Raw genomic sequence first — 72,089 nt, 5'->3', positions numbered from 1 at the left:
GATTAAGAATGCTATTTCAAATTAAAAAAAATTACTGCTGTGATTTTTGGCTTTCGCTCCAGGTCCCAGCAGAGATAATTTGCTGTACGTTTAAACCCGATGAGAACCCTGTCTGTCTGTGTTAAATAAGAAAGTTACGCTTGATATGAGACATGTTTTCGCAGTAGCTTTAGCGATTATAGGAAATCATATGCAAAGCCGGAGTCCTGATCCGAAGTTAATTTATAATTGTGTAGAAGTTATTAATTAGCCTACAAGTTATTAGAAGATCATGCACTACAAAGGATTTCTTTTACACACAACAACGCGGGATGGAAGCACTTCCATAGTCCCTTTTTTCTCTCTCCCTTTCTCCCAGGATGTTTATTTATTTATTTATTTGGATAAAACCTTTCAAGAGGAACACAAGTTTGAACCCCTGCCAGCATAGGTGTTTGTTCAAAGCCACCACGTGCTTCCAAGGTTATGACTGTTATTTTTATAAAGAGAAGTCGATGTTTGCTAATTGCACGGTTGAAATCTGTTTCATAATATGGATGCATGTAGAAAATGATTTGCTACGTGTTTTAAAGAAATGTAATCCGTGTGACCCACATATCTGAAGTCTGTCTCACCCTCCAGTGAATGCCACATTGAAACACCCTGGAAATACCATATTGGATCCAATTTTCCATCACAGGCTGGCTGCCAAACTAATTAATTTAGTGTGGAATGGGCAGTTAGCTCGCACTGTGCCGACAGCAGAACACATAAATAAAGATCATGACGATAGCACGTATCCCGATGAGCAGATTGGACACATATGCACACTTACTGTCAATCACAGTTACGTCCGTGATGGGCTGCCTGCCTCTCCGCAATATGGTGCAGTTAGCGGCGCATGCTGCGGAGGCAGATATTCAGCACGAGCGAGTCACATTTGCCTGATACACGCATGATAGCATCACTAAAGAATATGGCGATGAATTAGCGTCAGATGCTCATTTGCTAAAAGAAAAGGGGAGCTTTGAAAGCTTCAAGCTACTCATAAACTGAGTGACACTTCTAAAAATCTAGTCTGCTATGCTACAAGCAAACTAACAAGCTAAACTGATATCTTATTATATAACCATCAGATGAAGTATTGAATTTTCACATTAATATTTATCTGGCACAAAAATCTCAAATACAGTTATGGCAACTGATGCATTTACACAAACTGCAACTAAAAACACTACAAGTCTCATTAATGTAAACTCATTTGTAATACTGAGTTGAAAATAGTGATGAACAGTAGCATTAACTCGCTAAAAAGAAATGGGATGACTGCTTATGACACAGATAATTCATCCAAATGAGCCAAAATTAGTTTTTTTTCGATTTGACATAAGACAGACTTTGTAGGAAAGCAAAAAGTAACAGTGTTGCATTAGTTGTTGCTTTAAAAGATTTATTTAAAAAAAGATCAAAAAAACAATTTTCACTCGGTAATTGCTAGTAGATTTAAAAAAGAATTACATGGAAACAGCGAACAACACATTGAATTGAATGTGAATTTTTCTTTGAAAGTAGAAAGGCATATTTCAACATATTTCAATATTTTTTGTTTCATAGGTTGGAGATGTTTAAAGTGCAGATGTTCCTGAAAACAGCTGAGCTACTGTTACAATACTGAAAAATCGTATTAGTATCAATACTTTTAGCTAGTGATAATTTTCAAAATAATATAGCTAATGTTTCTTTTAAACAACACTGCATTGCTCAAAATTGCAACATTAGCTAAACAACTATTGTTACAGTTAAAATGTTGCCAGTTTACCATAGACTGATATCAAATCAAAAAGGTAAAAAGGTCTCGAGTTCAATCGGCTGATCCTGGTCAGTATGCATATGTGTACTGTGGCTTAAATTATTGTGGAGTTGTCCATGTACCAGAAAAACACTTTGGATATGCTCAAAAGGAGCCCCATCTCAAAGGAAGTACATCCTCAAAGAAATGGAGTATATCTGAAATTCTTTTTAATGTCTGGATAGGCGGCAGAGTGAAGCCGCGGCCTACTGGTGACTCTACCATTAACGAATGGCCTAGATTCATACGACCCCATCTCTCTCTCTCTCTCTCTCTTTCACACTGATGCAACATATCTGCTTATTAGAGGTGCAAAACTATAAAACTACATACAAGTACACATATGGGTCATTCCTGTTACGCAGAACCTTTAAAATAAGATAATTTAAAATGTCCAATTTATTTTAAAGGAAACGTGTAAAAAATAAAATGGTATACAGCTAATAAACAGCAAAAGTCTTTATTTGTCTTTGCATTATTATATTTTTGATATTATTAAATTGATTTCTGAAATTTTAATCAAACTGGATAGTGTTTGAGGGTGAAACAAATCGACTATTACCACAGGAAAAAAGATAATAATCAAATCCATTGCTAATGCTTACTGACCTTGGTGCTGTTGTTTTCCCTCCAAAGTAATGTCACTTCCTGGAATGTGATGTCATTAAAGCCCCTTTCACACTGCACGTCGGACCCGCAATATTCCCGTAACATTGCCTGGTCGCCTTCTGTGTGAAAGCAACCACGTCCTGGAATTGATTACCGAATTGTACCCGGGTCGGGGACCTAGTAACATTGCGGTAATCGATCCGGAACGAGCGCTGTGTGAACAAAAGCCAGATCTAATTCCGTATAGAAGTGATGACGCGCGTTATGGCGCGACTCTTTTACCGGCTGTTTTGAAGGAAGATCAACATTCGTGACGAAAACATATGTGCAAACTGTAATGAAGCAGAGATCAGTTAGATCCTCACTTTCCGCGCTGACGCCGAGATCGTTTGCTTGCTTCAGTGAAAGTATAACGTGCCAAGCGTTGTCGACTCTTACATTAAATGTCACGCGCTGATGTCACGTGTCGTTACGGGATCTTCAAAGGTTGTGTGTGAAAGCACGCACATATACCGGGTCATCACTGGCAGTGTGAAAGTAAAAAATCTAGCGACCAGGGAACAATTACAGGCACGCTTTACCCCTGTATTTGCCGGAATGGCAGTGTGAAAGGGGCTTTAGTAACTAGAACAAGGAATATAAGGAAATCAACAGGATGAAAAGTGATAATGAAAATACAAGGACATCTTATAAATTTAGAAAGTAATATTATATTATTATAATATTATTATATTAAAGAAATTAATTGAGTAGAAACCATTTTCACTCACAAATTGATACATTAATTGTAAAAATAAAAATCAGCAAGTAACACATTGCATTATAACCTTTTGAAGAAGAAATACTGAAATCATAATTCCTTGTAAAAAATACCCCAATATTCTTTATATATATATATATATATATATATATATATATATATATATATATATATATATATATATATATATATATATATATATATATATATATATACACATATACACATATATATATATATACACATATACACATATACACATATATATATATATATATATATATATATATATATATATATATATATATATATATATATATATATATATACATTATATATATATATATTTTTTTTTTTTCTAATGTATTATAGAGACTTGAATGTACTACACAGAAGGAGTGACTTTTACAGCAGTTCATAAAATAACACAGGGCAAGGGTTTTTATGGGTCAGCGTTTGATCATTATCAGTGAAAATAACCGCAGCTTGATAGTTTTTAACACTGTACATAGCATCTGACATATCAGTCTACTCTATGACACGAGTTTGACATATTGCCAAAGACTTACAAAGTCTACACTTCTAATTGCGTACAAAACTAGGATCGCAATCCACTGCATAGTTCACAGCCCTGGAGCCAAACGGCCTGCTGTCTGAAATGAGTTTCTGTTAGCATTAGCACAGAGCGCTAAACCCGTGACCTTTCAAACCTCAGCCAAGTGACTCCTCATGTCCAAGTTCTCTTTTTCCTCCCTCCCATTAGCTCCCTTTGCTCTCCAGGCTACGATAGTTTATCTGCCAGCCAGATAAAATTGGTCTTGGGATAAAGCTCACAATCTTTTCGCGTAATCCTATTTTTCCAGCGCTACCATGTATAATGGACTGATAGACTGGAACTCTCCAATGAGGAAATCTGAACCTGACAAGGGGGAGACGCAGACAGGAAACGCCTCGCAGGCTTGTTTGAAGTCTTATTTTGAGGTGTCAGAAAATGATCCATGACACAAAGCTTCATAATGTGAAGAAAATTGTTTTTCACAGATGGAATGGAGTGCTTTTGGACGTTTACCAAAGCATTGTTTCAGATGAAATGTGATATTTACAGACCCCACCCCCTATAAAACAAGAATAAATGAACAAAGTGATGCAATAAACATGAATAATCACCCTGGAATAACAATGATTCAATAAATTAGCGTGGCTTTCCAGTTTAAATCATGTTCAGTCATATTTACTGCACAACAAAAAACGGCCTTTTCTTATTGTGTGTTTTGTCTTGTTTTCCTTGTATTTCTTTAACCATCTTTAAAGATAAATTAGTAAGACTTTAACTAATAATGTAAAATGCTTATAAAACAAACAAACAAACAAAAAAAATACAATGTTGATCATTCTAACATTTACTACTACAATACTATAACCAAAAGTTATATCTGCTAACATTATTTAAAGGAAGTCAGTAAACATAAACTAACAGTGAATTAATCAATCAATCAATCTATCTATCTATCTATCTATCTATCTATCTATCTATCTATCTATCTATCTATGTTTTGGACAAAAACAAAATAATAATAATAATAATAATAATAATAATAATAATAATAATAAACAATTTTAACAATAATAATAATAACAATAAATACCAGCTGAGCATGAAACAATTTTACCTACATTTATTTATAAACATTTTAAGTGACTTTAAATTGTGACATAATTGCTAAAAGAGTAAGAAATAATAGATCTATTCTCTGAAACATTAAGCTTTATTATTTTCAAATACTTTTGCTTACATTTATTTAAATTTAAATGTATTTATAAAAAATTCAAAGTGAATTTATAATTAAAAAATAATTAACAAAGGCGTAAGAATATATATATATATATATATATTAAATTGCCAATTGAGTAAGAAAGTATTTATTAATTCTATTATTATCTACATTTTATTTAAATTTCTTTATTAAAATTAAAAGTGATTTATATTGCTTAGGAAAGCACTATATACAGGTTATATACTGGTGTTTCTAGGATATTTCTAAAAAAAAAAAAAAAAAAGGGTAGAAATACCAATTAAGAAAATTATTCTTTGGCAGTGTGAGCAAAAAATCTGCATGGAAAAAAAAAAAAAGTCTACAGTACATTTCATAGCAGACTTTGTATGAGTCAAAAATAGGGTTTTATTGAGTTTGGAGCCCATGGTCATTAGTCTCACTTTTCTGTCTGCTTCTGTAGTCTCAGGTGGCACATGTACCTCTTCGCCTCACCCATCTCTTAAAAACATGTCGGACTGTGCTCGTGCAGGGATGGCAAAGGCATGTTTCACTGTCACCAAATCCCCTGTAAATAACCTCAGCGGGAGCCAATGAATGTCACCGGCCCTCTCAAGAGATGACACAATAGCGGCGAGTCCCAATAAACTTCAGCTCAGCTTCTGAGGGGCTGGTGGAAACAAGAGGAAATCATTGCTTTCTTTCCACATCCCGCCCCCCTCTGCAGATCAACATCTATTTAAAGATTTCTCACACTACTTGAGTCATGATGAATGTTGTTTGGTAACAATACGACATTCATTCATCATTAGATGATGAGGCATGAGAGCGAGAACAGAGGGGCAGACATGGCAGGTGCCTTTCTGCTCTCTGCTATCGTTTGGCTTTAATTCATGTCAGGCTGAGAGAAAAAACTGTTTTAAGTTTCTTTATGCCAAATTAAGCACCTCTAAATAGGGCGTTCTGGGGGCCATTAGTTCTGTTAAGCACACCAGCAATCAAAGGTATTTTTGCTCTTTTGTCACTGATGGAGCTGGAATCCATAATGACACATAAATGTTAAGTGTCTTTATTCCATTCCTCACATACCCAAAGTCTTATATGAATAGCATTCCAGGAAAAGATAAATCATGTCAACTGGGCTTAAACATAGTCATTAGTCATGTTAATATGCAATGACATCATGCCATTTTGATGTCAAGGGAAATGTGAAAAGCTCAGTTTTTTTTTACAGTTCAAATCTTGACATCTGCAAAAAATTGCATATTACTTGCTGAATTACCTGCATATTGTAGAGTTGAATCCAAATGACAGCAAGCTATTTGTGGCAAGCGTATTTGTCCATGTTTTACTCTATTTATTTTTTCTATTAAATGGATAGTTCACCTAAACATGAAAAGTCGGTCATAATTTCACCTTCATGTCATTTCAAACCTTTCTTTCTTTCTTCTGTAAACACCAAAGAAGATTTGAAGATCTATGGGATTCAAACAACACTGGGCCCTTTGACTGTCAGAAGAAAATCAAACTTATTCAGGACGGTGTGTAAATGATGACAGAAGTTTGTGCTACAGACATGAATGATATTTTCAAAATCACGCAGTTTGTTGATAAGAAGTGATATTTATTTTCTAATCGATACAATTTAAAATAAAAATTTACTTCACTACACATCAAAACTAACACTGGCTTACAATGAAGGCCACCTCTAGAATATAATAGAGGCTTGGAAGGTTTTTTTTTTTGATTAGCAAGCACCAAGCAACCATCAAGCAATCACCTTGTAAACACAATAAATCACCTAGCAACCATGAGAAATAACCTTGCAAGAATGAACAGTCAGGTTACGTCATTATGGCATATGATGTTGGAAAAGAAACAAACACGTCAAATGTTGCGTTTCCAAATGAGAAAGCGCGTCTGTTGAGCGCGTTCTGTACTTAGTCACTGAAACGGGTATCCGTGTCTGGACCACGGAAGGTCAGTGTCATTGACTTGTGTCACTGGGTGACTAATCCGGGCGGAACTGTAGTGTGGGAAATATTTCCGCCCGGACCAATTTAAGTGAAACATAAGTTCTGTTCCGGTTGGCCCAAGGCGGGGAAATTATCCAAAATACATGTCAGGTGTGGGAAGAGGACGTGTTGGAAACCGATTGGAGGATCGGGAAGGATGCAGTGATATAAAAGGGGCTGGTTTATGAACAGGAGGAGGTTTTTGTTCTGCTGTTGTTCCACGGGATACGGAAGTGGCTGGTGTGGCGTGGATGTTGCGATTTACGGGCTGCAACGGAGAATCCAAGGAAAATGGATATTGGAAGTGCGGAGGAAGTTAAGTGATCGACCTTTTGTATGTTGTGTTTACCTCTTATTGTGGATTGAGTTGAAGGAGCGATCCTACGTTTGGAAGGCCCCTGAGTGAAGGAGATCATTGAAATCGTGTTGGGAGAGGACAACACTGTGCACTGGTGGGTGAAGACTTGACGAACATTTCTTGTATATTGTGGAGAGTGAATGACGGATGTGGAGGGAGACTAACCGCCTTTAAGAAAGGATTCCGACTGCATATCTCTCCGTAGCAGTGGAAAATCCCCCCCCCCTCTTGTGTTGATCTGATAATCCTCAGTGCTTGTGTGTTTACTCAGTGTTGATAGTAGTGCCTTGCGTTGGAGATCGCTGGGAAAGACGGAGAGACTCCGGTGTACGATATATCTGCCTGCTGTGGTCTGCCCTCCTGCCTTTGTCCATCTGACCCGCCCTGTCAGGACTCTGAGCCCGAAACGGGAATACACCACCGATCTTCTTTCACGGAGTGTGTGGAGTGTGGTGAGTGCTGCTATATTGAAGTGTACACACGAGAAGAATTGTAGTGCCTTTGTGGTGTGTGGTGTTTGTCCGTGGTTGTGTCCCTGGTCGTAGGAAGAGGCCTGACGGAGAGGAGTAGTGTATTGGTGGCAACCACAGTCTTTACCTTAAGTAAGCTGGAGCTCGGACGTGTTGGAGGCGCCTCTGGAGGAGGTTGGATGTCGTTGCCCACGCAGCAATCCCTGTAAGCTTTTAAATCAAAGCCTTATCCTTTTTTATCCATGTGACGTTGTGTCCTTGGCCCTGTCGGCAACCACCGGCCTTGTGCGTGTCGTCTGTGCTGTTTATTTGACGAGGGAAGCGAAGGACAACAGCCGATCCTCCCCCGTGTGCCCCCTTGTCAAGCTGGGCGGGAAGCCCAGTATTGTTTGCAGTTTCAACTGTAAGGCCCACCAGCCGTCAGTCATCGACTAAACCCGTATCTGCTTGGAATACAGACCTCTGAATATCTTCAGTGGTGAGTAGCGCATTAACTGCCCAGCCCCGTGAATACTCACCTGTGTATTGAACCCTGTACTTACATTGAGAGCTAGAACCCCTGCACGCTAACAGCTCAGCCCTGTGAATACTTACCTGTGTATCGAACACTGTACTTACCTGAGAGCTAGAACCCCTGCACGCTAACAGCCCAGCCCTGTGAATACCCACCTGTGTATGGAACACTGTATTTACATTGAGAGCTAGAACCCCTGCACGCTAACAGCCCAGCCCTGTGAATACCCACCTGTGTATGGAACACTGTACTTACATTGAGAGCTAGAACCCCTGCACGCTAACAGCTCAGCCCTGTGAATACTTACCTGTGTATGGAACACTGTACTTACATTGAGAGCTAGAACCCCTGCACGCTAACAGCTCAGCCCTGTGAATACCCACCTGTGTGTCGAACACTGTATTTACCTGAGAGCTAGAACCCCTGCACGCTAACAGCCCAGCCCTGTGAATACTTACCTGTGTATTGAACGCTGTACATACCTGAGAGCTAGAACCTCTGCACATTAACAGCCTAGCCCTGTGAATACTTACCTGTGTATTGAACGCTGTACTTACCTGAGAGCTAGAACCTCTGCACATTAACAGCTTAGCCCTGTGAATATCCACCTGTGTATCGAACACTGTACTTCCCTGAGAGCTAGAACCTCTGCACGCCAACAGCCCAGCCCTGTGAATACTTACCTTTGTATTGAACGCTGTACTTACCTAAGAGCAAGAACCTCTTCACATTAACAAGCCCAGCCCTGTGAATACCCACCTGTGTATTGAACACTGTACTTACTTGAGAGCTAGAACCCCTGCACGCTAACAGCCCAGCCCTTTGAATACTTACCTGTGTATGGAACACTGTACTTACTTGAGAGCTAGAACCCCTGCACGCTAACAGCTTAGCCCTGTGAATACTCACCTGTGTATTGAACTCTGTATTTACCTGAGAGCTAGAACCCCTGCACGTCAACTGCCTAGCTCTTGCTTTAAACTTACCTGGAGTGGAGTTGGCGGGAAATTAAGGGCTGAAGTGGAGTGTTGTCGAGGAAGGGCTGAAGAGGAGTGTTCTTGAGACTGGAATCCGTATTTGTGGATAAAGAATAGTTCGAGTCATCATTAGTTTTAAAGTTTCCTTACCCCTTTCCCCAAACTTTTAAACAAATAAAATTGTTACATTTTAAACTTGGTTGTCCGTCCATTCATTGGGGTGTTGTGGGACCTCCTCGAGGTGGAAGTTAGAGGGAGGAGCGAGACCCGTTGAATTGGTGGTCCGCTCCGGCCTGTGACAGATTTTTGGCGTAGTCGGCAGGGTTCCACCTCGAGTTGAGCGACCGCGGCTCCCCAATGGCGGACGAGGCAGTGCCTGAGGCCCCACCCCGAGTCATGCCCATTTTCTTGGGAGCCCCCTGGGCACCGAAGTATGGAGGGCCGGGATCAGAGATACGGCTGTCGGAATGGAAAGCCCAGGTCGAATATCTGGCTGGGATTCAAGGATTGAGCGCCCCCCAGAAACTGCAGTTTGTGATAAATTCCCTAGAGGGGGAGGCCCAACGGGAAGTCCAGGCTGCCCCAGAGACAGTCCGAGCTACTGCACAAGATGTGTTGGACTTCCTCACAGGAATATATGGGGATGCAACCCCAGTAGCGGTCCTTCGGGCCCAGTTTTTCAATTGCAAGCAAGGGCAGCAACAATCCTTAAGGGCCTTCACACTAAGGTTGCGGGAGCAGTTCATCAGGCTGCGAGGTAAGCGGGACCATGGCTTGGGAGAGGGGGAGACTCTCTTACGAGACCAGTTCCTGTTGGGGCTGCGAGAGGGCCCAGTTCGTCAGAGTCTACGTGTTCAATTTCGTAGAGACCCAGCTATGACGTTTGAAGACCTGAGAGCCGAGGCTCTGGCCCTAGAAGCGGATCAGGTGGGAGTGGTGGATTCCCCAGTGTGTGCGGCAGTGAGTGGAGAAGTGGCAGCTGCCTCTGGAACAGGGGATTGGAAACAGGCCTTACGTTCTGAGCTCTTGAAGGATGTCCGAGAGCAGATGGCAGAGTTATCTAAAACCCTCCTAGAAGAGATGCGACGAGGCCCCCAACGCTTACCACCAATGTCACGGGAGCGGTCGCATTCCGAGGGAAGAGGAGGTCTGGAGAGACGTCCAGTACGGGAAGCCCGGGCCCGTTTTCAGTGGGACGAACAGGGACGCCCCATTTGTAATCGGTGTGGTGAGCCAGGGCATTATAGTCGCCAATGCGGCTCTCGACGGGGTTCCGAAGGGGATTTTTAGGTCGGCCGGCCACTGTGGGTCAAGTGGCTGGGACCTCTGTGAGTGACCCAAATTGGATGAGCGCCCCCAGGAATCAGCTGATCGGGCATAGCCCAGTGGTAGAGGTACGGATCCGTGGGGTGAAGATACGATGTCTGGTAGACACTGGGTCTCAAGTCACCTTAGTCTCAGAGAGCCTGTCCAAGGAGCTGTTTCAGGGTAGCCAGGTACAGGGAACAGAAGCACCCTGGCTGACCTTACGGGGGGCTAATGGACTGGAGATCCCCTATGTCGGATATCTAGTTACAGATTTGGAGATTAATGGAATCACTGTGCCCCAGAAGGGGGTCGTTATTGTCCGAGATCATTGCCTGGGAATCCAAAAAGCCCTGTTGGGGATGAACGTAATTGCAGACTGCTGGGAGGAGTTGTTTCAGGCTAGGCCTAAGAAGACCCTACCACCGGCAGAAAGACAAGAATGGGAAAGGATAGAGGCCGATTGTCGTCGGGTACGCTGGACCAGGAACGTCAGAACGATTGGGTGAGTAACCTTCCTGCACTGGTCCAGGCCTATAACAACAGCGTCCACAGCACTACGGGGTACGCTCCGACCTACCTGATGTTCGGGAGACATGTGCGGTTGCCGACAGACTTGGTATTGGGGGTGGCCACGTTGGAAGAGACCTTGAGTTTGACCGAGTGGGTAAGATGCCACCACCAGCGCCTTCACTCTGCCTATGAGCAAGTCTCGGGGAGGATAAATGCTGCCGCAATTAAGAACAAACAGATATATGATCGGACGGCCAGAGAAGCCCCGTTGTTACCAGGAGAGAGAGTGCTGGTACGGGACAACCGGCGACAGGGGAAAGGGAAGTTGAGTGATCGTTGGGAGTCTGTTCCATATGTGGTGCAGCACCAGCAGCGGCTGGGGCAGCCGGTCTATGTACTTCGACCTGAGGGGAAGGCTGGACCAGAACGGGTATTACATCGCAACTTGATTCGGCCATGCCCGAACTACCCTAGACCTCCCCTAGAGGCATTACCAGCTCCGACTGTGTGCGCTCCGCCGTTGCAAGCATGGGCCATAGTTCCGAGGCTCCCAGAGGCTGAACCAAGGGGACTGGACCCCGGATCACCACCTAGACGGTCCCAACGAGAGAACCAAGGACGGCCCCCCGAGAGGTATGGGGATTGGGTTGAACAACCACGTTCTAGGGACTAGAACGATTTGGCGGGGGAGGATGTCACTGGGTGACTAATCCGGGCGGAACTGTAGTGTGGGAAATATTTCCGCCCGGACCAATTTAAGTGAAACATAAGTTCTGTTCCGGTTGGCCCAAGGCGGGGAAATTATCCAAAATACATGTCAGGTGTGGGAAGAGGACGTGTTGGAAACCGATTGGAGGATCGGGAAGGATGCAGTGATATAAAAGGGGCTGGTTTATGAACAGGAGGAGGTTTTTGTTCTGCTGTTGTTCCACGGGATACGGAAGTGGCTGGTGTGGCGTGGATGTTGCGATTTACGGGCTGCAACGGAGAATCCAAGGAAAATGGATATTGGAAGTGCGGAGGAAGTTAAGTGATCGACCTTTTGTATGTTGTGTTTACCTCTTATTGTGGATTGAGTTGAAGGAGCGATCCTACGTTTGGAAGGCCCCTGAGTGAAGGAGATCATTGAAATCGTGTTGGGAGAGGACAACACTGTGCACTGGTGGGTGAAGACTTGACGAACATTTCTTGTATATTGTGGAGAGTGAATGACGGATGTGGAGGGAGACTAACCGCCTTTAAGAAAGGATTCCGACTGCATATCTCTCCGTAGCAGTGGAAAATCCCCCCCCCCTCTTGTGTTGATCTGATAATCCTCAGTGCTTGTGTGTTTACTCAGTGTTGATAGTAGTGCCTTGCGTTGGAGATCGCTGGGAAAGACGGAGAGACTCCGGTGTACGATATATCTGCCTGCTGTGGTCTGCCCTCCTGCCTTTGTCCATCTGACCCGCCCTGTCAGGACTCTGAGCCCGAAACGGGAATACACCACCGATCTTCTTTCACGGAGTGTGTGGAGTGTGGTGAGTGCTGCTATATTGAAGTGTACACACGAGAAGAATTGTAGTGCCTTTGTGGTGTGTGGTGTTTGTCCGTGGTTGTGTCCCTGGTCGTAGGAAGAGGCCTGACGGAGAGGAGTAGTGTATTGGTGGCAACCACAGTCTTTACCTTAAGTAAGCTGGAGCTCGGACGTGTTGGAGGCGCCTCTGGAGGAGGTTGGATGTCGTTGCCCACGCAGCAATCCCTGTAAGCTTTTAAATCAAAGCCTTATCCTTTTTTATCCATGTGACGTTGTGTCCTTGGCCCTGTCGGCAACCACCGGCCTTGTGCGTGTCGTCTGTGCTGTTTATTTGACGAGGGAAGCGAAGGACAACAGCCGATCCTCCCCCGTGTGCCCCCTTGTCAAGCTGGGCGGGAAGCCCAGTATTGTTTGCAGTTTCAACTGTAAGGCCCACCAGCCGTCAGTCATCGACTAAACCCGTATCTGCTTGGAATACAGACCTCTGAATATCTTCAGTGGTGAGTAGCGCATTAACTGCCCAGCCCCGTGAATACTCACCTGTGTATTGAACCCTGTACTTACATTGAGAGCTAGAACCCCTGCACGCTAACAGCTCAGCCCTGTGAATACTTACCTGTGTATCGAACACTGTACTTACCTGAGAGCTAGAACCCCTGCACGCTAACAGCCCAGCCCTGTGAATACCCACCTGTGTATGGAACACTGTATTTACATTGAGAGCTAGAACCCCTGCACGCTAACAGCCCAGCCCTGTGAATACCCACCTGTGTATGGAACACTGTACTTACATTGAGAGCTAGAACCCCTGCACGCTAACAGCTCAGCCCTGTGAATACTTACCTGTGTATGGAACACTGTACTTACATTGAGAGCTAGAACCCCTGCACGCTAACAGCTCAGCCCTGTGAATACCCACCTGTGTGTCGAACACTGTATTTACCTGAGAGCTAGAACCCCTGCACGCTAACAGCCCAGCCCTGTGAATACTTACCTGTGTATTGAACGCTGTACATACCTGAGAGCTAGAACCTCTGCACATTAACAGCCTAGCCCTGTGAATACTTACCTGTGTATTGAACGCTGTACTTACCTGAGAGCTAGAACCTCTGCACATTAACAGCTTAGCCCTGTGAATATCCACCTGTGTATCGAACACTGTACTTCCCTGAGAGCTAGAACCTCTGCACGCCAACAGCCCAGCCCTGTGAATACTTACCTTTGTATTGAACGCTGTACTTACCTAAGAGCAAGAACCTCTTCACATTAACAAGCCCAGCCCTGTGAATACCCACCTGTGTATTGAACACTGTACTTACTTGAGAGCTAGAACCCCTGCACGCTAACAGCCCAGCCCTTTGAATACTTACCTGTGTATGGAACACTGTACTTACTTGAGAGCTAGAACCCCTGCACGCTAACAGCTTAGCCCTGTGAATACTCACCTGTGTATTGAACTCTGTATTTACCTGAGAGCTAGAACCCCTGCACGTCAACTGCCTAGCTCTTGCTTTAAACTTACCTGGAGTGGAGTTGGCGGGAAATTAAGGGCTGAAGTGGAGTGTTGTCGAGGAAGGGCTGAAGAGGAGTGTTCTTGAGACTGGAATCCGTATTTGTGGATAAAGAATAGTTCGAGTCATCATTAGTTTTAAAGTTTCCTTACCCCTTTCCCCAAACTTTTAAACAAATAAAATTGTTACATTTTAAACTTGGTTGTCCGTCCATTCATTGGGGTGTTGTGGGACCTCCTCGAGGTGGAAGTTAGAGGGAGGAGCGAGACCCGTTGAATTGGTGGTCCGCTCCGGCCTGTGACACTTGCATTGGAGTTATATACGTGGCAGCGTCACGGAATTTGGGGTATTTCCATGATGACTTCACGGATTTTGAGTTAAGGGCCCGTGGACATTTCACGGAATCCTGTGAGACCAGGTTGGAGCAATCATGAGGAACCACCAAATAACCATGAGCAATCACCTAGCAAATACAGAATAAAACACTCACAACATTTTAGAAACCATATATAAACAACCTGGAAAACATTCAGAATTATTACACTGCTCTGTGGAATACTTCATTCTGATTGGTCAAAAAAACATATAACATTCTGAGGTATGTAATCCCTCGATAACAACCGGTAAAACCTAAAAATTCAAGCTCATCCAGATACCTGAAGTCAACACTATACTCTTGCTATCAACTGTTTTTTTCCTGGTGGAAGCTTTTCATTTTTTTAGCTAATAAAAATGTAAAACTCGACTGAAAATTATGTCGTCCTTGTATCGTGGACTCACTCTCTCATTTCAGCTGCTGCCATTTGCTATGATTGTTTTGTACACTGTAATGGATTATAAGATATTTATCAAAACTGGTAAGATTTTAAAACATTTCAGTCTTAAATCTTTTATTTCCATAATTATTTAATAAGTGGTGTGACTGTACCATTTCCCTTAAATATCTGTCTAGTTTGAACTTGCCGCTCCCAACTGCTATGTTCACAGAACTTTGCGTTCCAATATTTAAACTCAAATCAACATTTTGTCTAGTTGTTTACTCATGTGGCAAGTAGCCGTGTGGTAAGTGGGATAATGTATCTTCGGGGTGATACAAGACCTCTCTGTTTCTCGTCGAGGTTATTCTGTGATAACAACTGGCTAGATGTACATTATACCTAACTTAACAAACACCCATGACAGCTTGACTATTTTATGTTTGGCGCAATGGTGGCTAATATGTGTGAATTTGCACAATGTCATTTGTATGTTTTCGTACAATATGCCCTGATGGTAAGGTTTAGGGGGTGGGCCTTCATGCTTCTTTGCTAAAAAAACATATGTTGATTTTTACAAATCTTACAAATTTGTAAGAAATAACCAGTTTGTAATAGTACCATTTTGCCATGAAATCTTGTTGCTCAAAACATCAAAAGAATCCATAAAATATGAGAAAATATATAAATGTGTAGATTTTATGCCAAAGCCTAAAAAAACCCTAATCGCACTTAAACGTTAACACTGTTCTTTTGCTTCTAGCAAGTGCTGGTATTTCCTTCAGGAAATGCAAATCTAGTTTTTACCCTATTATACTATGATTGCTGTTTCCTGTACGTCAAAATCCATTCCTGCAATGCTGCTTTATCTGCTTAGCCGTAAAGAGAAATATCACCTCACCTAATTATTCCACGTGTGGCCGAAATACTATAAACTACACCTGTGCTGCTTTATAGAAAACCTGTTATGTGATACAGTGTCACAGCTCAAAGCCACATAATGAAGTTACTATGCTTTTACATACTTTTAAATTACCTCCAGATCCAAAGTTACTCTGTAAATCAAATTACTCACACGTTTCCTCCAAATGATACAGTAATACAGCTAGGAGAGTTTCATACTGATTTTGGCTGCACGGCTTCACTGTAGAAAATGGAACATTTTAGTCGGGGTAACCAATCCTCTTGAAGTTTGACACTCGCCATTCGAAAGATCAACTTTTCTGAGAACTAACTTTTGTAGCGCACTCATAAAGGTCATGGAGAGAGAAGTTTAACTAGGTGCCATAATGTGGCAAGAGAATAAAAAATAATGGGTGAGATAAATTATCATTAGATGGGCAAGGCCTTGATTTATCGTGATATTCTACAAATTTTGAAGGTATTAAGAGTGCCCTAAAAGACCACATTAACAAGTCACATAAAAAGGCGAATTAAAAGTCTTCGCTCTTTATGTGAGAGAGGTAAAGAGTCGTGCAAGAGATACAGTAAATTGTCCAAAAACGTAAGGGTTTAACTTTCTCTCTGATGATATGGCTCGATGGGTGGTTCCCATTTAAGTTTTGCCACACCGGGTCATTTTTGGAAGCTCTTTAAAGACACTTGCTAACAGGCCTCGTAAAATATGAACTGAAATTAGTGGTCGTAATTTGACAGAAGAACTAAGGCAACAATAATGACGTGAAATAAGGTGACAGAGGCATGATAACACTAATGCCTCCCTCCATTAGGGCTCCGCCAGAGCAAATGTCATTCATATTTTAGTGAGCGAACTCTGCTAATTGGCTCATGCTCTAGTCTCCTGAATTAAATCTCTCTCACCTTTAAAGCCAAATCATTTGAATTCAAAAGAAAGCACAAGTGACAGGGTATGAGTGTGGGAGAGGCGAGGATTGACGAGGGGTTGGGGTGGGGGGTGGAGAAACATCTCCTTTTAATGAGATAAAAATCTTGCTTCTCCCCATTTCCCAGCTATAATTGCTGATTATGTTGTCATAGACTCTCAAGTTCTCAGTCTTTCTTCTGGATCAGGATGATTTGGGGTGGCGTGACAAGGCTTCAAAGGCAGCCGGGAGCTCACCAAGGCTCATTTGGGCTCCCTTACACCGGCCACAGGTAGAGGAGAAAGGTAAACACTGCTTGCTTATAGGTAATTACCCTCTCGGCCCGAGCGTGTCTGATCAGTGCTAGCTGACCCCTCTCGTAATAACCCTTAAGGGCAAATTGTATTTCTTTTGACAGTTTAATTAGATATTCAGCAGTAGGGGCACAAAGCAAGCTAGGCCATGCATATTTAAATAGAGTGACACCTAAAGAGGGTGAAAAAATCATGAAAGAAGCCTTGGCATACTGAATGACAGACAAGGGGATATTAAGCAAGTGATTCTAATCAATAATCTCTTGATCTCCTACATATTAATACACTGCCTGCTGGTGTTAGGCTCATAACAAGAGGGGTAGCAGGGCAGGTGGAATGGGGTGAGGACAGGCTGAAAGTAGGAAATGGAGACTGAAGTGTTGCTCTGTGGGGGCGCCACTGCCATCCTGAGCATCCCGGAGGGCACGCTAACCAACCAGAACAAGCCAACCCTCAGCCCTCTTCGATCTAATCCAATCTGTAAGATTGGCAGCTCTGGGCGTCTCCAGACTAGACCGTTATCTGATCAGACAATGTGGAGACATTTGCATGCAAATGAGGGACACGGACCACCCAGGGCCAATCAGAGCTGAGACAGGGTGGGCATCTACCAATCAGATCCCCCCGGGATCTCTAGACATGTCACTCACTTGTGAAGCAAACTTTACTAGTTCCCAGTCAACAGGGGTCACAGGCAGCCAATAAGGGGATAAACACCGTAGCATTAATGTCAGAGAAGGAACGTGCTGATCTATAAACACACATAATTTACCATAGTGAGGATTCCGGAGTGAAGATGCTCATGTGTATTAAAAAGAGTGAGGGGAAGGAGAGATGATAGATTAATTAAGGTTTAATCCACTGGAGTTGGTTTGCTCTGCTGTACCGAGGGACACAGCATCCGGTTCATTTATAAAACCTGTGGCAGTGGCACCTTATTGGAGCTGATGGGTCTACATTCTGCTGCTGTGTGTTATAAGAGGCAGGACATGTTTTCTGAATTAATGTTTCTCATGTTCGCCTACAGTCCTGTAGACATGCCAGGGTTTTTATAACCCCGTTCGGAGCTTCACATCTGTGTAATGAGATGTGCGAGAGGAGAAACTGAAATCCAGTTGTAATCTAGCTACTGTAGGAGAGGGGTCAGCATCCCTTCCTCCTTGGGAACTGCATCGTAAGACATAAGCACATATACATATTCATACAGAAACTGCAAGGTCAACAGGCAACACTAATATTGCTGCATTCGTTTATAGCGTGCACCAGGAACTGACACTGAGACGCTAATGGAAAATGAGTGTAAGGACGTATTAGTTTGCAGCATGTGGTGTAATTGATATTAATTTAAACTTAAGCTCGTTCAAAAACCTAGTGAACATAATATGCCAGCACTGCATATTTCCTTTATAAGAATCACAATCCCAGAATGCATTGGATAATTTTTTTAATAGTCATCTTAGTTCTTATTTAACCTTCACTTATCCTATTTAATGATTTATGTATGTCCTGTGTAGTTCTTAGCAGTCCTGTGTTTTTTTTTTTTTTTTTTTGTCTATGTCTCGTTTCACTGTATACTAACTGTATGGTAAATGGTAAATGGACTGCATTTATATAGCGCTTTCAACAGACCACATGGCCATCCAAAGCGCTTTACAATTTGCCTCACATTCACCCATTCACACATACATTCACACACCGACGGCGGTGTCTGCCATACAAGGCGCCATCCAGCTCGTCGGGAGCAGCTGGGGTTAGGTGTCTTGCTCAAGGACACCTCGACACTTGGTCAGGTGGAGCCGGGGATTGAACCACCAACCTTCCGGTTTGTAGACAACCTACATGAACCACTGAGCCACTGCCGCCCCTACTGTATAGAGCTGGAATGACAATAAAGCTACTCTGACTCTGACTCAAGCTACTGTATATAAAAATAAATCAATAAATGATTGTAATCAAAATAAATATAAACTTTAGGTAACATATAAATGTATTTAGAATAAAAAAAAAATAAAAAAATGAAAGTAGTCAATAAAACTACATCAATTTAATAAAGACATGCCACTACATGAATGTAATCCTTTATGAAGAAAAACAGTACAGTACCCAGAACAGTAACTACGCATAAACAATGTTTTCTCAAAAGCAAAATAATGTACATACATGTTTATTTACATATTATTGTAGCCCAGTTTGTAATGAATACAGTGTTTTCAGACTTTAGCCATGTATATGTTTATAAGCAACTGAAAAATGCATAAAAGTCAGGGCATGTCACAACTTCTCCAGGCCCCCAAAAACCCCTTAGACCTCAGATGGTTAAAAATAATAATAAAAAATAATAAATACTTAAATATTAATAATAATTGTAATAAAAATAAATGTAAATAGTTTACCCCCTCCCCGTAACCATTAAACAACATAGATCTTACAAAATAAATAAAAAGGTTTTGGAAAAGAGCCTTAATAATAAATAAACATCATGTTCAATTTAAGTAGGTTGGTAGAATGAAACTAGATACTAATGCTGTCATTCCAATTTAAGCATCACTTGATAAATTGAAGATGTCAAAGTTGAAGTTACCAACATCCCATGACAATGCATGTCTAAATGTCCAAATAACAGAGCTCTCCTTCCCTCCATGGTGAGCTTCCCTTACGGAAAATAACCATGGTTTTATTATAGTAAAACTGTAGTAACCCATGGTTTTTTGGCGTGTTGACTACCATTTGTATAACCACAGATTTACTACAAGTACCATGGTTGAACTATGGTTAATTTATCAAAACCATGGTTAATTTGTGTTTACCATGGTTTAACTATAGTAACCATGGATTTTTTGGTTTTATTTGTAGTAAAACCATGGTTAATTTTCATAAGGGTTTAATCCCACTCATCTCTCTCAGGCATGGTTAACATGAAAACAAATGACTGTGGTTGGCCGGAGGATGTTTGACAAGCAGCAGTGAATAACCACAGCAAGGTTGGAGATCTTCTTGGCTGCCAGCATCGTGAGAAAATGTGGCTTAGCTCAGGAATATTCTGGGGGAAGACCAAAATCTGGAAGCAATTATGAAAGACCCAAACATGTAAATTCCATATTATCTCTGTGGACATTGTAGAAGGGTGGTTGGTGAGATGTATTTTGGTGAGGTTTACTTTCTGGACCTTAGCAACATAAATTTGTTGTCACCGATCTATGAAACACAATGGACACATGTTGGTAGAGTTCGAAGGAGAGGTGCATGAAACTGATCAACTGATAGCCCGTCTAATAATATATGAAATGGGCCCGCTGTTGGAATTTAATATCCCCTGACAACACTCTGCTGTCAATGGCCACCAACATCGCCAGGATGCATGGCGGCTTCTGCGAGAAACACAGGATTTATCCTCCTTCACATGGAGCCAGTGAGAGGAAATGCCTACAGACAGTGGGAATCCATAAAAGAGGGATGGGAGAGAGACAAAATAAGATTAAGGGAATGAGAACAAGTGGAAATGGAAAAAGTTGTGGGAGGAAGGCATGGGATGAGATACAGGTATCCTCTGTGCTTTTAAAAACATAACTAACATCCTTCAGCTGCTGATAGAAGAGACAAAGGCTATCTGGGAATTTCCCTTCTCAACCTTGGACATGGAACGGTGATTTAAAACTGGTTCAGATTTAAAACAATAACATGCACACACCTGGTTAACACGTTAGCTGATACTTAACAGTTGTAAATCTGCAGTTTAATAGATACATGGCAAGGTTATTTACTACAATTTTCCATCAATAGGAACAGCACAAAATATATGAAACACTGTGTAAGTCATCAGAAAAACCATATGTTTTCTCTTTTTTTGTCCATTTCGAGAAAGTCTGATAGAGTACTTGGTAACCTGATATTTCCTTATACCTATGGGAGAGAAAAAAGGGAGACAAAAAGATCAAATGATGAATTTCCTGCTCTCTTTTTTGGCTTTATCATTCAAGCTCTCCAAAGTTGCTCAGCTGTGGCTCATGTTTTAGCCATACATGCTCGTGGTTCTAATCCTACTCCAACATAAACACTGTATACATTTACAATTGACTTGAACTTGAGCATTAGCTGCAATAAATCAGCAACCATATTCATACTGCAGCGCCACACGTTGAGCATTGGCATAGCAGAATAAAGCAAGCTTTGCGTTATGCATAACCACGTCTTTTAACCATGGAAAATCCACTGTAACATAGGCCTCTTGGGGCATATTTGTAATGTGAAATGCCTGGAATGGCAATATGATTAAAAAAATAGTTACTATTGTTATGCATTGCAATGCAGTTGCTACAGCTGCTGCTTTCTGGAAGAGCACATGCATTTTAATCTGCACATGCAGTTTAATCTGTAAATTGTAATAGTATTTTACAATATTGCTGTTTTTTATTATTTTCTAAATTGAATAAATGCAGATTTGGTGAGCAAACTTTTGAAGCTTTTGTATTGTGTATGAGCTAAATCCAATTCAGATCTGTTTTGTAAGAACACATGATTGTCTGCAATCATCTTCGATGTACATCAATATTTCTCTACGTAAAGAAATGGAAATGCTACTAAAATCGGCAGCAACCACATGAGGCTGTTTCATGTATGAATGTTTACCATTGTTAAGTCTGTAATCAGCAAGCGAATAGCTGTAAAGCGCGTTAGTGCGAGTGTGATAGTCAGTCATCAGCACTTGTTGCTGAGCATTTCACGCCAAGTGCCACAGCAATATGGCTGACAATTCTCCTGACAGAGGGAATGAGGGGATGCGTGACACATGTAAATATGAGTATCGCTCTCACACGCACATTACACCAAACACACGAGTCCCCCGGGAGTGCATAATAACCGGGGACGTTTATTCTTCGTTTTTTTCTTCTACACCCCATTGCTGCCTTATCAGAGACTCCAGTTCTCCTGTAATATGACAGTTTGAAAAGAGACTGAGAGCAGGGAAGTGGGGTGTAAGGTACAGCTGAAAGCAAATCAGAATTGACAACAAGTATTAATAATAATAAAATAAATAAATAAACATAATCATTTAGATTATTGGAGTGGAAACATATGGGGGCAAATGATTCACGGGAAGAAATGAAATCAATTAAGACAGCGAACCTGAATGACGTTTTTAATATAAATAAATGGGCCATCAGGGAACGCTCCCCCATTACGTGTCAGGAAAAGTTATATTAGGAGGGTTGTGTTGCACAAACGCGTGGAGGTTTTCCCGCTGATATCAGACTGTCTCGGGCGGAGCTATTCCCTGAAGCGAGGTCTCCCCAGCAGGCTTCATACAGCCGCAGAAAGGCCCTCTGGCTGTGAGCTGCATTTTTAATGAGGATTATATACAAGACTGTGATATGCTGAAGAGCATTATGGAGGTTAGTATTTCTCTCACATTCCACTGAAGGTCTGACCGGTTGTTTGAGCTGGGAAATATATGTGTAAATGTTTTTGCACTTTAATGTCCCATAAGAGACAGTTTCATGGAGACGTGTATTTCATGCGTCTGCTTAAATTAGTCAACTTCAGAGTCTAACTTCAAATCATAAACATGAAATTCATGCACAAAAAAGTCAAGCCGTGACATCACGTGACACAACATACAGATGGCTGAATACTGTTAACCAATGGACCGATAACTATTTAGCAAATTCACAGTCACTTCTGGCTTCACTATGGCTTTTCATGATATAATACATTTTAAACAGTTAAAGTGAACATATATTAAAATGCAGAAATAAAATGAATATGTTTAACACATAATATTAATTATTGTTAGGACATTTAATTATATTATTCATATTTATATACATTAATTAAACTTAATTATAAGTGACATTTCAGATTGTTCAAATTTAAATATTTACTTGATTTTTATTTATTATCAAATAATAATAATAATAATAATAATAATAATAAAATGTCATTGCACTTAAATATTATTGCTTTTCTTGGCTTGATTACTTCTATTGTTCTTATTTGTAAATGTAAATGTAAATATGTTTGACCGATTTATTGTTCACATAGAATCTAAGGCATATGCCAAACCAACCACGATAACAATATTTGGCTCCCCAAATGTTGTTACTTGACTTCAAGGTTAAAATAAAAAATAAATAAAAATGTTGTAAAGGTAAGCCAACATGATGCTGTACTCTTAAAAGTGTGCAATATATCACAATAAAAAAAAAATTAAAAAAAAAATAAAGTTTTGATATCATACTGTACCTCATTAAGATATTGAATGCTTCTCTTTTCCTCTTTTGTCTAATTACGTGTTGGCGCTCGTGTGGTACCTGGGGATGAAGGCGAGCTACAGTTGTGGCAGCGCTGCGCACCCTACAGATGACCTCTTTTCTCATTAAGAGCCCGAGCCTCACCATTTATCTTCCCCATCAGAGCTGCTTCACACAGACCGCACCGACATACACTGCTTCGTAATTATGCCAAATATAAATTTACAATGAATAATGAATACAGCTGCATTAACGCTGTCCTTACTGCTGTGAATCACACATGCTAAAGGCAAGCTGCTTTCGGAGAGAGTTGCTTCTTTATTCCCAGAACTGCCTCACAACATCTCTCACACTGATGTAAGGAAACATTTATTGGCAGCAGCGGTTCTCAACTGGTGCAGATAACAAAGTTAAAGAAACCCAAACGGTAAATACATTAAACAAAAAGAAAAAACTCAACACTAAACGTTATTTGTGCGGATTATAATATTGTTGTTGATTGAATTATTGGCTTCTGAGGACATGAAACCAGTGCAGTTCAGTAGACATTTAGATGCCTATTTCAGGTTTATGATTTGTACAGTATATTATTACCATGGATAAGGATATATTTTTTTAAACTGTTAAATGACAAACTACACCGCATCACTGCTTAGAATGTAACATTGCCTCAGGCATCATTTTCCACTCTTCCTGTTTTTCTCTCAGGCCCAGAGGCTGTGGTAGACCACGCTCCTCACAGGTTCAGGAGTTCACAGCGGGGTCTGTAGGAAGAGGAACAGGCCGTCTGCCAGTCCTGGCATGTGCGGCTCTAATTGCACATCATTGGCATAATGGTATGCAGAAGCATGCTGACTCGAGATGTACAGGCAATACACACACTCTCATACAAACAATTAGCAGGGTTTTGCATCCATGCTAAATATGCATTGAATATAATTCACAGGTGCACATTCATATTTAAGTTTGACATTGCCGGAATAATACATTTTATGAAAAGCAGATGGGTTTCTTCAACTATGGGCTCCTTTCAAACATTCAGTACAACTAATAATGTCCAATAGTGTATTTATATGCATCACATGAGAATGTTGTCATTCATGAACAAATATCATATATATTTAAAATATCAAATATATGGACAATATCAAATATCATACCCTGGGACTGCAGTTGAAGAACACTCAGGTATATGTTTCTAAAACACATCCAGATCATGGAACTTATTTTTCAGTGACAAAGTGATTTGTAAGTAAACTTTTCAAGCACTCCAGTCAAACGTCTTTTACTTTTCCTTCTTCATTCTAGCATGATATGCTTTAATAATAACATTTCAACTCTGCTTGAGTTGAAAATCCTATTATCAATTACGAATGTCACTGCGGGATGGAATGGCGGCCCGGCTACGAGGTGCGTGTGCGCGGTGAAAATTAGCTCCAGTGCTTCCTCTCCGCTTGAAGGTGCGGAGCGGGGGATTATCTATAATCCCCGAACCTCCTCTCACTTACCCACATCACTCCCTCTACAGCCAGGGCAAATTGTTTTCACGCTCCAGCCCAACGCTCGCTGCTAAAGACATGCCTTTTCATCCAATAACATCAAAACAAAAGGCGGAGGAAAGGCTAGCATCTGCCATTACAGGCAAATTGTCTCCAGCATTTCTCTGGGACCCGCTGCTGTCTTTCATTTTCCTTCTCCCCCTCTGATGGAAGTTACGTGCCACTTTTTAGTCTTGAAAGAAAAGGAGGGAGGAAAACAGCAGATTATTGATTCGCCTCTGACGAGGAGACCAACCTAAAAGCCCCAATGAATTGTCACTCATTATTGAAATTACTGAACACTAATTAAACTGGCAGCTGAACTCCCAGCAGGCCTGGCTCATCTGAAGCTAGAATTCAGCTCTGTGGACAGAGAGAGAAAGCGTTTGCCGCTACAGGGATGTTAATGAGCTCGACTCGCTCCCCTCAACACTCTTTCTCCTTGAATCACTCCCTCTTTATATGCACTCAAGTGTGCATTTGTAAGCTTGAAGTAAAGGTAGCGGCGCTCTTTGAACGGACATTTGCGTTCAGAGAATGTGCGCATTAGAATCACCTTTCAAAGGCTGCCATTAACCTACTTCATCAGCGAAGCACAATAAAGCAGGGTGTGGAGCTGGAAGCAATATGTAACATGGCAGTGTGTGCTGTTTTAACGCGCACAATTGTGGAGTGTGAAAAGTGGAGCGGAAATCTGATTGGGAGGTGTGTGCCGTGGCCCTACTCCTATACTGAAGCGTTTAACACACAGAAGACATGAGAACTCCCACACTGCTAATGCTGTAATGGATACAGGTGGGAAATTTAAATCACTTCGCAGCTCTAACAAATACATAAACTAGGTGGTTTATCTGATGCTGCTGACTCGTTTTAAACCCAGAAATGCATAAAAAAATCAAGCCTATTTATTGTTTTATTTTTTTGCCTAATTACATTATTTTCATGTCAATTAATGATATAACTATATATCAGATTCAGTAATTGTTGGTATTTTTTTTTTTTTTTTTGTAATTCTCATTTTTGCAACTTACAATATGATTGATAATTAATAATAATAATAATAATAATAATAATAATAATAATAATAATAATAATAATAATAAATATATAAAACTATAGAAATAATATGAATAATAAATATTATTTTATATATATAAAAAAAAAAAAAATATATATATATATATATATATATATATATATATATATATATATATATATATATATATATATATATATATATATATATATATATGTAAAATGGCAAAATAATATGTAATATTTAATTAAACAAAAGTTAATATTAGTTATCTGACAGCCTCTAAATCTTATTTTGTAAGATTTTGGTTTCAAACATCCAGCATCCCCTTAGAGTCTCCTGGTTTAGATCATATGAAGCCGTAGAGTTATTCATGTGCAGACAAGAGCTGAAATGCCTTCAGAACCCTTGCTGAAAGGAATAAGATGAAGAAAATGTGAGCAGATCATCTGTGATCCAGGGCAAGAATGAACCACATACAACAACTACAATAACCAGCTAGTTCAGCTGTGTGAAAATGTCACCTGTGCTCTCTCTCTCTTTTTCTCATTCCCCATTTTCCCAGGCCAAGATGATGTGGCTTTCCTCTGCATGCACACACATCACCTGCAGGAAAATGCCCTTTAGAATAAACGCATCCTTTATGCTGCTATTTGAAGATTGCTTTCCTGAGAGATTCCTTTCCAGCGCAATTCTCCAGAAATGTAGCTCCTTCACCCCGGTAAATAGCACTACACTCGAGCTCTCTGGCAGGAGTCCATGTTTATTAGAAATGTTGACTTTTGGGGTGTTTTCTCAGCCTTTTTTCCCTTTTTTGAAAAGCAGGTCTTGTTTTGAAAAGCAACAAACAGAAATCTGGCAATGTGTGCTTAATTTTTATCAAATGGAACACAGCTTGGTAATGGTCTCCCCTGACGGTTCCAGCTAATCTATGCTGATGACCACAGGGACGGCGATGATTGTCATGTTAGTAGAAAAAAAAAAATCAGAACAATCATGTTGCGTCAGTTCTACCATTAAAAGACTTGCTTCTCTGCAAATTTCTGCACACAGTAATTAATACTCTGGGGCTTGCCTTCACCAGACTGGTACTCCAGGCAACGAGATGCCACTCACCTGATAATTATTTTAGGAAACCATGCACATCTGAATGTGATTGACAAATGCAACATTGCTGTAATTGCCTGAAGCATACAGTGAGGGAGGAAGGAGGAGAGAGAGAGGAACAAGGAGTTAATGCTGCACTGTCAAATGAAAGGGAAACTAAAGAGGAAGTCCTACAGAGATCTTGTCATTCTCTACAACAAAGGTGGACACTTACAGGTGTAAGGTCAGACGTATTTGCTGAGTGCCACTTCTGATTGCATCTGGCTCTGCTATCAGACGTGCATGGGAACCGGCGCTAGATATTACTTTGAAAACGGCAGGCTGCCAAGCTACAAGGTGCATTACTACATTATTTGAAGTAGTTCAACTAGTAAAGCTAATGCTTTGAGAAAGTAGGATGTGCTAGACGTTTGTAATAAAAAGTAAATATTAAGGGGGTAATATGTTTTGTAACCTTCTAATGCATGTTGGACAGATCATTAAATGGCATCCACTGCTAAACCCCACAAAAATTCTTTATGATTTCCCATTTTATGCCATTTATGTATATGTATATGTAATGTATATATATATATATATATATATATATATATATATATATATATATATATATATATATATATATATATATATATATATATATATATATAACACACTTATTTTCCATTTGTAGCAAAATAGAATAGTTAATATAAATAAATAAATAAATAAATAAATAAATAAATAAATAAATAAATAAATAAATAAATAAATAATTTTTTTTTTTTTCTTTGTGGTTTAATAATTAATCAGAAGTTCATTATTTAATTTAATTATTGCAATCAGAATAATATTTATTTGACCAAAATTAGGGCAGCTGCATTAAACTTACTGTAAGACATACATTACTACAACTACAAAACACAGTAATTAATGTAATAAATTCAAATGAATCATATTTTTAACCTGAGCAAAATAAGTCACTTAAATGAAACTGAGAGAGTATGCTTGATTATAACTTCAGTTTGCTTAGGTCTAAATGGTGTAATAACATACAAAAATAAATCCATATGAATTAAGCATTCATTTATTAAAAATAATATATTAACAATTTACTTTTATTAAAAAAGAAAGAAAAAAAACAACAACCTTGCTCTCTTTTGAAAACAGCTGCTCTCATGAAAAATGCAGTGAAGTCAGTAGCATCTCTACTTTTAGATTGTTTCTCCCCAACACTGATGGGAACACAGCGGTTTTATGTAAAGAGAATATATGTTTGAACTCATGGAGCTAGTCCCTGCATCTGAGAGTTTGAAGTCTGGCTTCAGACTCTTAACAAGCGAGGAACGCCAGACCAGTAGTGCCTCTTAATTTGGGACTGGATATCCCCAGGCCCCAGTCAATGTGGGCTTCAGAATTGGGAGCAGAGCGATTGAAATGTGGGGAAGCCTGGTCAACCCGCAGAATCGAAAACATCCAGGGCTGAGCCAGAGAACTGGGCTACCTACATCCAGTGCATCAGGGATCACATCCAATTCCAAAGTGCATAAATTCATTTTAATGACGGCTTTGCTGGGAAGTGATTCGATCATGACATGCATATTTGGGAGGTAAAGGCACATGGCAGGAACCGGATTAAGTGAAAGCCTATTACAACAAAAGCAGCAAAGCAGATCAGATGATATAAACATAACCTTCATAAAATATAATAAAGATGATTTAGACAAGTTATTTAACCTGTTGATCCCAAGAACAGGCCTGGGAATCAGGCACGTGCACAGGTAGGGCTCAACCTGTGCAGAGCACATGCCCTTTTTGCCCTTACACTCCGAAGTGCCCTTTTTTTGGTGTTTTTTTTTTTTTTTTTTTAATGCTATTGGTCACCATTTACGTCTGTATGTTTGTTTTACAAATATTTAGCAAATGAAAGTTCTTAAAACGAGCTTGTGTAAATCTAATTCGATCCTCAAGCTGTCAGTAAGCTGATAACTCCGCCCCCTCTATATTCATTGAATCAACTGAAGTTCCACAGCAGCCGCACAGTAGACACCAGCTGAGCTGAACAGTTTTGCGAAGGGTAAATAAATATCTTGTTTTTTGAATAAGTACTACTAAACACTATGTCTATAAAGGCTCATATTTTATTTATTGGATGTCTGTCTGACTGACTGAGACATGTGGGACGTCGCCTGAGAGAGAGGGCTAGCATTTGCCATCTAGTCATAGCCAATACATAGCCAACACTTAAATAGCCTGGGCATATAGTAGCATTTCATCTTTTATAAAATGCGATTTTGGCCAAATGCATTTTACCACAGGAAAAACTGAGCGCTCCGTCTATATAGCTAAAAAAACTAGTTTGTCACCTGTAGATGAAAATGTAATGTGCCGGCAGCGGCAGGCGCCGTCGCCGTTTTAATGACGGACAAAAAAAATAAATAACATTTACACGCATTCGCTGGTCAAAAACGATATATTGATAACAACAACATATACTTTGTTTTTACCATCGGAAAATCATAACAGGTGCGCCCCCGCGCTGTTTCGAACTGGAACTTAAACAAAGCGACGAGTGATCCTCGTCACCTAGATAACTATATTTCTAAGAAATTTCTTCTTTGATTTATGATTGCTGATACAGTTAATTTTTTAACATTTAGGATAATCATGTTATGGTATACTCTCCGTATACTCTCTGTATAAAAAGTAGTAAAACATGGTTTTACTACAGTAATGTAGTAGTAACAAATTTTTTTTTACAGAAGATCACTGTGAAATCTTTATATTTTATAGTGTAATATTTTTACAATTTTAAATAACTGTTTTCTATTTGAATATATTTTAAAATGTAATTTATTTTTGTGATCAAAGCTGAATTTTCAGCATCATTACTGCAGTTAGTACTCTTCAGTGTCACGTGATCCTTCAGAAATGCTTTTCACTGCAACTGTACTTTTCACACTATTTTTATTTATTTTTTCATTGCTGGCTTATTTTAGGGAAAGTGTAGTGAATAGGAGACCTTCAAGAAACCAACATCCCTGGTCCACCACAGTATCAAATTTTTGCCAGGTAGGCGGAAACATGTTGGATAGCTATGTTATAGTAACGGTATGGCTATAGTTTCTTATAATCTGGAATTGAGTTGTACCGTAGTGTTGGACATAATTACTTAAATTATATTTCAAAAAAGTTAGTCCAAAATACTTGACTCATTGCTCACCTTCCCCTCTTCTCAATGTCATTCATAAAAATGTTAACCAAATAATACAAATTAGCTTATGAAACCAAACAGAATAGCTAAAAAAGAGAATATATATAATTGATATAAAAAAAGGGAGGGGGTGCCCTTTTTCAGTTTCAGCACATGCCCCTCAAAAGGTCTGTGCACGGCCCTGCTGGGAATAGAACAATTCTGATATTTTTGGAACACAGATATTTATTTGTCTGAGAAATACAACTTTCCTTCAGCTGCCTGTCTCAATCTTATTCACACACTCAGAAGCATTTGTCTAATTTCTCCTTACCATTGCACGGTGAGTTTAAAAGGTTAGGACTTCAAAAGCACTAAGGCAGGGGCCTGTGACTGCAGAGAGAATTAGCAAGGAAACTGTGAGAATTTGGAGGAGGAGAAAAGTAACTGCCAGGTTATACCTCCTTGAATTGCTAGCGAGTATCAGACGGAAGGTCTGGATGAAAAGAAGTCTTGTAATAAGTAATGCTGACGTTCGGATGGTCTCTCATCTTTGTGATTATACACAGGCATAGGAGTGTGTGAGAGAGAAGTGCTCATTAACTGACAAGTTTAAAGGGACACTCACCTCACACACACTAAAGCATGCAAAAAAAAAAAAGTAGTAATTAATGAGCAGCTCTTGATGAAATACAGCCAGGAACAAATCTTTAGCAGCCGTCGTGGGGGATATACCATTGCCACCCTCAGTTAGCTTCATACGTCAACTATAGTTTGAAGTATGGCGAGTGCTATGACTACATGTTGACATAATCATGATCTGTGACTGTGATAAACTTATGATGGCAGATTTTCATTATACTGCTCATTCCTGTTTGATGCATTACTGAAAAAAGGCTCTCAAATATTGAAAAATGTTATTAGATTTTCTTGATTTTCAAATCATGTTCCTGTGCTGAAGAACATTGCAAACTGTCTTTGTAACTTTTGAAATTGAATGCGCTCAAAAAAAAAAAATAAATAAATAAAAAAAAATACTTATGGTTCGTACAACAAGACTAGAACAAGTCCCTTCAAACAAACTATATTTTCACCATGGAATTAATAATTCATTAATATCTTGAAAATGGCAAGTTAGATCTTTAAATTAGTTTTTTTGTTATATATATATATATATATATATATATATATATATATATATATATATATATATATATATATATATATATATATATATATATGTGTGATACTGTGATACAGTTCTGAGTTTTCACAGTTCTGAGTTTATATCTTACAATTCTGAAGTCTGAAAAAAGTCAGAATTGCGTGATAAAATTAATCACAATTATCTTTTTATTTTTATTGTTGTATTCCTTGGCGGAAATATGTTTTCAATTTAAATAATTTGCATAAAAATAAACCTACTGAAATAAAAATCAAATTTAACTCTTTCAGCTAACTGTGATTTTTTATTATTATATATATATATTTTTTTATATATATTGTATTGGATGAGCAAGTAAAACAATGTATCACTGCACTGCTGTTAGCAAAGATATTGTTAATTGCGTGAGAAATCCCTTAATTCAACACAATTACAGCAGTAACCAAAACTCAAACAAAACACAAAATCTGCCAAAACTTGCATACCTTAACTGCAATGTAGCATTGAGTAAATGCAAAATACTGTCTGCAAAAAGAACTGTTGTGTTGTAATTTAAAGAAGCATTTTTATAAAAGTGTTTACCAGATTTGTCCTGATTCAACTGAATAATTTTTAATATGTCTTTACAGTTTACACATAACAAGAAATTTCCATTGCTCAGCGAGGGATTCACAGCCAGCTAACATGAGGTAAAAACTGACAATGTCAAATTGATTTCTATTATTTTAACAAACAGGACGAGATGCTTCAGAGACAAACCAACTAACACCACAAAACATCACAATTCAAACAATTCACTGCTACTACTCACTTATGTCTTTGCTGCTGTTGTCCTTCCAAAAGTGATGTCACTTCCTGGATGATGATGATGATGATGATGTCACCAAGAAGTGGCCTTTGTAATTTAAAGGGACAACACAAAAGAAAACATGAAACACCTTTTAAATGTTCACTCATTAAAACAATATATATATATATATATATATATATATATATATATATATATATATATATATACAAAAAACATATAAAAAACATAATAATAAAATACCCTGAAATATTTCTTAATGAATGGACATATTTACACTTTACAAAACGTGCAAAATGCACTTCATGTGACAACATCTAAATTAACTGTTTGTATTCATGTCATTGTTATTTTATCATTAATCATGGTTAGGGTTAGGGTTTAATTATTTATTAAAGTATATGACAACTATTATTTTAAATACAATGTATATTCATAATATTAATATTTGGAATTATATTAATAATATAAAATTATTAAACTATAATCAACATTTGACATTTAATTTAACGTGTTACCAGATATTTTTGAAACTTACTACCAGTTTCTGAGAGAAAATAGTCTGCACACCATTTTTTCCCTCATACATTAGGTTCAATAAAAGGTCCAGATCATGTAGGAATGGCTTCATAAGTTAACAACAGTACATGTTTAATGCATGCAGTGCACATGGAACCAACATGGCAAAGGGAAGTGATTTCGGAAACTCTCAACATATCATGTTCCTCCACTAGCCTGCATTTAGCTGAAATAGAGATGGGAGTTGTGGTATCACGGTAATTCTGCACTCAATATAAAACCGCTTGCTTTTTGACTGCACTGCAGATTTGAGTTATCCATCAGGCCTCAAACAGGCACAAACTCCCTGTCACAACACTTCCCAATGAGGGACTCTGACCGCTGCGGTCAGGTATTTTTCTGTGACGTGCTGAGTTATGATTGTTCTCAACAAGCCATTTTTCTCTGCTGCATTCCCTGCAACCATCACAAACTACCCGCCGCGTCACAGTCGACAACAAAGCTCAGAGAAGGAATGATGTGTAGCTATTTGTTTTGCAAGGAAATGAAATATTTATCATCAGCGAACACCTACCAGGAACAGAGAGCGGACGGGCAAAGGCTCATCTCTAGACCCTGTGGCAGTACGTCTCCTCTGGGGCAGATAGATGGGCCGTGTTCCTGCTGGGATCCACTTCCACTTTTGAGTCTGGATTTCAAAGCCTCCGATAACTGCAAAGGAAAGGTTCTGATGTCCCCAGGAAGAAAAATAGAACGAGACGCAGGGGTCAGCTCAGTGGTTCTGGTGTCGAGTCAATTACCGTCTTGACCGAACGGATGATCAACACCTCACATCAGCCAGCATCCAGCTCATGGGTTCTAGAGCCATGTGCTGTGACCCATATCCAGCCATGCATTGCCAATTTTTTATTGCATGCAGGGATTTAGCAATTCTAAAACTTTAATGATTATTGTAGTACGTTTGAAGGAGTCATTGTTCCTAATTATAGATATATAGACTATATAAAAAAAGTATAGGGTTGGAAATTATCTTGTTTTTGAATTAAAAAGTATCTTCTGTAAACAGCAAAAACAGTAATATTGTGAAATATTATTACTATTTAAAATAACAGTTTTCTGTTTAAATATGTTTTAAAATGTAATTTATTCCTGTGATGTAATACTGAATTTTTAGCATGACTACTCCAGTCTCCAGTGTCACGTGATCCTTCAGAAATCAATTCAATATGCTGTTATTATCAATGTTGAAATCAGTAGTGCTCTCTTATATTTTTGCTTATTTTATTTATTATTTTTGGATTTCTGATGTATTGAAAGTTCAAAAGAATGGTATTTATTTATAAATAGAAATAAATAGAGATTACATACACACACACACACACACACACAAGTTTAGGATCAGAATGATTTTTAATGGTTTTGCAGGAGTTAAGAAGGAGCGTGCGTGCGTGTGTGTGTGTGTGCGTGTGCGTGCGTGCGTGTGTGTGTGTGATTTTTTTACATATCATGAAGATATGCCTTCTGCTCTTATAACCTGAGGGAATGGGCTTCAAATATATAAAAACATTTTATTTTAAAAAAGGAAAAAGGAAAGGCAAGACTGATGTGGCATGTGGAAACGATAGTGAATATCTCAAGGAGAGAAGATGAACTGGAGTATTTTGAATTTGACATGAGGAAACCACAAACAGGCTTTTGTGGATTTACTGACGGTGTCATTGAGATGCTCCTGTGATAGTCTGCAGAAGCAAACATGAATCTTTTAAAACCATCTACAGAGAATGATCCAAGGTAAAGAGACCATTATTAATGTTTAAGGCTGTCACCAGATTGATCTTTCAGTATGACTTGCAAGCATTAGTGTAGATACGGCCTTCAAAAAATACAGCATTAATTCACATTTAGATTTGGTTTTGGGTTCTCAGAAGGTCTGGGTCAGGCCAATGTAAGCAGCTCTGGGTAAATCTGTATGTCAGAGCGGCCGTGTAAGTCCAAGGCCACAGAACTGACATTTGACGAACGTTCAGAGATTTGTATGGGCTTCTGGTCTGTGGAGGTATGGCCCAGGACTGCCTCCCATCGGTGGCCTGACCTGCTGCTCTGCCTGCTGTTAAGACATGAACCAGAGTTTGGGGTCTGGGCCCCCGAGTGTCAGACGAACTCCCCAACGCCTCAGCGCTTACACACACACACACACACACACACACACACACACACACCTCTGGAGGAAAGAGTGTTAGCATACTAATAAATCATTCAGAATATCAATCTCGAGGTGTTGAATACGAGATTTCAACTTTCCTCCTATGTAAATGATGACCTTAGAATAGACTATCTGAAATACATACATGGCTCATTTCTACATAATACTTTTATATCATTGTGTAACATTGATCGGTAAAGGGGAAGTTCCTTTTAAAAGTGATATTGTCATTATACAGCCGTAAAACTAAATAATTTGCTCCCACATTCAAAGTGCACACATATACACAAAAATTTACATTTATGTACATTAAAACAAAAAGACTATTATGCTATTTTATTAACAGATCTCGAGTTATAGTAGTTATAGTAGTATAAAATATATTAGAAATGTATATAAGTAAATAATAAATATATATATATATATATTTTTTAATTATGAAATAAAATTATTTTATTTATTTATGTGGGACTTTTCAGGACCTCAATGTGACTTTATAAAGAATGGTAAAAAAAAATCTTGATTTTTTAAATGTTTTTACTTTTTAGGTGCTGTATTTGTAATGTGTTGAATTTAAGTTCTTAAAAAGACGTTACAGAGCTTGCACATTGCAGTGTATGATGGAATTTGGCTGTGGCCAAATATATATATATATATATATATATATATATATATATATATATATATATATATGTTTTGACCATGCCGTTGTCCCCGCACTAATGGTCAGTGTTTCAATGGGGCATCTAGAGCTGTGGCGAGCAGCAACGGGACGTCTGGTTCTGGTTAGCCAAATTCATTGTCCAGCGAGGATCATGAAAGTTAGAGCAGAAGTGGGTGTCAGGTAAAAAGCAGCTGCTCTCCCCAGACCTACAGGAAATGTCTGTGGGTGTTAACCTTGTCAGAAAGTGTTGGCCTGCATGCCGTCTCTCCAACCTCTGCCAAACAGCAGGTAGAGGAGAGAGCTGTAAAAGTCATTCTGCTCTCAAAGATGGTCTCAGTGCCTCTAATAGGCCAGAATAAAACATAAGCACCTTATTAAGACCAGCTTCATTACATAGGCCTGCTTTTTATGGCTGGACTGATGTGATTGCAATTACTGCTAGATCCCGAGAACACCTGGAAGCGTCGGGTTGGAGGAGGGCGAAACAGCGGTTAGAGCTTTCAGAGGCTTGTTTAGTTTCAGTTTTATGGCTTTTAAAGAGAGCAGACCTGACGTTAACCTCTAGCAAGTACATGCTATTGATCTGAAGCAGCTTCGAGAAGCCACACAAGAAATGTGCGAAAACTCACATTTCTCGCTTTCCAAATGACCTCTTCCTCTCACAATAAGCCTAAGGTAATGCTTTCAGGACTAAACCTCATGTTTAAGTGTAAAACAAACTTAATGTAAGCCTTGCTAATTGATATCTTTTCACTTCTCTTTGCGTTTATGTTGAATGATTATGTTTTTAAGATGAGCACACACAAGAATGTCATACTAGCTGTATAATAATAAAATAGCCACTAGCTAATTGATGTCAATTTTAAAATGCTTACAAACAACTCAGTCTAGTTTTGCTATTGTTACTAAAGCTAAAACTATTAAAAAACTTATAAGTAAATTACTACAACAAACTAACATTAAAATTATTTAAAATAAAAATTAAATAAAAAATAATTATAAGTATAATAAAGGAAAGGAATAAATAATATTAAAATATAGTATTTAAATATTAAGAAATAATATAAAATGAAAACACTGATTACAACCAATAACAATAAGTAATGGAAATTTGATGCATTTTTGTGAATCGGTTTGTTTGATAAAAAAAAAAAGCAAAAAAAAAAAAAAAAAGAGAAAAGCGTTTCAACAAAATAATGCAGTTTTTTTTTTCAAAAAAAGAAAAAAAAAGAAAGAAAAAAGAACAATAACAAATGACAAAAAACTAAAGGTGTATGTGCAAAAAGTATCAGATTCTTAGATGTCTAGAAAGTAAACTCCTTCGCTGTACAAGTTCAAGGGTAAAGAAACTAAAAAAACGAATCGTGATAAAGAGGTGTAGAGTGTGTTTGACTAAAAATAGTGAATAAATAACATGCCTGTGCTATATTCCAACTGTTTAAGCCATTATAAAGCATGAATGCTAAACCCATTAGAGAAAGAGAGAGAGAGAGATAGAGAAAGGGGCAGAGAAGAATAATTGTACTTCTATTCAGCCTATGATGGTTCATCCCTTTCCAACATCAAAGTAATCATGATTGAGTCAGTCTCATCACTGTGTTTTTTCCCCTGTCGATAAATCAACCTGGAGAAATTCTTTTGAATGTGTGCACATTTGATCTCGTATGCAGGTGACACATGTCACAGTAGGTTTCTCCCATAGTTCATAGTCTTTCATAGCCTGCCATGTGGGCAAAACTTGATTTCTTTTGGCACCAGGGCAAAACAGCTAGTGCAGATTTCAATAGTGGTGTAGCTTAGCATGCAGCGTAGCTGCTGGAAACCCCATTTGTTTTTCAGGACAACTGTACAGTAATCCAAACAGACTCCCTCTCAGCACAATATGAGCAGCCGTCCCGCAGAGCTCAAAGCCCCATCAAACCAACACTGTTATGTGCAGGGTTTATTTTTTACTTATTATTGTGTCAGATTTATTTGCCTTTGTATTTTCTTTAAATGACCTTCTGATGGCGTCAGAATAAAGACGTTCAATTAAATTTATCTAAGAATAAAAATAAAAGCATAATGTATTTTATTTTTATTTATTTTTTTAAATCACTTTAGAATATTTTTACAAAATATTTACAACACTTATTGTGTATGCAATTATTGCACTATATTTGAAAATGTACTCAGATGAAGAAACAAACTCATGAGTTTGAGGGTGAGCACGTTTTTTAGCAAATTTAAATTTTGGGGTGAACTAGAACTATATTTGTTTATAGACTTGATCACACATGTCTGTATTTTGTAGTCATGTGTAAATTCATTATGCTGCAGCGAGACTCTAAATCAAACCTTTATCACAATACACTAAGGACAATAGCAGTCTGCTTATGTGGACTGTCACACAGGTGACAGCACGTCAGGATGGACTGACAGATATAATTACACATATCACTCAAACCACAAATTAAGCTGACACTCAGTAATGGCCAATCTAGACCCGATGCTGTGCTGACATATTTTCGCTGCTGTGGCAGTTTTAACCAAAAGGGACAAAATGGTTCCCCTGGTTATTCAATGCAACACTAACAATAATCAAACATTCAGAATGGTTTTAAAGGAAATATAACACATCATAAATGACAAATAATGTAAAATAATCCTTATTTCTTGTTATAATACATTTTTTATTTATTTATTTTTTATAAACTTATTCAGCAGAATGCATTGAATTGATCACAAGTAAAGTAAATACATGTAAACTCACTTTTTTTTTCTATATAAAATGAATCATGGTTTCCTGAGCATCAAATCAGCTTTTCTGAAGGATCACGTGACACTGAAGACTGGAGTAATGATGCTGAAAGTTTGGCTTTGCATCACAGGAATAAATTACATTTTAAGATATATTAAAATAGAAAACATTTCATTTAATAATATTTAACAATATCACTGTTTAACTGCATTTTGAATAAATAAATGCAGCTTTCTTCAGCATTTTTTTTTTCATTATATATATAAATATACAAATATATATATATAAAAGTGTGCTCCGACCTCCCGTATAAGCGCCACATTCAGCTTTGCCCTTTTAACAAATCATATATATTTAAATATGTTAAAAAGGTCCCTAACAGGAACCTCCAATAGATCAGAGTCCCTACTCAAGACAAAATATATAAGAAAAATTATTCAAGAAAGCCGGGGGATATTCAGACAGACAGAATTGGGGTCGAGGGAAGCAAGGATAGCTGCAGTTTTGGGCTCAAGTTCTCTAAGCTCACTCTACTGCTGGGTATTAACCAATCAAATATCTTTTTTTTTCCTCTTCCTTTTCTGTCTCTCCTTATACACTTATGGCCTGAAAAGGCTGCAGGCTTGAAAATAATCGTAATGAACAATTCAAAAAGAACAATAATGAGCCTTTTATATTCTCTGGCTAAAAAGATTGTAATAATCAGGATAATTATGTTATATTTCTCCAGGTCATCCCTCATTAAGATCAGAGGCGCGGGCTGTGAAACAGCTCGTTGTTAATTTGGTGTCCTCTTTGTAAGAACAAAGTCGTCCTGCGGTCAGGTTAGTCAGAGGACAATCAAACCTGGGCGATGATGTGGTGAAACCATCCCTGTAGGCGGACACCATCAGGAGCACATCGAAGGAAAACGGCCGTGAAAATCAAGAGACGAGCCCAGCGATCCATCAGAGAGGCAGCGCTAGAGACAACACGACATAATCACTCATGTCTTTACAAGCAACAACGCCATGGCAGACGCTGCAACACGATTAGTCGTGACAGAGAAACGGTGGCGGTTATGCAATGCATTTTATGTACGATTACATTCTGATGGATGAACTGATCCAATTCCAGACAGTGAAACTAACTGCTGTAAAATTTAAAAAACCTCTGATGATAATGGACTGTTTTTTTTTTTTTGTCCTATTATTATTATTTTGTGTGATTATTATGTGTTGTTGGCAAAGGCAAGCATTGCATTTACATTAGAGGAACCCAAACCAGGAGGAGACCAGAATATCATAGAGGAGAGGATAGGCTCTTTTGCAAGTAAGCAACTTAGCAACTACAAAGCCCTAGCAACCACACATAATACCCTAGCAACAGCGTATTTAAATGTTAAAAAGCACCTAGCGACATAGCAACTCCCTGACAACCTCTAAGAACACCCTAACCCACTTAGAAACACACTTGCAACCACATAGCATCTCACTTAATATTCAGAACATTTTAACAGCCACATAGCAACACCCTGACAACCTCCCATAACACCCTGGCATCTACATAGCCACATGCTTAACATTCAGATCACTTTTGGTTTGTCATATATATATATATATATATATATATATATATATATATATATATATATATATATATATATATATATATATATATATATGATGCCCCAAATCTTTTGTTTTATCTGCTTGGGAAGGTTCCAGCTTTAATTAGGGAGGTCAGACCCCCAAACCCCCCATAATTCACACCCTGGTCCAGAGAATGGATGGGGATTTTGTGAAAACATTGCAATTGAAAAGGCGTGACGAAATTCATTGCTGAAGGCAGGAGCAAAAAAAGAGAGTGAGAACTGACCAACACTGACCTTTGTCAGGGCCTGGCAAGACTTCAGCCTCTACCCGGCAGGGCTTCAGATACGGCTGACCCCTGAATTAATCTCTGTTCTCCCTTCATCACACGCACAGCACAACATCCTACTGATGCAATGAAAGCACTTTCTAATAATAAACTGCCTGCTAAAAGAAAAAAAGAAAAATACATTGAAGGGCTATGAGTCTAGGCCTCCGATCGCAGACCTTTTGACCAGCAAAATACAAACCATCTGGAAATCACAAGAAAGCCACAAGACAGTAGATGAGTGATGAGATACACAGGGAAATGATTTGTTACCATGATCATTCTACAGATTGAGGATAATATTTTTTATATTTAGAATTTTGGGAATTCAGTCTAAGTTAGATAATTCACAGTCATTTCCATTCAATATACTATTATAGTATTTATTAATATTTTGTATATGTGTATATATATAATGTTTAAGTAATTTTGTTATTTGCTTTTTCATATTTAAAGTTGATATAAAGCATTTATTTATTTATTATTTTTAGTTTTGTACATTTTAGTCTAGAAATTATTATTATTATTATTATTATTATTATTATTTTCATGTGATATGTTTATTTTATTGTAACTTGATTTTTAAATACCAAAAACTTTTTTTTTTAATAGTTTTAGTTAACAGTAATAACACAGTTTTATAAATTTCTTACATCCTATGCAAATTTAATCTCAAAATAAATATTAATTTCATATTTGCTGTACAAAATGTTCAGGGTCACAGCTTGATGCCAAAAAATGCTGCTTGCCAGGGCATTTTTAAACAGTTGTTAAGGTATTCCGAATGATTTTAGCATGTTGCTATGTGGTTTCTTACTCAAACGAGTCCCTCTCAAGTGTCTATTATATTCTGGTTACTAGATATGGCTTGGATCCCTTCTACAGATATATTTCTGGCACATTTTATGAACAAAATTACATAAATACACAGAGAAGTAATGGCACACCACTCCTCAATAAACCAGCCAATTTTGGATATAATTTATGTCCGCAGCACTCATGCATGTAAAGTTTGATACTTATTGTTCAAATCCCTTAGCCCAATTACGAACATTAGTAATTAGCTTCTACTTTGTAATCGTGATTTCTAGAGGATTCCTCGGTAGTTCTATGTATGACTTTAGCCCAAAAATCTGTTCATAGACATACTTGGGTGAAAAAAAAATGGGTGTGGGAGGAGGCGGGGTGGGTGGGTTGTACATTCTGTCCAAATTCATACACCCCTGCAGGTCTAAGAGTCATTTGTTATGGTGCTTTGGAAGACAAAGGGAATTCGCTCAGGAACTCAACATAGCCAACGCTTCAAAGTGGTCCATAGGGACCAAAAAGGAGGTGAGGAGGACGAGAGTTAGCCACGGGCCTGTCCAAATCCCCACCCCACACACACACATATGTCCCTTTCTGCTCCCCACCACCGGCTTTATCATGGAACCAAGCGAAGTACAGGCTTGCCAAAATGGGAAGCTGATCAGGAGGTATGCCAGATCCTCTGCCACCTCGCCTCCATTGCTCCAAGACTCTGACTTGCTTAATTATGATTAATTGCTGCCTGGATAATCAGATACAGACTCAAAAGGTTGGAGATGACAGTCCAAGGACACGCTGAGAAAAGCAAGGTATGGGTTCATTAGGAAAGAAGCGGGTGCCTCCAACACAACACCCTCACCTTACTTATTTTAAGTATTCCAAATATAATTAATTCTAAGATTATGTGAGAAGACTCTCCTGGGAGGACAGAGACTTCAGTGTGTGTATTTCCAGCCCAAACACACTTCCTCTCTCTCAGCTTTTTCTCAGGATCGCACCTCTTGCAGTGCTGTCATTTTGATGATTGGGGCCTCCTTCGGAACGACTGATGGCAATAACAAGTCTTCGGTCTCTGCTGTTACTCTTTGGGTGGCAACAAAGACAAAGAGAGAGAATTTCATGACATTGATCTCAGCTTTTGCTTTTCAATTAAAAGCCATTCTGTTTTAAATCCACAAAGTAAAGGGAGACATTTTTTAAGAATCTTTTTGCAGTCCTTTTCAATACAAAAATGTTCATAGTAGTGATGTTAGCAGTGCCACCAAAGATCTGAGGCATGTCAAAAACATTTTTCAACAACAATTTTCAGATAAACTTTTTTATCGATGTTTGATTAGTTGTATCAAAATCACATGACCAATGAAATTCGAAGCTTCTTTTTACATATACCCACTTTTTACATATACCCACATGCCCTGTACGAACTATTTCGTACAGGGCATGCCCTTGTTAATTGTATTGCGTTGCATTGAACTTCTATTTCTCTATTCATGAGTTTCATCTGTTTTCAAACAGAAAAAAAAATGTCCGCATCCACGAATACAAAATGCTATCGTTAATTTTTTTTTTATACATTGGCATGTTGTATATTGATGTTGTATATTGATAGGCATGTAATATATTGATCCATCTATCCATTCTTTCATAAATTTTTGCTTCTAAGATTAATGCATTGGTCAGTTGTAGTGCCTTCCCTAACTTTCACCAGCAGAGTTCCTTGTCAATGTCTGATTTGAAAATCTTTGAGTAATGAACGTTTTTTCCGATACAAATGCTTTCAACATGGACGTAGTGTCTGTGACATCACCCGTAGTTTTCTGAAGAGCATTTTTGAAGCTCAAATTGGCCGTCGCCATCTTGGCAGCATGTCACCGCACGTCATGACCCTTGAGACATTCTGACCAAAGAATGTTGCAGACATTTCATGAAGACCCTAAAAATCATACTAACTTGTGGGAAAAGGGCATCCAATGTCCCCTTTAAGAAATGTATGAAAATCAGGTAAAAAATAACTCAAGTTCATATATCTCTAACAGAAACATTACAGGGGAAAGCATTGCTTTGAAATTCTTGAGATTTGTGTGTTCAGGCCTGGATGTAATTATGTTTGTTTTCTAGGGCATTTGGGCATTTAATGTGAAATTGCATCAAATTAAGCATTACAAAATTCACTTTTATGTTGGTTTAAAGTTATTTGTCATTTCCTGTCAAGGTTTTGCTGTTTACTAAACAATCTGAATTTGTCATGTAATGAATGCCACAAACAAGGTCCTGTCTGCTGAAGCATTCAAGGTGCAGGTCGAAAATCTAATGAATCAAGATTTGGAAGTTACTTGAACAGCCACAATTGACAAAATTGCCTAAATATTTTCCATATGCAAAATTTAAAATGCCATTAAGACAGAATTCATAAGAGTGTAAACCTGTCCGGATCTCAGCCCACTGGACCTCAACCGAAGAAAAAATTATTCTGGCATTCTGAAACTCAGTGGGGTTAATAATCCAGTCCCCACAATGATCAGGTACGTTTAGGGTCAGTCTACATTGACATATTTTAGAAGAGCTGCATAAGCTTTCCAGAAAGAAACAGTTCAGCCAAAAGAGAAAATGTTGAGATTATTCATTCCCATAGCCTCATGCCATTCAAAATTAATTTTAATTAACTGCCCTTCATTTTATTTTATTTTATATATTTATTTTGAGGGTGAGGAATAATGACATCGGTTTCATTTTTTGATGAATTCTTCCTTTAAATTCTAACCCAAGTTAAAAGATATAGAGAAAATTCTCAGTATGATCAGGATCCCTTGGGAAAGCCTTGGCCATCTCATCCTGTAGTGATGATGAGGCAAAATGTCCATTAATTCTCTATGTACCCCTGTATAATATATGTAATATTTCTACTTGATTACACTCACATGTTCAGAATCCAAAAAATAAAAAAAAAAATCCATAATTCACTCACGTTAATGGGCTATGTGGAGTAAAAGCATTTTTACTCATACAGTAAGTGCATGAAGATTACTTTTAAAACATCTATTGAACATTTTCTCCAACCATATCTGATGAAATATTCAAGCCCTTGACCGCACCTTATTCTATGTCATATTACCAGTAATATTGATCAGCGAAATTATTTAGTGCTCAAACAGTGATCCAAGAATATGTTTTTCAGGTACATTAAGCATTGGGGAACTTCGAATAAATGATGAATCTCTTGATGGACTGTAGTGCATTGGTAGTTTACAATGGGAACAGATTGTTCAGAGACAACTTCCCTAAAGCTGAATTCAGATAAATCAGTTGACTGACCAAAACTTAACCAAAAACTTACCAAACTGGACATTATCTCACCTAATAAAAAACACTTTAATAGAATCGCACAGGATAATGTATTGCAGTGTGACCGGGCTGGGGGAATTGTACTGTATAATTGTAATATTATATGAATTACATAATAATACATATAATATATTACAATAAATTAATAAGCCATTCAAGTCTCCATCATACTGTGATTTTACCATATATAAGGATTCTTTAAATCACTGCAGGTTACAGCCTATCATATATTATACTGTTATAAAAACAAGTGTAACAACCAAATTATGTTCAATATACTACTTTTATAAAAATTAATCATCAGAATAAATATTTATTCTGCCAAGTAAAACAGTTCATTGGAACTATATGCCAGGAAATATAAAAACCTGGTGCATAAATAAAAAGTGAAAAAATAATATGCAACATAGTAATGCATTAATAATTCATAGCAAAAATAATATAAGCACTTTAATATTTTCATATTTTACATGCTCTCTACTATATTGGAGCTCAATTTCAATTTGTACCATTACATCCTAGTGTTTTTTCACCTGGAAACACTGTTACCCAACACTAAATCTATTTTGCAGGCCTCTGCTGGATTACATATTACATACGAATATAAATACTAAGTGAATTAAATCAAATAATTCAGACAAAATGATGAACAGGGCTATTCATTGGACACCCTGCCAGAGCTTCATGGAATACTCACAGCAATTTTGCCAGCGGTTTTAAACTAAAGCCTCTGCTGGTTTATATAAGCTAAAGCGAAACCGCAATAAATACCTTGAAACATTGACGGATGGCCTTATTCATTATTTAGCATGTGGAAGAATGGGGACAGTCAGGACTGATAAAATGAACTATTAGTTCAATCCACAATCAATATGTGGTCCTTCTCCCACAGTGCAATGTCACAAGCATTATTACTCTGTTACTCTGTTACTCAAACGAATTAAATCTTTTCTTTGCGTGAGGCAATTTCATGCAGTAAGAGAAATTGAAAGCATTCATTAGAGTAAAAGGAATTCCAAATGTGTCAATTTGATCGAAATGAGAAAAACAGAGAAATTGTGTTAGTTGCTTATGCACAGTAAATATTTTACATTTGTCTGTGGAGTTTTAGCACTCTCCCGGGAAAAGCGTCGCTTCTAAAGTCTCTTTCACATAGACGGGCTTTGAATCTGTAATCCTTTGTTGACATTTATCATATAGAACCAGAGAGACGGATTTAAAGATCACAATGATGCACTTTGGCTATCAATCCAGTTATAGGAATGCTACAAGACAGCTGCTAACTTCTGGTTATCCATAGTTGCCAAATCAGGGAAAGAGCGTTTTCAAGTGATTTGTTTGATATACTGTATGCTGCATACAGAGTACTGTTAATTAGCAGAATTGCCCCCCCACCCACCTGACATTGGTCAAACAAACAAAATTAGGGCTGTCATGATTCCTCGATTAAATCTGAGTACTAGATTATTCAAAAAAAAAAAAATTAAATTAAAAAAAATAATAATAAAAAAAAAACAATAAAAATATCTTCTGCATTTTGACCATGTCAGTTAACCGGCAAAATAATATAAATTGCAAATTCCACAGACGAGATTCGATGAAAACCATTATTAGACTGCTTAATAAGATTGCATGAAAAATGAAAACAATTTAGAAATAATATAGTATTCATAAGTCTATTGTTCACTTAAGTCTATTTTTATTACAAACCAAAAATGTTCTAATTAATCATCAGAATAATCGACTGATTACTCGATTACCAAAATAATCATTAGTGACAACCCTAAAACAGATAGCAATGCCTCAAACTCACGTCATTGCTTGAGTCACAAGTAGGTTTACATCCACTGATTTACATAAATCCTAATTCAAAAAGTTCAAATTCTGAAAGTTTTCCATACAGTAGCCTACATGAACCCTAAATTGTGCAAGTATAAGTGCCATTTCTGCCATTTGAGATGACTTTCATAGGATGAAAAGGAACTTTGTTTCAATCAAAAGTGACACTTTTTTTCGGTGCCATAATGAAATATTTGGGCTTTTAACTTTCTACTTGGAAGTGCAATAAAATGCCAGTAAGACTTCCAACTTGGAAACTAGGAACTCTAATTTAACTATGATGCATGATGCATTCGTAAGATGTAAAGTGAAGTATTTTTGAACCTGACTGTAAAAATACTCAAATTCAAGTGTTTACATATTTATTTCTTTTCCTGTTGACTGTATTATTTGAGTACTACTCTTTTTTTTTTAATCCATTCAAAATTCAATTATGATCAAGCTTGGTCAGATCGATTGATCGATTGTTTATTCATAAGCTTATCAGTCTGATCGAGCCATCAACCACAAATAATAAACAGATTATTTGGGTTAATGAATATTCAATAAAACTAACTACTGTTGCTACGTAGGGGCTTCCAAACAAACAATGATATTGAACTTGTCACTGTTTTTACACTTTTAAGGTGCATGGCTTCAAATAATTAATAATTTTTAAACATAAACATAAAAAAAAAATGAAATAAAAAATAAAATAAAAAAAACCTCTTCTATCCAAAGCAACTTACAGTGCATTTAGGCTATCAATTTGTACCTACTGTATCATGTGTTCCCGGGGAATAGAACCCCCAACCTTGATAACGCTTGGTAACGCTTGATAATGCAATGCTCTACCATTCGAGCTGCAGGAACACTATATTTCTTCATATTAAAATATTTCTTGTTTGATTGCAGTATAATTTTTCCAGACATGTTTAAGTTGACGTAACACCATAGTATATTACTGCAAAGTGCTTTATAAGAAAATCTAACAATCAGACAATTCATTCTCTCCACATCCATTTAATAATCCAACCTGCACAATGTACATTTTTATGCGACCCATTTTAAAGAGACAAATTAGTCTCGTAGGAAATGACAGAGTGAGTGTTGAGAATGTCTTGATAATGGTCTAGTAATACTCTAGTACTCTGACTTCATATTAAACCCTGGAGCTAATTTCCCCACAGAATGCACAAGAGGGCACTCACATTACTTTTTAATGCATATTCACTGGACTCTTTTAGGTTTCCGCATATTTATTTCTCAAGTGCTGCCAATGAAAACCATGTTTCCCAGAGCAAACCTGTATATTCGCTCAAGCCCCCAAACATACAACGCAGCTCTACACTTCTGAGAAACATCAAGCCTACATCAGTGTGTGTTTTAAGGGAGTGAATACTGTGGTTTTTAAACTCACCATATGCATGTGTAGAGGTTAAATGCACTTTAATGGAAATAGGAAGAGTGTTCCTGCATGTCAGTTTGGCGTGGGTGCTCAGGAGGGAGAGGAGATCCAGCCAGATGCCATTCCCATTAAAGCCATGAATCAAAAGTTGGAAGCCACCTACAGCGCAGCAGAGAAAAGAAGGGAAAATGGGCTGCTGTCATGCTGGGAGGATTAAGCCACTCTACTGTAGAGATGACTTTCACATATAGAAAAGGAACTTCATTCAGGTGTAGTTCTTTTTTAATCAAAAAAGGTCACATTTTATGAGCCATAATGCAAGATTTGGGCTTGGAAAGACAGAATTTGCAACTTCCTACTTGGAAGTGCAAGAAAACGAAACTTGGAAAGGATGATGTCACACAGGCATGGTGGCACACAAGAAGTCAATGATAAACATGAAGTTTAAGCTTAAAACTGGATCGATTAATCATAATTCCTATATTACATGAAATAAACCTGTTTAGAGAAGATCTACAGAAATATGGGAAATTGAATAGTGTGATTATTACATTATCCACCAGAAGTTAAAGGAGGAGAAATAAAGTAGGAATATTCCACATCCAAAGTCTTTATGCATATTATGATCCCTACATATAGCTAATATTTTAACATTTGCTGTCCCTCACACAATCCATACAGTCATAGAGCTATTCAAGTCAAGTCATAAAAATAGATTTCACTTGATCCCTAAGAAGGCAGCATACCTGAATTAATTATGATATAAAAAGTAATCTTAAATGTCGGATCAGATCGGATAACTCAGTACAGTTTCATATTTTAGGCTACAAGAGAATGTGCTGAAAGAATTAAAATCAATTCATTCGCAGCTTCTATCAACATGCATGAAGGCAAAATTAACGTGTGCTTGATGTCAAAGTTTGTGTGGAGGTCTGAAGTCCATCGTTGGTTTATGTGCATTCATAAACAGCGTTTTGTTACAACAGATGAAAGACTTCAGTTACACTGAAGGTTTATGCAAGGTCTTTAAAAAATAAAATAATAATTTAGCAATTTATGACCATCAAACAATGTGAAAGAAGGTAACGCTGAGAGGTAAAATGTGGTCATTTTACTGGATAATAAAGCAATATCAATTAAGTGCTGTTTTTCTGTATATCATATATTCAAAACAACAGCGTAATTGTCTGATATTGATTATGCAACACTTTAATAAACCAGAAGTTAACGTTGAGTAACATTTCTGACACATTATTGCCAGTTTTTGCTCCACAATGAAAATAGTTACAGAATCAAACTCCAAGGAACATGCTGTAGTCATTCACCATTCATATACGAATCGGTTTTGAACAAATTAATAATTTGAGTGAATGATTCAATGACTCAACTAGTTTCATTCCTGGGTAGACAGAATTGAACAAATCGGTTGAATGAATGTTTCAAAGACTCACTTATAAATACGGTAACTTGGCATTGATGGAACATGTTGAAACATGCAGAAATAGTTACTGAGATTGTTCTCTTTGCAGTAGACTCTGTGTGTATTTAAACTAAAATAACTATTCACTTAATTGACCTTATGCCATACCATCACAAATTGGCAAAAAAAAAAAAAAAAAAAAAAAAAAAAAAAAAAAAAAAAAAAAAAAAAAAAAAAAATATATATATATATATATATATATATATATATATATATATATATATATATATATATATATATATATAATATATATATAAATTATGTCACGTGACAAGTCAAGGAACATATGTTGACTGAAGTTTGCTCTGAAACTTTATTATGGTTAAAATGGGCTGGACTGTCTAGAATTATGTGTAATAATGACTCTCACAGCGTGGTGCAAACAGCAGTATTTTCTCTCTTGGCTTAAAAGTTCTTTATTCCTTCTCCAAGATTAAGAGAGCCAAGGCCTTGAAGAGCTGCTCAGCCCTTTATAAATAACACAGCACTCAGCCTCAGTGTCATTGCATTTTGTAAAACAACACTTAAACACACATTAACGTCACACGCGAACCCAGATCCAAACACACATCAGACATATGTTCCACATGCCGGCTTGTTGTAAACAAAAGAAGAAACACGCTTGAAATGTGGCTTTTGGAAAGAGGCTTAGGAGGAAGCTTTCGGCAGCACCTCATTGTCTGCAAGAGATGAGAAAAAAAGCTGCCCTCCATTCGAAGTGTTTTCAGTGTAAAGCATTAACATAATTTTTTCGACTGCGGTTCTCCCAGGACCTGCTGATGAAGGCTCTACCCATAATTCTAATTGCACGGACTGCATTCTTAATTAAAAGCGGTACAAATGGATTTTATGCCATGCCAAATTAAATCTAAATTCATTAGATATAAACCCCTTTTAAAAATTGATGCAAATATTTGAATTTTTCAAAAGTTGGAGCTCACACTCTTCATTTTAAATGAGCACACCATTATAGAGGAGGAAAATGAATGTCTTTTTGTAAATGAATAATCTAGTTACTATGAAATATTTAACAAATCTTGGACTTTTTGTCCTTTATTTGGCCTGTCTTCTATATCCATATGCCTTCAATATAGTACTGTCTACACTGGCAGATAAAAGAGAATGTCAGAAAAGGCATTTGATGCTCTAGAAACAATTAAGAGCTTTATATCAATGCAAACATGGATTTTAGCCTGATGTCTTCAACCATCTTACAATAACAACAAACTGGAGAGAGACACACCGTCCATAAAAATGCATGATTTATTATATTAATCTACTTTAGAGATACGACCCAGGAGACAGTCGGATTTTAACAAAACACACAGAAACTATAAGATTGTGAGATATTATTACAATTAAAAATAACTGTGTTCTATTTGAATTTATTTTTAAATGCAATTTATTCGTGTTATTGAGAGAATTTCCATTTTTTATATGTAGCAAAATAAATCTCACTCTCAATTTTGTTAAAAGATGATATTGTGCAAGTACTTTTATCAAATTCAGAGTGATATTTATATATATTTATATACACACACACCAATTATAAATGTCACTATAAGAATGGAAACAAAAAAAAAAATGATTAAAGAAATAAAAACATTCAGAATTATGCAGTTTAATCTCCAAATGCTTTCAATATATATATATATATATATATACATAAAACATATAATACATATATTTCAATATATTTTTTTACATAACATATTGTATGTATTTTAAGATTTTGCAATAACTTCACAACATTCAATTGATATAAAATATTTATACAATATTACATATGTGTATAAAGTTTATCAACTTCATTGCATTTCTCAACAAATATGCATATCATAAACATGTCATTAAAAATCACTAAAAAATTAAATCATCATAATGTCATTAAAAATCACCAACTCCTGTTAAAAATCAATGGTTTTTGGTTGTTTTGCTGCTGCAGATCCCTGCATGTGTGTCCCTGCAGCCCTTTAGATTCAAGTATGGAGGCATGTGGGATGAAGACAGAGTGCTAGCGAGAGAACGAGGGAGGAGGAGGAGTGTGTGGAAAATATGTTTCCACCAGAGGCCAAAGATTTATGGATGCTTCTCTGTGTCTTCTGTACTCTGCAGGGCTGCAGTCTCACCGTAATGGATAAAACAGATGTTTGACACACCAGCACCTCTTCATGGGTCTGAGTTTCTCAGAAAGGCCTTTTTTACAGCGGCTACAGCTTGGCGCAGGATTGAACTGGGCAGCGCGGGGCAGAACGGAAGTGGAGGTCATTGTGAAACATGAGGCCTGGGATAAGAGTCTCTTCAGTCATGTGTGCTACAGCTGGGCCTGAATTCCCACACATACACAATAGCCCTCATGGAAAAGTCATATTTTATGTCTTTCAATGCTTTTCTTACTTTGACTAGTTAGCACTTTCTCTCCATCTCTCTGTTTCTCCATCCTTCTCACCTTTCACCATGCCCTTTCACAGGGATAAATGTTTTATTCATTTATTATTCAAGCGTGTGAAAAATACAACATTTTACAAGTTCCTGTTTAATTGTAATTTCCACAATATAGTTGGGTAAGTATACACACACATGGTTACATGTATACATAATACATATTAATAATGTTTTTTTTTTTTTTTTTTTTTTTTTTTTTTTAGATATGCATAACTTTCAGATTTTTACAGAAGATTTTATGTAAAGTTCCCCATTAACTTTTTTAACCAAAAAATTTACACTAAAATTAGTGTAAAAATTAAAATAAAATTACATATTGAAAAGGAAATTGAGATTAAAGCTCTATTTCCCCACTTTTTTTTTTCTTTTTTTTTTTTTTTACCAGAATGTATTATTTTACACCATTGTTTGGTTCATGAACTTTAATTTACATCAACTTCAACACTATAATTTTGCAACACCATTATCTGCTTTCAGAAATGTATATTTATTTAAAATCATATATATATATATATATATATATATATATATATATATATATATATATATATATATATATATATATATATATATATATATATATATATATATATATAGGCCAAGGTTATGGATTCAATTCCCAGGTAATTCATAGAATGCAAAAGTTTTACCTCAAATATGTTAGTTTTGGATAAAAGTATTTTCCAAGTGCATGAATGAAACTTCAATGATCACAGATTTACTTAAAGAACAAATGTTAGGAAGATTTTGAAAACTTGAATAGACGGAGAGGAAGGATGTGGTCAACCACACAACTCTATCCTGACCTCACTCCCAATCCATCTTTTTCTCAGTCATTCAGGAGTTAAGGAGGTGTGGGTGTTTCTGTTTTCCTGTCCTCACCTCAGCTCTTCCTGTTTCATTCATTTCCAGAGGGTTGAGACAACGCTGGAGGGGGAGGGAGACAGATCTGGGTCTGCGCTCAGCACCTGAGGCGCCCCGGTGTCATGAGAACTCAACACAGCCCTGTTCATTTGTGGAACATCTGTAACACACAGACAAAATTATTAATAACTCTGCATTCTCATCTGCCAAAAAAGGTAATAAAGTGGCAGTACAGTCCAGCAGCTAAACCTGAGAAAGGAGAGAGAGAAAAAGAGGGAAGGAAGAGCAATATTTAGTGCTATAGCGCAGATACATAGCAAAGTTCTTTGACTTGGTGTCAACATTGTGGGAGGTTTATGGTCACATAACTGTCTATTACAGTTACAGTACAGTTCATTTTGTGGTGCAATTTCATGAGAATGTACTAAATGTAATGCTAATGACAGACAGTTGAAAAGGTATTCCCAACATTAAGCCAAAATGAATTGCTAGTATAAAGTGCATTGTAAAATATGATTTTTCAAAGCTTTTAAAAAAAAAATATATATAATAATTGAACATATATGAACAGCATCAAATTTTTTTTTATTTTTTTTTTGAGGGAACATTAACTCAAATATTTATTTTGCTATGCTGTATGATTACTACATTCACTTTAAGCTCTGTACTCTTAAGCTTTTCTCCTAAGAAACATCCAAGACAACATTAACTATAAAAGATCAAGCTTTTAGCAATAAAATGGATTTATATACAAATATTTAAAATGTAGCTTATTTTTTTTGCACACTTGCATCATATGTGCCTTATATTTCATTGTATTACTAAAAAATAAACAGACTCAAGTTAGACAGAAAAAACAACTCAAAAGATTCCTCAGCTGTTGTCTCTTGAACCCACACAGTGAGAAAACAAGAGGCGGAGTGTGAAAATAGGGTGGCTGTGATTGGCTGTCATGTTTGAGACCCCTGATGATTGGGAGTTGTTCCCGGGGGGCACAGGCATGTGTTTATGTGATGAGGAGCCCTCGGGGACTGCTTTGCTTTTTCATAAGCGAAACAACTTTGTGCCCGAGTATACCCCACGGGGTTATTGTGTAGGTATTAAGGAACAGTCAAACACAGAGAGCAGGATTTGCTAACTTCCTTTTCTACAGTACATTACCTTTGGACAGAAGAGCTAAACTCTCCGTTGGCAGCTTCTGAGAGTGCTTGCAGCAGGGTGAACACTTGCTTTCTAGATACCATCCTCCCATTAAACACATTTATAATTTAGTATTTACATATAGTAAATAACCAACAAACAAAACATTTTTTTATTTATTGAATATTCATTTAAAAGTATTACTTTTTTTTTTTTTTTTTGACTTTAGTCAGTAAGAACTACCTAACCCACTTAGCAACACCCAAGCAACCACATAGCAACGTCCTAAATATTCAGAATACTTTAGTGACTGCATAGAAACACCATAGCAACCACCCAGGGCACCCTAAGCCACTTAATTTAGAACCATGTAGCCACCACTTAACAACACCACAGCAACAACGCTAGTAATATGGTTGGGTATCGAGAATCACTTCTAAATTTCAAAGAACCAGGTTTAAGATAAAACAAATTTCTGTGTTCTCATTTCTTGTGTTTTTAAACAATTTAAACACAAGAAGGGGAAGAACTTGTGCAATGTATAAACATAAATAAATTATCACTTATCTTGACTGAATATCTTTTGTAACTTTAATGAGGATTTGTCTATATCTTATTTATAAAAATACATAAAATAAAACTATGCAGTGTTTTTAAACTTTTGATTTCAATAACTGTACTTGAAATTTAGTTATTTTTTTGTATTTATGTATGCCATTGCTAATTGATTCATTTCCCCCCCTATTTTATTACTAACTGTTTACTTTAAGAATTTAATTTTGAAATGTAATGTTTGAAAGTGTTCTGTTGGCTGAAGATTTTTTGCTCATGTAATTCAGCTGCAACAGAATCTTTTGTAAAAAAGACACAGCGTAAGTGTTTGACATGTTGGAATGAGTCTATTATTTTGCGTTAACTTAGTCTTTATCTACTTTCCAATAGTGTTGCTTTTTACATTTAATTATGAGTTGTAAACTTTATTTTTGTCAATAAATACTTGATTAATAAAAAATAAAAAAAGTAACACCCTAGCAACCACCCAGAACACTTTTACCCACGAAGCAACACCCTAGCAACCACATAGCAACATACTAATCCCTTTGAACACCCTGGCAACCACCCAAAACAAAAAATTCTGTTTAATGTTTAATTTTTCCACACACAAAATAAATTAGATTAAACCCAAATCAAATCAAATTGCATGTCCATGTATTCATTTGGTAAGTAGTTAGCAAGACAGCAGCAGTAAGCAGAATCATGTTCACTTGGCTAGTCATTATTGCAAAATAAACCCCTTCAAGGTGATTTCACTCTTCCAATTCGACAAACCATCGTTTGGGTTTCTTCTCAGTTTGTTTTATTTCACATAACAATTGAACTAAATTTAATTCACAATACAAAATAAAATGTAGTTCACACTGAGACCTAAATACAACCAGTGATGGGAATAACGGCGTTATAAATAACGGCGTTACTAACGGCATTACTTTTTCCAGTAACGAGTAATCTAATTGATTACTCTTCTCATCTTAATAACGCCGTTACCGTTACTGCCAAAAAATGCGGCGCGTTACTATAACTGATGATGAAGCTGTTTTTTTTTTTCATCAGACCAACTAGATCTCTGAGCGAGAGGCAAATACTTTTTTTTACTGTTCTTCCTTGGTTAGTGGGCAGAGCACGAGACAAGCGCATAAATGCTGACGATTGGCTGAGGTAGAGTAAAATTTCATTGTAAGCCAATCAGAGGTAGAGTTGGGCGGGTTTTCGAAAGCACGCATAGTAGTGATGGGAATTCGGCTCTTTTGACTCAGCTCACTGAAAAGAGCCGGCTCTTTGGCTCACAAACGGCTCTTTAAATGACTTTGACTATAATATTTCAATTTTTATTACATAAGTATTTAATTTCTATAGGCTAAATTTGAAAAAATAGAGTTGGCTCTTCAGATATGCGAGCCAGCTCCCGAAGTTCAACTAAAAAAGCCGGCTCTTAGAGTCGGCTCATTCGCGAATCGCGAACGACTCATCAAAAGCTCATTCGCGAACGAGTCGATCCATCATCACTAACGCTCATTCGCGAACGACCCATCATCGGACAGGACAGGACACACAACGAACAACACAAGCCAGTCAGTCAACGAGAGACAGGTATGGCGACGAGCCCAAATAATCCAAAAGTAGCCTTCTCTAAATAGAAGTATATACATTACTTTTTCCTTCAAGAAATTAAAGAAACAATAAAAGGAAATATCAAAAGTTCCCAAAAATCTATCGTGTTATTTGCATTGATCCACTATATAAACATAATATCTACATACATGCCATTTGATTGGAGGCTAGTCTCACTTTGTCCCACAGCAACTTTTTTTTTTTAGATGTGTGTACAATGTTTCATGTTTCTGTTAATAATGTATTGTATTAAGTGTCCATTTCATTATAATATTCAGATTTATCATAAATAATTGAACATGCACACGTATTTTAAGTTCCTTTAAAGAGGGGTAGAGGTGGGGTCACGTTTGAGCATTTAAAATTTAATTTTACTTGAAAGTAACGCAATAGTTACTTTCTTAAGTAACTAGTTACTTTAAAAATTTGTAACTGAGTTACTAATTTAGTTACTTTTTGGAAGAAGTAACTAGTAACTGTAACTAATTACTTTTTAAAAGTAACTTGCCCAACACTGAATACAACATTAGAAGAACTGAAAACTCAAAAGACCACCACATCATCTTGGCACGCCGCTAGTGAAGGCTCACAGTGCCAGCAGTGAGACTGACAGTGACAGCCACTGGACAGATTAATTAGCATATAATGCTATTTAAGGCCCAAGCATCTGTGCCTCTGCAAGTTAGCACACATCCAGCACCACAGCTATCACCATGATCCGCTCGCAGCCACAGAGATCTGGCGGAGTCCTTCCTGTCAGACAGCTGCTAATCATCCACTTCTATAATTGAAATGGAGGTGTAAGATTGTTCAGGTGGTTTCGTGAGTTCGCGGGTTTGTGGAATGACTGAACTTGGTGATGCAAAGCTGCTGCTGAGGCCGATTTATTCTGAAACATCTATCTGTTTTGGATCCTTAAAGAAGAACTTGCCCAAGGCGTTTCTTTTAAGAAAAAGTAACTCAGCATGTTGGACATCTTTTTTGATCTTACAAAGAGAGAACGCTGTGATCTTCCTTTAGATCTGGTGGTTTTTCCCTGGCCGTGTCATTTTCCTAAGAGCCATTTATAACCACAACTCTATATGATTCGCATGAATATAAAGTGAGCTCCAAAAGTCAGAAAAAACATTGAATTGAATGTTTTATTTTATTTTCATTTCATTTTTAAACTGACTCTATCTGCAGGAATTATAAACTGAGCACTCAATTTCACTTCATTTCTACATATGGCAAATAACTTGACATGGTTTATGTAAATCATTAAGGTTTTAAAGTCACGTTTACATAGCAGACTCTTTAATTTAATAACTTCTTGACCAGCTGCTTGATTCATTGAGGTTTTGTTCAGAAGCATCTATGGCCATAACAGTCGAACAAATTACCTTTCATTTTGCAAAAGCTTTTCACTCTTCCTGAATGAATAAAGCCGCCTGACCCATATTTGTCAGTCTCATTTGCAGGAAAGCACAAGGTAACCTTAATAATAAAGTACTTGCTGGGAACAATGTGAAGTCTGGAACCCAAACTCTCAGGCTGTCCGGCCGGCACACACAACACAGGGTTGTTAAATTTCTTTCCAAATGATTATGCAGTCTGAGTTATAGCCAAGATCCCATCAACTTCCCCAGGAAAGGGGTGGGGGGTGGGCTAGACCAAATACAATTTTAGAAGTCCTTCTGGAAATGTAATGTGCTGGACTTCTGTGCAGTTCTTGGTGAATTGCCCCTTAAACCATTATGGTTTACCATAATTCTTGCCAAATACAAGACTGCTGTTCATTTTTAAACTGATATATTATAGCTGCGAAAAATCTTATTAGTAGCAGCCATTCTGTAGTATTGCGAAATAAAAAGTTACATCAACTCAAACGTAAACTGTTACTGGTATAAAAGAGCCCTTTCATTATTTATGGCGGCAAGAATGCAAACTGGTTGTTACAAATGGAAATATTTATGTCTTAGAATACATACTAAAAGTCTGGGGTTAATACAGTTAGTTTATTCGTATTTGGAAAGAAATGTATACATTTATTCAGCAAGGCTTTGGATGCACAATAAATAAATAATTATAATTATAAAAATGACATGTCTTTAAAGAATGGGGTCCAAATATCTGAGACCACAAGTCTCATTTTTTAAACAAACATTTTTTTTTTTGCTTTTTAACATATAAAAAACTATGAACTTTAAAATTAAAAATTTGACAAATATACTTATATACTTAATATTTTACTTAAAGAAATCATTCATATTTGAAATTTATTTAAATGACTTTAACACTATTATTTTGCAACACTATTTTTGCTTCAGGAAGAATATATATATATATATATATATATATATATATATATATATATATATATATATATATAGATATATATATATATATATATATATATAGATATATATATATATATATATATATATATATATATATATATATATATATATATATATATATATATATATATATAGATATATATATATATATTTTTTTTTTAAATATATATCTGTATAATAATATGTTTACAATTATATTTAACTGTATTTTTTCCCCTTAAAAATTCGTTCAGAATTTCCCAGATTAAATGGAACAAAATCTCACATTTACAGTGTGTTCTCAGATATTCCGACCCTAATATATGTAACATAACTAAACTGAGAACTGCTCTAGAATAAGAGTTCAATATTTCTATTCTTGATTATCGCTTGGTTTTCTCAAGGTGTAAATATGGATGTTCAAAGCTCGTAATTGAAAACAGGCAGGTTGTTTAGACTTGTAGATCATGTATGTAAACATCATTAGCTTTTTGAACTTGTTCAGTGAAGTAAAACTGAAAGGCTAATTAAAGTCTGTGGAATCGGTTCTGTCTCAGACGGCAGTGTGTTCTCCTGAGCGTGAGGTAGGCCGCAACTTATCATTTGCCTGTCAGGGGAAGTAAATGGAACCCTTGGCGGGGCATGGCGATGGGTCAACAGGCACAATTCGTCCACCATCAACCACTTTCAAGTTAGATCCAGGAGTGAGCGAGGGGAGAGAGCCACTGTCAATCAAACAGTGTGACGATCATTACTGGTTTGCAGCGAAGCAGAAAAACACGGAAATAAACAGGTCAGGTTGACTCCATCGGGCCGCTCGCACCGCTCAGCGAAGGTGCAGCCCTGTGGCCTTACCGGGCATCAAATCCACGTCTTCCTGTTTGACCCCATTACTAGAGCATGATGGGCCTGCCTGTCACCGCTCCGAATGCAACAGTCCGACGCACCGAATCACTCTTCCCGACAGGTAAGCCATGCCATCATTTATTTCATTCGCCAGCTACGCTCGACTTCCTGTGGTGACGGGGCATCTTTAACACTGAAAAAGTACAGAAACATTCCATTGTTGTTTCCACAGACACTCTCGCCCGAAGATACAGGAAACTGCGATCTGGAACAAAGTTACATCAGGTGCTTATGCTAGCAGTAATTCAATGAAGGTAGGCCTCATTTGCTCTCCAGCGAGGTGTGAATTTGCTGTCTATTCAGAAGATACCTGCATAGACACCTAATACACCCTGTCAGACACATTTTGCATGGCAGGCATGAACCGAATGATACCACCATGATTAAACCACCAAGCCATACAGGGACAGGGAATGTTCGCAGTAGCTGGAAATATTCTGCATACCCGGTAGTCAGAGTTGGCCAAAATTGTTTTAGTTCATAACTGCGAATTTGGCCACATTCTATCCCAGAAGTTGAATTTAAACTGACAGGAATTTGGTACATTTTAATTCAAAGGAATTAAACAGATAATGCACACTGGGAAAATAGATTTTCAAGGGTATTAATACTTTTATTCAGCAGGTATTTATTAAACTGATCAAACGCGTCAGTGAAGAATGTTACAAAAGATTCATATTTCAAATTAACGCTGTTCTCCTGAACTTTCTATTCATTAAATAATAAAAAAAAAAAAAATGCATCATACTTTCCACAAAATATTATGCAGCACAACTTTTTTTTTAACATTGATACTAATAATAAATGTTTCTTGAGCATAAAAAATCATCATATAAGAATGGTTCGTGAAGGATCGTGACACTGAAGATTGGAGTAATGATGTTGAAAATTCAGCTTTGCATCACACAAATAAATTACATTTAGTAAAAATATATTCAAAAATGAAACAGCTATTTTTACATTTGAATATTTATATTTCTTACTGTATATACTATTCTATCCTCAAATAAATGCAGCTTTAGTGAGTGTGAGAAACTGACGATCATGTTCTCACAGCATGTTCTTCAATGGAAGATTGAAATCTTTACACTTAATACCCACCGACCCAAAATCATTTGGACAAATGCAATTAAATAAAACTACATAGTCTCAGACATTTGAACCCTATTAATTGTAATTTATAATTGTAATAATATTTCGCAGTTTTACTCTTTTTATTATATTTTTGATCAAATAAATGCAGCCTTGGTGAGCATAAGCGCCTACTGACACCAAACTAACAGTACTGCACATAAATAAAGGTGATTAATCATACTTATTTCTATGTCTAAATTATAGTATTTCCTCCCACTTCTAGAACTGATTAAAGAGAAATTCATTCAGATAAATTACCCACAATCCCTTCATCTATACAGGCATGGCACTTAATGTATTATGAACACAAACAATGCGTGCTCCTGTACGCCTCTGTGTTGTGTCTATTTTTATTTGAATTTGCCTTTGGTCTCAGCTTCGCCTTTGAGGATTAGAGGCGGATGGAAGAAGGGGCAGGTTTGTTGCTGCACTAGTGCATAATAAGAGTCGTGTCTGTGGCCTCCAACTCTACAAAGGCTCCAGATCTAAATGCTATGCAGTATATATGCATTTCTAGTACAAACACAGGCAGAGACTAGAGCCCAGGCGTTTGATCCTGAGCCGCTGTGTTCCCTTTCATCTCGTTTGAGTTTTCCAAAACTGTCCCCGTGACTTTCCTCACAGAGAAGGTCTGATTACGACTCGTGATGGTTCTCCTGCCACAGGTGCACGAGATCTATCTGCCTCATTCTAATATTCAAGGCCTTTGTTGTTGAGCCATTACGTTTGTCGGTGGTACTCTCAAACAGTTTCAGTAGTCTTGAGTCATAGTTGGTGCTTAAATAGAAATAGATATTCTCATTATTTACTCACCTGCATGGCAGTGGAAATCCAAATGCTGTTGTTTTCTGTGGAATATAAAAGAAGAATTTAAAACAGCTCAATTTCTATGTCTGAGTGAAGTAGCTGTTTAAATATTGCAATGCAATTCAATGAATAAAACATGCATATATTGCCTTTAAACAAATCATTTTAGTTTACCCTTAGAAAACAATTCCATGGCCATGCAAAAATGATGTCCTGCAAGATCAGTTTTCAATAAACTTCATTAATCTCATACCAAACATAAACTGGTGACCTACATTGATTTATCCACACCTTTTCAAACTCTTAATCAACAATAAATGCATGATAAGTTGAATAATTGTGATTTAATCATGGGACCATGTAAAAAATGTGACCTCTTGTCAAGTGGGGAATAAGTGCAACTGTGTACTTCATGGTTATCATCTATACCATATAAAATATAATAATTTTACAATCTCTTGGTTAAATGTATTTTTACAGAAACATGCCATTTTGTTAATTTAATAATCCTTTATTTCTATATTCTATTAAAAATGCATGTGCTGAACTGTTTTGAACCCCTTTTAGAGGATTAAGTGTCATCCAGTGGTTTCAGGATAATTTGTTCATTTCAAACCTATAAATTAAACTTTTTTTTCTTTACTTGGGCTATCTAGGTTTTGTTCCCAAATGAACCCAACTTTTTTAGTGACTCAGTTGTGTTTTGGGAACAATTCAGTTATTTGAATATAAAGACAGGCAATTATTAAAATCCTAAATTAATCCTTGTTTTTGGAGAAATCGATTCAGTTCAATGTAATCTCATCTGTGCTACAAACATATACCATGATAGATTTTTTTTCTTTTTTTTTTTTTTTTTTTTTTTTTTTTATGGTTGTGAAGTTTTTCACCAAATGTCTGAGATTTCAGACACAGTGACTAAATTTTACTCTTCTTGAATCTACTTTTTAGAACTAACCGATTACGTTTCTGGAATGATTCGGTGATTCACTCACAAAGACAGTCACTTCTTTTGTTCCTAAATGCATATTTTTGAAGGAAACGTGAATGTTTCATTTCACTCATTAAGACTCACTCATAATGAAGGTCACTTGTCACCACCTACCAAAATAACCATGTAATCAGAAAGAGAGTTACTGAAAATCTCCATGAATGACAGTTTTTAAATTCTTTGTCGGTATAGAAAAACACCACTCTTTGGATGGGACCAGGAAATGACCAAAGTTGGATTTGAACTCCAGACACCATTCGATAAACTACCACTGTTAGCCACGCTTCCGACAACACTAAATCATTTAAAAATAGGTTTAATGTGTTTCTCAGCGCAAAAAACACATGACTTTAAAAGTCACCCCATTCATCGCCATTTAAACACACTTTCCTGTAGTCCTCGGTTAAGGTCCTCAAAATCCAATCAACGTGTCAGTGATATGGCTCTTCATCTGCGGAGATTAAGAGCGCCTCTATTACCTCCATTTTAGCTGTAGACCCGCCACACATTTCTGCACAGCTATTAGTAACACCTGGAGTCTTTCACATTAGTTGAGGATCTGGCATCATAAATTCCGGCCTATTAATGATTATTCTGACTTCTTGGGATAAATGGCTCAATGTTTTTGATAATGAAAATATACACTCTTCTAAGAGAGCCCGTTCCTGCACTCACATTACCTTTGTAATGTACTTCATGGTTGATCATATCAGACGACGTCATAACTTTTACCAAGATAGACTTATTAACTCAAAAATGCATTTCAGAGAGTCTGAGATTCTTCAAGCTTAAAGTCCCTGATTTAATGAAAGGTACTTACTGTCTCTGTACTTTATTTAAAGTGATTCTCTGCCGCTTTTAAATAGTAAAAAATGTCAGAAGGTTTCATTGTGGAGTCGAATATGTGAATTACGGCCTCTTCAATGTATAGTTAATTTTTCAAGCTTATTTACAGTGTCATTTATGATAAAATCTTCATATTGGATCTCATGTTAGAATACGGTACAGCTGTGAACAAGAAACATGCACAAGGATTCATGTGCAACGATAACTGTTTTAAGTTGAGTCTAGCTAAACAGCTAAACCAGCGGTCACCAATTATCAAACCACCTTCAGGATCCAGACAAGGGTCATGTCAAGGCAAGGACTGTGAATCTAATAATATTATTTTGTCCACACAATGTGTAACAAAAGACTTAATCATCACATATTCACCTCTTGACTCAATGCAAAGACTTAAAAACTTGCATAAAGTGGAGTCAATTAAAACAACAACAACAATGGAATAGTATATTATCATACTCTTTTTCTAAACTTCTTAAAGGAAGCAGAAAAAAAATAAAAAAGGGAAAAATTAAAATTTGCTAGTTGCATTTTTTTCTGCCTCAACCAGTTGACTTTTAAAATCAAGTCCATGTCCTAATAAACTGCCAGTAAATGGCTGCATACTGGCAAAAACGTGAAAAGCAAATAAACGAACTAATAAACAAAACATATCTATGTAGTTACGAGCCCATGAACTCAATAAGAGCTTTTTATATTGCATTATGGACAGAGCCAAACTAAACGTACTAGTGATTTTATATTACAGTGGAACAGTATCTCAAACGCCACTGTGGAAAATAACCTCACTTTGGTTCTATCCCTTGACTGGCAGCCGTGTGCAAGAGGGTCTCCAACATTTTCCAGAATTATATGTGGCTCATCTCATGAAAATTGATTAGTTCAGGGAAAAATGTGACACCAGTTAATCGAGACCTTAAATAAAAGATATAATTCACAGGGCATGCTGAAAATTGTCACTCTCAGCGCTTTTATGACTGTGCCAGCCTTTATGACTTCAAAGAAAATGTCACTGGCAGCAAATGACGTGCTACTGAATAACGTCGTTACGGAGAGGAAGACATTTAAAACTTGACGGTCTCTACAACGGAGGGAGTACTTCTGCTGAACATACATTTTCTCCAGCCGTAGATACCCATACCCCTGTCTTCTGTCATGTTCACATTTAAAATGAGCTTCTGCTGGGTAATTTAGCTTCCACAGCTTATCAGCCAGGTCCTCTGAAATTAAGAGGCCATTGTCTCTGGGAGCCGATATGACCATGTCATTTACAAAGTGTCATGCAGGGCTGTACTGCAGCTTAAACCAAGCTTCTGTATTTATGTTGGACCATTGTCATAGTTTTAGGCAAATGTCAACTGGTCAGACTGGAAGACTTACTTTGATACAACTTAGGCCAGCAAGACTTCAGTATAAAAAGTGTATTACTAATGCACAATCATGCATCCTTATGCAGATACAAATTCTATTTAATTAAGTGGGCTTTGCATGCAATAAATAAATACAATCCATCTTAGTTTAAGGGGGTTTCTTCACAAGACAAGCATCACTGTAAATTGCATTCACTTTTGCTATAATTATAGTAAAATATATGTACATTATTAACAGATGTTCAAAAACATACACTGTAACATTTATTTTTAGATTTTAAAACAAAGAGTAAAACAAAGATTATTAAAAAAAAATAAAAATAAAAATCTGTATACTTTGAAACTTCCTGCTTAATTCAGTGTTATTTGCTGTCTTTTGGAAATTATTTGTGGAATTGTATAGCAATTTCTTTTAGTGCAGCTGAATTATTTGATAAAATTATAACTGTAGTGAAATTATACACCCTTAAAAACGACATTGGTCTATAAGTCTACATTGCTCTCTTAGCATTTGAAAACTGTACTTAAATAGAGTAGAATTGTAATCAATTATTCAGTAACTTTAATTATAGTAAATATATGTTTACATTAATAAGAGGTGTTCACTTACAAACTTGCTTTGCAGACATTTGGAAAACAAATTTCACATAATTTAAAAAGAGAATTAAAAATAATATTAATATAATTTTACAAACCAAGATATCAAGACAAACCTTGAAGGTTTGATAGCCTTGGTGTTAAAGGATTAGTCCTTTTCCTCTGTAAATGCTAATCTTTCCCTCCAAATTTCTGACCAATCTTCTACATGTAATTACTATGATACAGTTGATAAAATACTTCTGCTAGGTTTCCATCTGAAGCTTGTACACAATTAGTGTAGGCAAAGAAAATAAATCAATATTCCCAATTCAACTGTAAAAAACAATTAAAAAATGTGGCCTGGCTGTGGAAATAACAGTGAACAATAGTTCAGCATTCACCACAGAGAACCATACCCAGAATGCACCCCGCTCAAGTGCATGACTGCAGCTAATACCAGACGCATGACAGTGGTGACAGATGCCAATAACAGCGTTCAGAAACATGTGTATGTAATTGAGAGATTTAATGAAGAACAACGCAAAATGAGTATCGGCCGACCTGAACATGGGAAGTTGGGTGAGGTCGTACGGACATAACACATACAAAACAACCCACATACAAGGTCATGCTTATTCTCTTGCTTTTCCTGAGCCAGAATAAAAATGTTCGCTCGCAATTGTTTTACTAGATATATTTCACATTTCTATGCCAGCCGTTCACTCATTGACATCCCAAATTGCACTGGCATTACGTTTCAAACAGAACAATGTGTGACCCTTTTGTTTTCAACAAGTCCATTTATGATACTTTATGTTTTATAAGGACGGAGCAGAAATCCTGGAATATATATAATTAAACACTTCCTCGCTTTAAGCAAAGTTGGACCTGAAATAAAGTAAAATGCAAGAGCATACAATACTTTACATGGCAGAAAACTCGTGCCACCACTTCATCTGCCATTAGTTTTGAAAAAAGCAACATTTACACTTGACAGAAATTGGGAGTGAGCATAGAGAGTAAAATAAATGGACACAGCCACCCCATTGGAATTCAATTGAGACAAGTGAAGCCCATTTTTAGCTATTTATAGCACTTTTTAGCACCGTTTCTGACACGCAGACTCAAACGAAGCTTGACGACGTCAGCAACCTGTCTGACAGATGTAAATCTTCTAGTAGCTGTGCGTGCAAACTGGCATCGTTAATCTTGCAGAGACGGCGAGCTTGAGCGGGGAGTTCTTTGGCGTAAGTGAGCAGGAGTAAGTATTCTGATTAATTATTTTGTATAGTATTTTAAAATGTAACGCCAGTACGCCACATTAAGTTAATTGCCTGCGAGCTTCTCCTCCTGTCTGTACGGTAATGCGACAGAGAGTCGAGTGGTTATGACGCAATCGTTAGCCAATTAGTAAATTTTTCATGGAGTAACACAATGTTGTATTGCATTACTTTTAAAAGCAACTTTCCCCAGCACTGAACCTGACAGAAGAAACAACAAACTGACACTCTTGCTTTCTGGTTCAGAATATCTGTTTTACTTCTGTACACTAGTGAAAGATGAGACTGACTATAGAGGCAGGATTGTAATGTTCATCCTCTCATATCATTAAATATCATCGTCATATATTTAAACAGCATTTGTAATATAATTTTTATATTTTCTTAATATGCCTTTTGAGGGAGAAATGTAACCATTTTTTGTTTTTTAATGGTTTTGAAGTTCATGACTCATCTAACAGCACCTCTAAATTCACGTTTTATGAAGTGACTGAGTTGTTTGTACCTGTAAGTGAGATTTATCGAGACCTTTGGCTACTGTTGGATAACCACCGTCTGGGATCTCCTCACCAGCCCTGCAAACACGCTCAATGTTGATATTACTTTGATGCCAGAACTCAAATTTTTATTGGCCAAACACCTGCATTACTGGATGACCACACTGCATGACATACTGTGCACCACAGTTTTTGCTCCGAGACTATATGAATATTTTAGCATGTCAGTTAGCCAGTGTATCATTTGGCTTTCCAGAGAAAGTAAACAGACATAACATTGTACACAAACATGGTTTTACAGGGTCCGAAACGCAAACTCAGCCTGTGGAAATACACGCCATTGACATAATCATCAGGCCATGATGTCAATAAAAACTCTTTCGTATAAACATTACTTTTGGACAGTGAGAGAAAGGCAGACAAGGGAATATTTAGTAATATGTTTGGATCTTGTGACATTACTAGCATTGACACAGAAATTTATATTTAGTCATTAATGGCCAGACTTATTAAATATTAAATATTTCCAGTCATGTACGGTTTTAAGTGTGCTTTTTCACAAAACATTAGCAGATTGTTTATGTCTCACTGCTAGGCTAAGTGATCGGTTCAGTTGTGTTCCAGTTTGTTTCTGAGGGTGTAACCTGAGCACAAAGAGTTCTCTATAATAATAATAATAATAATAATAATAATAATAATAATAAATAAACAGATGCATGAGTCTGTTTACTTTCTCTGGAAAGGCAAATGATCCACTGGTATATTCTGAAATATTCATATAGTGAGAGTTTTAACTAACTTGTGTCTAATGCAGCTAAACCAACTGTCATAATTTCAAACAGGATTTACTGTACAACAGTATGTCCACAAAACATGAGCTCCAGTCAAACATCAAATGGTTATCTATATAAAGAATATCAAATTTATTGGCAAATAAAGAAACACATATTTTATTGAAACTTGGGGGCAAGTTCAGGGGAGGCACCAGAACATTTTTGTCCAGTCACTGCACTCTCTGTTAAGTTTTAGTAAATTTTAAAGGAGCTTCACGATGACATGTCATTTTTTTTCTTTGTCCCCTCTCTCTCAACTGTGTTCTGTTGCCGAAAGCATCTAATGAATCAAGTGACTTAAATGGGCCACAGTGTTCAAGACAGGGTCCGAGTTTCTGCAGTTCGATACACAGAACACATTCGCTCAACGTGGGGTTTGTTGGGTAACCCCATTATAGTCTGAAACAATTTATTGGAAACTGAACTATATTTGCTTGAATGTAAAAAAAATTGGCAAACCAATGGCTTGAGTTTAGGGTGGGACTGTTCATCTGTTTTGTCTGACCAATGAAGACTAGAAACAACTGGAAAAGAGAGTAGAGAATGGGATCGAGAATGGGATCGGGAAATGATAATAAAATAAAATAAAATAAAATAAAATAAAATAAAATAAAATAAAATAAATAAATAAATAAATAAATAAATAAATAAATAAATAATTCTGCATAGCAAAAAAAAAAAAAAAAAAAAGACCTACATATAAATTAAAATAAATAAATACATATTGACATATAAATAAAAAAATAAATGGTCTACAATAAATAAACAAATAAAAAAAATAAATAAAAATCAAGTTCTACATATCAATGAATACAAACAAACAAACCCAAGTATACATAACACTTGAAATAATAATAATAATAATAATAATAATAATAATAATAATAATAATTATTATTATTATTATTATTATTATTATTATTATTATTATTATTATTATTTCAAGTGTGCATATCAATAGTTAAAAAAATGCCAAGGTCTAAAAATAATACAATAAAATAAAATGAAATAAAATTTAATTAAATTAAACTTTCTTCAACTTCAAGTTTTCCCTGAATAATTTGTAACACCAAGATCTGGCATTTGAGCAACAGGAATAGACATTTTTGCAATTCATATTAGTGCCACAAGTGGCTCAAAAATTACACACTTCACCTTTAAATTATCAGTTGACACAATGGACTAATTAGTGAAAATGGATGTCATAGTCTTCTATCTCTCATGCAGCCTGTTTACAGAAGACGTATTATTCGCATGATACTAACGTTTGCTAAACCTAGCCTGAGGCCGTCATTATGCATGCAAAATCATTCCTCATTCACATTCATCTGTACAACTATAATCACATTTAAACAATTGGACATGCTGAGATTGTTCTTTCAAACAACATAAAGCTCTTGTTTGGCATCAGTCTTATCACATGCCCTGGAAATGTGGTTGTTTGGTGACCCATCTTAGAGCATTTATAGTTCTATTTGAACTTGTGGCTTTAAATGAGACATACTTTTTACTCTTTAACAAGGTGACGGCATTCGATGATGGCCACAATGGCAGCTAATGACTCCTTTGTTCCAGTAAATTGCGAGAATTCTCATTACAGCTATTTTAAATGTGCCCAGTCTTAGAGCTTAAATTGGGCAGTACTTAACCTACTTAAACATAATAAAACGTCCCAGCTAATGCGGTCCTTGGCAAACTTAGTCAAAGATGCACAACTTTGATCTTTGAAGACAATTAAACACTTACAAAGATTTTAAAACTAGGAGAACGAGCAATCATTTTGCAGGATTCATATGCATTTTTTTTTAAAAAAGAGCCTTTTGATTTAATTTTGTGCAGCACTTAAAATTATTGTTTTCAAACCGGTTTCTGCATGCGTTCTCACTGATGCACTTACAATGCAAGTCTATGGAGCTTAAATAAATGTTACAATTAATATACAATAACAATTAAAATAATGAAACTCAAACCTTACATGCATTACCATGAAATAAACAAATTACTTACAAGCCTGCTTAAGTTATATCCAGTCTTTGCACTTATTAAATGGAGCTGCCACAGAAGTGGTACATCCATCTAGAAGAGCATGATCTAAATAACTTTACAAATGTAATAACATAATAACTTACCTTTAGCACAGATGTCAGTTAACTTACACAATGTCATAAGCACAACTGCACTGTGTAACTGTAATAAGAACAGGAAGCTGTCCATCAGATGAGAGGAAGTTAGAGTCTTTAAACATCAGTAGGGAAGGATGACATCACTGATATCTCAAAACATCACTTCATATGCAAGTGTGTGTGTATGCTGCTGTAGTTTGTGACTAAGGTGTTTGTCTTCTCTTTTCCCCCTTTAAAACATGCCAGATGCCAGACGAAGTACCAAGATGCCACAGGCATTCGCAAACACGCATGCTCATGGTGAGAGTGGGTAGGTGGGTGAGGACGAGAGAGGATGAGAACCTCCCGTGGGGCAAGTCTGAAAGAGCGCGAGGGAGATGGGGATGACAGTGGAAGAGACTGAATATGACTGTGTAATATTCGCCGTGGGCCTCAGAGGCAGAGTCCCTATAACTGCCTGTAAAAGATGCAAATTTGGTGAAATTATCAGCTGTAGAGCCGCGGGCTGTTTTCCAGTGGCCCTCTCCCAGCCCCCCGGCCCCCTCGCTGAAGGAAGTATTAGAGTGAGGAACAGAAAGAGGCAAAGTTCAGTTAGCTTGGGGCGAGCCCCTAACCAAACTCCTCCAATTGGGGACATATGAAGACTCCTTTTACTTGAAAGACCTCTTACAGGCCTCTACTGCTCAAACCAAACACAAGCAAATAGGAAATACAGATGCATAAAGTGGAGAAGAGAGCAAGTGCCAAGGAAAAGCAACTGGAAAGGAACCTTGAGGTGGGTTACAGAGTCTCACAAAGCTATAAAAATACACATATAATCCTGGGTTGGGGTAGCCACCAGATCCAGTCTGTATCCAGATCAGAGGGTCACTGCAGTCACCCAGATCCAGTCTGTATCCAGACAAGATGGTGGATTAGCACCTAGAAAGGACCTCTACAGCCCTTTAAGACAACTAGATGAGCCCCAGATACAGATCCCCTGTAAAGACCTTGTCTCAGATGACCACCAGGACAAGACCATAGGAACAAGTTGAGTCCTCTGCACAATTTGACTTTGCTGCAGCCTGGAATTGAACTACTGGTTTCGACTGGCCAGAGGAGAACTGGCCCCCCGACTGAGCCTGTTTTCCATTCTGTCACCAATAGAGTTTTGGTTATTTGCCTCTGTCGCCTCTGGCTTGCTTAGTTGAGGACACTTAATTTACAGGGATATCATTCACTTGATTGCGCAGATACTATTTAAACTGAACTGAGCTGAATGATGACATCACTGGATTCACTGTTTTCCTAATTAATGTTGTTCAGTTGCTTTGACACAATCCTTTTTTTTTTTTTTTTTTTAAAGCTCTATATAAATAAAGGTGACTTGACTTGACTTGAAGGAGAAACACTAATACATGCTTAAATACAGAGCAGGATGTGTCCTAAACAAGAAATGGGTGTTTAAAATCAAAATTCACATTTTTAAATCATGTTTTTTTTTTTTTTTTTGGTTCTTGTTCGGATTGAAATCACCTACAAAGCAATCTAAAGCTCAACTCTAGAAAAAAAGTGCAAGCCTCACTTAACAGGCATTGCACTTTACACCTGAGGAACATTATGGAAGTAGAATGGCTTGCAAACTGACTTTAAACATACATGCTATTTACATATTATTTTAGACCAATTTGTTCTGAATACAGTGTTTTCAGACTTTAGCCATGTATATGTTCATAAGCAAATGAAAAATCACAGAAGTCAGGGCATGACAAAACTTCTCAAGGCCCCAAAAACACCCCAGAGGGACAGAAGCAGTAGCATTTACAAACAACAGTGTATCTAAAATTATGAGACAACAAAAAAAAAAAAAAAAAAAAAACGTGCTTGCACAGGTTCTGTGCGATTCTCTTCATTAATATTCTCTGCGTCTCAATCGGGCTCAAATTGATAAGCAATATAGAGGACATCATTGTTTACAATACAACCGGAGCACATTCAGAGCTTGAGAGGGGTTGGGTGTTCAGAGGCTCGAGGTGGTTAAGCGAATCACAACACACTGAGCCAGCTGACCAATCCCAGCCCAGCGCATATTTCTGAGGGAGGGGCTTCATAATAACAGAAAATAAATCGAGGTGTTTGTCAGAGAAGGGATAAATCGGTGTGGAATAAAGGTAAGTTATGTGAAAAATAATGTAAGATGATTGGCATTTATTACAGCCCAACCTCGGCAGGTTGAGTCCAGTGTGAAATGATGGAATGGTCTGTTTCTGTACCATCACTGTTGCCTGATTCAAATCACAGGCACATTATCAAAAGCTAGGGGGCGTAATCAGATGATAGGTGTGACAAATTATTTTAAAGATATGGTGATTCTGAAGCAAAGATCAGTTTTATAGTCTGTCTGCATGCAAAAATAATATTATGTTTGTTTTCCCAAACCTAAGGAGTCTCCTTGCTGCCTATATGGGTAAGCTGCCTTCCAAGGCAGTATATTAACTGAAATGGAACCTCATTAGTGACTGATTTGGAATGCTCTTCAAAGGCAGAACACAATTAACACTTCTCACTGAAAATGCCACAATTCCTTCGATTCCAAATTTGATGTTATCACGTTCCTAAGCTAATAGTCTGATAGGCTAAGTATAATATATATATATATATTTTTTTTTATAAAATTTGTTTTGCTAAGCTTACATGATATAAATTACATGAACAAAATACAAATATCAAAATTTAAAAAATTAAAAAAAACTAAAAATATGGTAACTTTATAATGTTTTATTTATTTGTATATGCATATATTATTTATTTTATATA

At 37.1% G+C, this 72,089-nt stretch overlaps 4 long non-coding RNA genes across 6 annotated transcripts in view; 1 reads left to right on the top strand and 3 right to left on the bottom strand.

The window, feature by feature from the left end:
* LOC128025497 (uncharacterized) overlaps positions 1–2,496 on the bottom strand; it is a 24,422-nt gene extending 21,926 nt beyond the window's left edge. Inside the window, exon 1 of the long non-coding RNA XR_008186168.1 lies at positions 2,438–2,496. This is a non-coding gene — a long non-coding RNA (uncharacterized LOC128025497). The remainder of the gene's footprint in view (positions 1–2,437) is intronic.
* A 5,865-nt stretch (positions 2,497–8,361) lies between these two features.
* Positions 8,362–9,339, bottom strand: LOC128025496 (uncharacterized). 2 transcript variants are annotated; one of them, XR_008186167.1, is made up of 5 exons: positions 9,199–9,339; positions 8,973–9,047; positions 8,809–8,897; positions 8,558–8,733; positions 8,362–8,481 (listed from the first exon to the last, which is right to left on the bottom strand). It is a non-coding gene; the product is annotated as an uncharacterized LOC128025496 (long non-coding RNA). The 2 variants fall into 2 exon arrangements; XR_008186166.1 differs by having other exon boundaries at positions 8,558–8,822.
* Positions 9,340–13,657: 4,318 nt separating this feature from the next.
* On the bottom strand, positions 13,658–14,186 carry LOC128025499 (uncharacterized). Its single transcript, XR_008186171.1, has 3 exons — positions 14,046–14,186; positions 13,820–13,894; positions 13,658–13,744 (listed from the first exon to the last, which is right to left on the bottom strand). It is a non-coding gene; the product is annotated as an uncharacterized LOC128025499 (long non-coding RNA).
* A 9,430-nt stretch (positions 14,187–23,616) lies between these two features.
* LOC128025498 (uncharacterized) lies at positions 23,617–39,367 on the top strand. 2 transcript variants are annotated; one of them, XR_008186170.1, is made up of 5 exons: positions 23,617–23,715; positions 23,997–24,124; positions 26,428–26,583; positions 31,936–31,995; positions 38,971–39,367. It is a non-coding gene; the product is annotated as an uncharacterized LOC128025498 (long non-coding RNA). The 2 variants fall into 2 exon arrangements; XR_008186169.1 differs by lacking the exon at positions 38,971–39,367 and adding an exon at positions 33,175–33,870.
* The last annotated feature ends 32,722 nt before the right edge of the window (positions 39,368–72,089 follow it).

This window comes from Carassius gibelio, chromosome A12, assembly GCF_023724105.1.
Source record: "Carassius gibelio isolate Cgi1373 ecotype wild population from Czech Republic chromosome A12, carGib1.2-hapl.c, whole genome shotgun sequence".
In the NCBI taxonomy this organism is placed as follows: Eukaryota; Metazoa; Chordata; class Actinopteri; order Cypriniformes; family Cyprinidae; genus Carassius; species Carassius gibelio.
The sequence above is the reverse complement of the archived record's forward strand: the minus strand, read 5'-3'. Positions and strand labels throughout refer to the sequence as shown.